At 33.9% G+C, this 72,089-nt stretch overlaps 1 protein-coding gene across 1 annotated transcript; it reads right to left on the bottom strand.

Moving 5' to 3' along the window:
* Positions 1-40,777: 40,777 nt before the first annotated feature.
* Positions 40,778-42,235, bottom strand: LOC149540818 (2-methylene-furan-3-one reductase-like). Its single transcript, XM_089801902.1, has 3 exons — positions 41,994-42,235; positions 41,385-41,868; positions 40,778-41,274 (listed from the first exon to the last, which is right to left on the bottom strand). Exons 1-3 carry the CDS (start codon positions 42,174-42,176, stop codon positions 41,009-41,011), a joined length of 933 nt encoding a protein of 310 aa, XP_089658028.1. The 5' UTR covers positions 42,177-42,235; the 3' UTR covers positions 40,778-41,008.
* Positions 42,236-72,089: the final 29,854 nt, after the last annotated feature.

Below are 72,089 nucleotides of genomic sequence, written 5' to 3'. Positions count from 1 at the left end.
ATTGGAGGCTCATACAACTTTAGATTCTCAACATTGACAACTGAGTAAATTTGCATCTATGGAGGAAGATTAAGGTGAAAAGCATTAGTACCAATCTTTTCCAAGATCTCAAAAGGACCATACCTGATAGCTTTGAGCTTCCTTCCTTCACCTTGCATTCTTTCCTTGCTGATATGTAACCAAACTCTGTCACCAACTTGGAATTGGTGATCAATGCGATACTTATCATGGCGAGCCTTGTATTTTGCTTGGCTTTGCTCTAATTGTGCTTCTACTACCTGATGGATTGCTTGGACCTTCTGGATGAACTTTAAAGCCTTTTCTACATCATGGCCTCCATCTATAACATCGTCCTTCCCAAAAGCAAAATCCATTGGTGTCTTAGGCAAGTAACCGACGCAAATCTCAAAAGGAGACCTCTTGGTAGAAGAGTGTGCCACATGGTTGTAAGCATGCTGCACATAATGAAGACTTTCATCCCACAACTTAGGATGTTTGCTGCAGTAACCTCTAAGTAGATGCACAACTGTCCTGTTCACTACCTTTGTCTGTCTGTCAGTCTACGGATGGAAGGTTGTACTCTTCTTGAGCTTGGTGTCCATGAGTCCCCACAAAGATGACCAAAATTCTAATAAGAATTGAGAATCTCGATCTGATACAATAGAAGTGGGTAACACAAAATAAACCCATACATTTTGAAAGTACAAATGAGCAGTTAGTTCAGCAGTAACTTGCTTTTTACAAGGCATTAAAATACACATTTTTCTAAACTGATCAACTACTACGTACAAATAATCATGACCCTTCCTAGACATAGGTAATCCTCCCACAAAGTCCATAGACACACTTTCCCATGGACGGGATGGTACAGGTAATGGTGTGTACAAACCCAATTTCCTATTACTTGGTTTACTGGTTGCACACATTACACATCCTTTTATATACTTGGTGACAGTTTCCTGCATATGAGGCCAGTAACTATATTTTTGCAATTGGGCTAATGTCTTACTTACCCCAAAATGTCCTACAATTAAAGAGGTGTGTGCTTCACGGATTACATGTGCCTGCTCATCTTTAGGAATGCATAGTTTTCCCAAGTGGTACAACAAATTATCCTGCACATAGTAATCTTTCTCTTCTACATGTTTACCCTGGATTAAAGCTGCATAGATATCCTTAAAGTTCTCATCATTAGCATATTGTTCCTAAAAACTTTCATGAACCATAGAACTATTTCGAAGGATTATCAAAGCATTCTTAACAGGAGGCCTAGAGAGCATATCTGCTACTTTGTTATGGGAACCCTTCTTATACTTAATTACCAAATGAAACTATTGCAGAAAACCCATCCACCTAAAGTTCCTACTTTGTTGCAACTTAGATTGTGAGTGCAAATATTGTAGTGGTTGGTGATCAGTGTGGATTACAGTTTCCTTTCCCATTAAGTAGTGCTTCCATTTTTTAACACTCTGAACTAAAGCATAAATTTCTTTATCATATGTAGGATAGTTACTTACTGCTCCTGAAAAAGTTTTAGAGTGGTAGTAGACTGGTTTACCTCCTTGCATGAGTACAGCTCCCATGGAAAACCCACTCGCATCTGTCTCAATCTCAAATGGTTGATGTAAATTAGGTAGAGCAAGAACTGGTGCGGTGGTCAACTTTTCCTTCAAAGTGTTGAAAGCCTTCTGTTGCGAACCTCCCCACTAAAAAGTTTCCTTGGTATGGGTTAACGCATGCAATGGTGATGCAATGAAAGAGAAATTTGCAATGAACTTCCTCTAGTATTGAACTGCACCTAAGAAACTCCTGATTTTTGTAACTGTACTTGGCTTAGGCCATTTTACAATACATTCGATCTTCACAGGGTCTACTTTCAGTTGACCATTCCCTACGACATAGCCTAAGTACACTAAGGATGTCTTTGCAAATTCACATTTTGACATCTTTACATATAGTTTTTCTTTTCTCAGTATTTCAAATACTTTCTTTACATGAATTACATGATCATCCCAAGACTTACTAAATACAAGAATATCATCTAAATAGACTATGACAAAATCATCTATAAAGGGATGAAAGACATCATTCATGACCCTCATAAATGTAGCTGGTGCATTACAAAGCCCAAATGGCATGACCAACCACTCAAAAAGTCCCTGTTTTGTCTTAAAAGCAGTTTTCCAAATATCACTTTCTGCAATTCTTATTTGATGATATCCACTACGTAAGTCTAAATTAGTGAAATAGATTGCATGTTTCAACTGATCAAGTAAATCATCAATTCTAGGAAGAGGGTACCTGTTCTTTACTGTTATCTTGTTCAAAGCCCTGTAGTCAATACACATTCTCCAAGTCCCATCTTTTTTTGGAACCAACACAATAGGAGAACCACAAGGAGAAGTACTAGGATGAATAACTCCTTTCTCAACGAGCTCCTAAATTTGCTTTTTGATTTCTTCATTCTGCAAGACTGATAAACGGTACATGCCAATATTAGGAAGTGGTGCATCTTGCTGCAACTAAATCTCATGTTGTATCTCTCTCTTAGGAGGCAATCCTTTCAGTTCCTAAAACAAGTCATCATAGGCGGAAACAACTTTGACCATTTTAGATTTATGTTTTGGATCACATCCCTTAAATGCCTTAGATGTTTCATCTTCTTTGGCTTTTACAATCATTAGTACAAAATTCTTACTAGAGTTGACTAACCTTTTCATTTGACCAGCATTGACTAATGCCAAATTAGTCTTAACCTTATGTGCCCGTACAATGTATTCAATATTGTCTTTAAATAAATTATACTTATTTTGCCCCCTATAGAAGATAGCTTGTTGATCATACAAATAGGGACTCCCAAGTACAAGACCACAAATATCTAAAGGGACTACATCAGCTTCTACCTCATCCACAAAGTTTGTAGTAAACGCAAATCTTAACTTGCATTGTTTAGTTACTTGTAACTGTGCATCATCGCAAACCCATCTAGGAGGGTATGGTTTCAGATGAGGCGTTGTAGTCAAATTAAGATTTTTAACAACTTCTTCAGATATCAAATTAACTTGAGAACCCGTGTCAAATAGTGTATCAACCTTAGTATGCTTAATAACAACTCGGATGTGAAATAATTCATTCCTTAGCTTATCATCCTTAGGAGAAGATTCTTTACTTGTACTTGCACTTATGCTAGAAGAATTTATAGCTGATGAGAGATATATACCTTTTCCTTTACCTTGGATCCCAGTAGCAACAATTTTTGTCTCATCTCCAGAGTCAGATCCAAGATCTTGTTGAGTTATAGCAGCATTCTTTTGTTTGCCTTTGTTTCCACCAAATCACTTCAGCCTCTTTTCAGGATGCAGCTTCCAGCACTTAGAATCATCATGCCCTTCTTTCTTGCAATGTGAGCATGTGGGTTTCTCACCCTCTTTCTTTACTGTTGCTGTCTTTTTACCCTTCCCTTTTCGTTTGGACTTTTCCTCAGACTTAGATGGCTTTTTATTAGACTTATCAATGAAAGTACCCTTACCCCTTGATTCTAAATGTTTTGCCTGGACACATACTTCATCTAAATTACAAGGATTGAGGACGAGAATAGAATGCCTTAGGTAAGAATGAAGACCACCTATATACTTGAGTAAGGTGTCCTGGGTATATAATGGGACATTTAATGAAATAGCCTTTTTACGAAATTCGTGGGTGTAATCCTGGCAGACTGACCTTTCCCTTGCCCAAAATGTTGCCAGTTCATCATTAACTGCTGCATATGGCCTATGGGGTAGAATTGCTTCTTTAAAGCAGTAACAAATTCTAACCAAGACAAATTAAACCTACCATGCTGTGAAGTATCATCCTGAGACCTACTTTCCCACCAAGTTAGAGCTACACCACCTAATCGAAGAGTGGTTAACTGAATTCTGTCAACATCATCTACAAGGTTTTGAACTCTACAGTAGACTTCTACTTGCTGAATCGAGTCATCTAGTTTCTCGGCATTTAACTCCCCACAATATTTTGGTAAGTCAAACTTTACATCCAACTTAATTCGAGGCTTATGTCCTCCTTTGAAAATATTAGAAGACTCAGAATGGGTAGAAGAAGGAGAAGAGGGGGGAGAAGTAGATGAGGGAGAAGAAGGAGAAGATGGAGGTGTCTTTGGCGGATCATGATAATCGCCTTTCTTTTTCCCTTTTTCCTTTCGAGTTGCACGTCTTCGCATCTTCTCTTCTCTTTCTTGTACCAAAACTTCTACCATTGTCTGCAAATTCTGAAGAGTCTCCTGAATACTCTTATCTTGAAAAGCTTGTGCACCTTCGTCTGCCATTTGTGATGATGGTTTAGTCCTTCATTTTCCAATCTCAGGATTGTATTCCTCGAGCTTTCCTTCACCTTTCTCAATCCTGGATCTTGTTACCATTCAAATTTGCAATACTAGTCCAACAAAAGCTCTGATACCAAATTTGATCTGATTAGGATCTAGGACTATTATAGAGGAATGCTAACTGATTACATAAAGTTAATTTAAACCTTTAATGAATCAAATTAACGTAAATGAAATAAGAGAACAACAAGATTAAGCTGATAAAAGAGACAATGAGAGAAAGAAGACGCAAACAATTTCATCTTGGAGTTCATCCGTATGGACTACGTCTCTAGGTCCTGCTCCAATAGGGGGACCGATCCGATTATCTCTAAGAATCAGATACAAATGTTTACAAAGTCATTCCTTTGAAGTACAACAACATCACGCTATTTCAAAGTACCGGAATGAGCACTTCAAAAATCTCCCTTATACTCAGCACTTGGACGTTCTCTCCTTTTTCTGAATGCCCCCTGAGAGTCTCCTAACCCACTTTTTATACAAAAAATAAGCCAAAATAAGGCTATAACAAAATGATATAATATTAGACCCCTCAATTAATTCCTCCCTTCGAATTAACCTTTAGCCATTTTTGAAAGATTTGGCTTATGTTAATTTTGGGGTCAAAATAGATAATAACCTTATTTTACTAAGGTTAGGCCGACGGTTTAAAGGATAAATTAAAACTGCGCTAAAAATATTTTAAAGCACCAAAATAGCGCATTGGTAGTTAAGTATTTTAGAAGAGGCGCTGGTTGGGGGTTCCAACCCCATCGGCGGCTTCCTTTCTCTCCAATTTTTGACGCGAAGCAGTTATATATAAATTGCACCTCATACATTTCAAAAGCAACGAATGCTCCAATGGTCATTGGTAGAGTCTTAATGCCAGGAGGTCACGGGTTCGACCCTGCCGGCTATCAATTTTATGTTTTGCATGGCATTTTTATTTTATTTTTAAAATTTTTTTAATGCCACGCCACCTCGAATTTCAATCGAGCGCCATTTTCACATACAATCTTCGTTTTTAATGAAACGAACATCGTTAGAGAGCTCTTGATGAAACCTTTGATTTGATGCCGACTATAACCAAATTTGGAGAGTTCTGTTTTTTTGCCTTTCTAACACCCTTTGTACCTAAATTTGACCAACCTTTGACTGGCTGTAACTTTTGTATACGGACTCCTTTCTCGCCCGTTCAAACTGTGTTGCACCCAGAATTTTGAGAACTTTAACTTGATGCTGATTATTAGAATTTTGGAGATACTTAAATTTTGACGAAAGTATCCCCCGGATCAGAGCTGGATGACTGCCTAAGTGTATTCTTAAATACAAATAAAATACTTTTGTAAAAAAAAATTTAGTTTAATTTAAAGATTAATAATTTTTATTGGCGTTGATTTTATTATTTATTTACATTAGTAAAGTTTGATATAATTTGAAAATTATCATTAAAAATATTTTAAAATATAAATAAGTTTATAATATGTATCTTATACTTGAAATTATGTTAAATCAATAAAACAAATTAAAGTTAAAGATACAAATATATCTAATAAATTTTGACAATACTAAAGTTATTACAAGATTATATTATATGTCTAGAATATGGATATACAAAGATAGAGATGTAGATAGGTATAAACATACAAGTCTAGAGAGGGAGGTTCCTATGTCTGTAAATAAGAAAGATGTAAAGGTAAGGATATGGAAGTAGATAAATGAAGTTTATGAGCGAGAGAGTGTGAGATAGAACAAATTTATATGTTTCCTGAGTGGATCTTAGATGGTCTATTATAGAACAGATAATTGAATTGGAGCAAAAGAATTGAAAGAGTATGTGATAGATGTTGTCACTCAGTAGGAAATGTTAAATCTTAATAGCTAGATTTTTTACTATACTTACATTTAACTTAAGTCAAAATGATTTAAGTAATATACTTTAATAGTAATGTGTTATAATTAATATATTGTAGAAATAAACATTTAGCAATCTCTACAATGTTATCTTTGTTTTGGGTTTTAAATTGGTAGAAAAAAAACACATAGATATATATATATATATATATATATATATATATATATATATATATATATATATATATATATATATATATATATAGAGAGAGAGAGAGAGAGAGAGAGAGAGAGAGAGAGAGCACATGGATATATATATATATATATATATATATAGAGAGAGAGAGAGAGAGAGAGATAGAGAGAGAGAGAGAGGTGGAAAGAGTGGTGGTGACATGAGTGTGTGTAAAACTAGAGTTTTTGTTGATATTTTGCAAATTTAAATTCTAGATCAATTATCTAATTAATTAAGTGCAAAATTATGATATATTAAAAAGTTCTCTCAAGAAATAAGGTTAATTATTAAATACTTATTTAAATTTGAATATAATTTTCTTTTTTGAAAAATAGTAAATTTGTAACAATTCATTATTTTCTATAACATGAATGTATTGTAAAAATAATAAATACTTTAAATTAATTTTTTTTTGCTTTACTAAATTTTGAAAGTGTTTTTGTTTTGAAATAATTTTTTTCCTTTAACATAAATGTTTTCAACAATAAGCATTGTTACAATCAGAATATTTGAGGAGAGTATTCAATACAGATTTCACCAAACCCTAGCTCATATTAATTAATATAAAGATAGTGATAGGGAGGTAGACAAGGAGTGTTTGTGAGTTGGAGAGACATATGTAAATAGAAATAGATAGATATAGATTCATAAATATTGATATATATTACTATTGGCATAACTCTTGCACCCCTTAAAGGTGAAAGTGCTAGTTAGAGATTTTCTATTAGTAGCCATAGTTCTTTTTGCAAAATCATATAACTTTAGATTTCAAATTTGAATAATAAAAGAAATGCAAGAGGGATAGATTTGCTTGCAAAATACAACTCAGATATTAGATGTCATGAAATAGAGAGCACTGAAATGATTAAAAACATGATAATAACATTCCTTCTATCCAAATTCGGACCCTCCACATCCCAGCCTTGGAAATCCTTTTTATAACATAAGGATTGTAACATGCTTTAGACATGGGACAATAATGATACATGCCATATTTCCATTTGACAAACTTAACTTGTTACATTTAAAAAAAAACAACCAGAAATGATATTGCAAATAGATTCCTTCATCTATTGGCTCTTCATGCTTTGTTTGAGCTATGTTTAGTCACTATCTCCATTAGGTCCCTATACATATGGACAAGAAATTGGTTACAAAAGTAAGAGGCATGTCCATTTGTTGATAAAATTTATCTTAATCGGCCAAGTAGTAACTAAGTATTACATGACAATCAATTAAAACAAGTTTACAAAGGAAATTGAATTCATTCAAGTGATTCTAATGCTGACTCTTCAATAAAATCATTGCATTTTTTGATATGCTCCTGATATTTGTTGTCGTCAAGCAAGTTTGCACCTGCAATGAATTCTCGAGCTCTGAAATCTATCTTAATCATCTTCTCCAACTCCTCACTCGTCTTTGTCAATTCTAGGTCATCATTTCATGATGCTCCTAGGGCCTCCTCCAACATTGCATGACAAGTCCCAATCCATATCTCCTGGTTGATAATCTATTCATCCTGATCATTCCATGTCAGTACTCCATACTTCATTACCAGATCTTCCAACATCACTAAAGTGTTGTTGAATTCCTTAGTAAACATGTTATGATCATGAATTAATGTATTGGCTTCCTGGATATCAATGTCTTCAACCAATTCATCCCTTTCCTTGGTCAATTTGTTGTAGATTTCATTTTCTTTTAAGGCCAAATTTTTTGTAACCATTGTATAATTCCCACACATGTCCAAGCTTGTTCAACAATATTTTGACGTAGTTTCTCAATATGGAGCCTAATACATCTCTCCTGATCATAGTTGTATCCTTTAATTTCTTATTTTCCTCTTGTAGTCTCTTGAATTCCCTTTTCATGGCATCATCCCGTGATTGTTATAGGCTGCATTTGTGTCTTTCCCCTTTTGAAAAGGCTTTCATACATTGCTCTCCACTTATCTCTTTCAATTGGAACTCACTTCATCTGAGCCTCATTGAATTGGGCCAAACCCACTTGCATGTGTGCTAATTTATTAGGGTCTTTTACCCCTACCTTCAAAGTCATCAATTGTCCAAATGCTTGATCAATATCAATAATCTATGGCCTCTTCTGTAGAGGGTAAAGGGCCCATGGTAGCATAGATCTCTCATCCTCAAAGAACCTAGAACCAATAATGACATTTTTCACTCCGTTTACATCAAGCTTCATGTCCTTCTTCTTGGATTTCATTAAGCTGACAAATATATAAGATGCACTAAGATCCCATCCAGGAAATACCCTGGCTCCTACTTCATTAAGTAGTTGTCTCCCTCTTGTCGATGTCATTTTCTCCACCTCTTTCTTGACATCTTCTTTAAGTTGTCCCATCATCTCCTTTTCATTTTTAGGAGTGATGTGTGGAACACTTTTCCTGAAGATTTTGCCTCTATAATTTTACAGACAAGTCATGAATTCCTTTGACTTTATAAATTCATTGTCATCGATAAATTTATTTGACTCAATGATTCTTTCATCCTTTTCCACGTTAACCCTATCAACTACCTCGACATCATGTTCTAGTGCTTGTATCTTGAGTCTATCCAAAGTTCTACTCAGTGGTATAGGGGAGTCTAGCACATTTTGTATGCCATCTCTAAATTTCTCCATCTCCTATTGCCTTCTTTCTTCCAACTCCCTATTTCATTCTTGCAACTGCTACTGAATTTCCAATCATTCCATGTTCTTATATTCTTCCTCATTTTCAAAAAATTTATGAATATAGTCACCCAATTTATGTGACTTTCTATATGCATGGATATAGCCTTTAGGATCATAATGGGTCCAGGGATCCATGGTGTACATATGATATGTATTTTGCAATTTGTGCCTAATTTTTTCACAAGACTTAGTGGAACAAATAGTAAAATCTCCAAAAGACAGAGTAGCAAGAAGAAAAGTTTGTTTCCTCTACTTCCCTCCAAAATGTTGTTTTCTTGACTCTGACATCTGTCTCACAATTTACAAATACATAATACTATCTAGTACTAAGGCTGATAACTGGTAGGGCAACCCTTCAAATTCATATACTCTAATACAAGTGAAATAGTCATAGGCACACCAATCACCCCAATTGTGTTTAATCTTTTCTCCCAACCCATGATTATCTTTAGGTCTTGGAAATCTCTTTATGTCAGGGCTAATGGAAGAAAAGCTTGATATCCAAACAATGAATATAAAGGTTGAACAAAATAATCCAGAAAGGTGAGGTAACATGAGGCATTTATGTATAGTCCCACATAGAAGTCCACATCTAAACTAACTTATCTTCTCCATAAGTTTCCTTTATATTTAATTTCAAATTCTTATGCCAAATATCTCTCATTTGACCATAATACAAAATCATGAGCATAAGCAAAGAATAATGCCTAAAAATAGGAGTATCAACGTATTTGAAATTAAAAAAACAAATATGAATGTTGTTAACAACATACTTAGCATAATCATATGGTCTAGGCTCCAACATTTGGACATCAGACGCCAACACCATAGGTTTCAGGTTAGGAACCTCCATTGCTCCAACTTGTCCACAAGACTAATATTTCATGTCAAAGTATGTTTTGAACAATTTTATGTTGAATGGCGACCCATCTACTTTAGTAAGTGGCTCTTTCTTGACCTTTTGTAACATTAGCTTCCATTTCAGGTATGATGTATCTAACCTCTCATATTCATTCTTTAATTTTGTGAATGACAGCCTTTTGGTGAGCCCATCTGTCAGCTTGAAAACTTCATTTAGAGAATCAATTGAAATCTCCATGAACTTTTTCCTTGTACCATCATATATACATCTCTCATTAGCATTGTATTTTCCAATGATAACCTTCAAAAATTTGACATTCACAAACACATTTGGCATAGTCAATTTCCCCAAATTCATCACCCATGGATGACATATGGGCCCCTTATGATCCCTTTTGACATAGTGATACAAGAAAATTTCATATCCTCAAGTTCTTGTCCATATATCATTGACTTCGTTGTACTTGTCTTCCAATTTATCCAAAGAGAAAAATTTACTCCTTCTAGATTTACACCCACTAAACTCCATTTGTTCAATCGAGTCTTCATTCAACTTCCTTGGAGGAATTTCATCTTCTATCTTTTGGTTCTTTTCTTTTTTCCCCTTCTTTACCTTCTCGACCTTTCTCTTTACTAATGAATTGGAGCCTTCCATTTTTCTGCAAATTGTTACTTTAGGAAGCTCTAGAAAATCTCATAATTCTTTACAAATTCTCTACTTGCAGAATGCATGATGATAAATCTCTTGGTAAAAATTCCCTAAGTTTAGGGAGGTAATGATTTCATGCATGTCCTTTATTCATTCACTACATTGATTTCCACAATTAAGATTTTTGATCATTGTAAGTGTGTCAGCAGTCATTTATGGTCACTACTCACCTGCTCCACAAAAAATATTCAAATAAATGATTGTTGTAACTCCTGGTGAAAAACATGTAGACACCATTGATCACTTTAGCTCATTATTCCTAATAGAAATCTATTACATTTTTCACTTTTATCGCTATAGAAACAACTATAACCCTAATACTCATCACCATATCCATTTTCTTGTAAAAGAGATCCACGATCAAAATTGCCTTATCGCTATAATCTATAGTGTTCCTTCTTATAGCCATACTGCTTTGTCATCATAACACATAGATATATATGTCTCTTCATCACTTCTCACTATCTCCTTTGACACACAAAATTGCAGAACATCGTGAGATTGCAACAAGGAGTCCCTTCGCTTCAAAAAACCCTGCGAGCCTACACAAGTATGAAAATGCACCATAGTTCTTGAAGTACAGAAAGATATTCATTCGATATTTGACCCATTCAATGTACCTCCTTTGACATGTGAAACTGCACAATATTTAAAGCTATAGTGGTATATGAGAAAAGTATAGCAATAGTTACGATGACAAAACCTTTCAAGGGTTGACATGAGATGCATATAATAGATTAACATATGAGTTTTGGAGAATGCTTATAAAATGATTGTTACCATGAAAATAGCTAAACAAATGTTGCAACAAACATCAGCAGACTTGGTTGTAGCCAATCTTGGTAGGAAGGCAACGATCATGAAGTTCTAAATGTCTAAGTGTGTTTTTATGTGGTTTTCCTTATTTTATACTTCTCCTTTGTAATTGCAGTCTCCTGCGATGGGGAGAGATTGTAAGTGGCACCTGCTTGTCAAACTTGAAGTACAAGATAGAGGTGATGGAATCAAGCCTTTTTCAATGGACAAAATTCATTGGACTACATTTCAGTCTGACAAAGATGCAGAAATAGAGTTCCTTGCAATTATTCCACTACATAGACTTGACACATTTATCGAAGGGAAATCAAAGTGAGAAGGTACGAAATGTGGTTTCGTCCATGAAAACTACAAGGAAGGCAAAGGGAAATTCAATTCTAGGTGATTAGAGATGCAATCAATAGTTTGTGTTTATTATGAAATTGTACCACAACCTTTACGAGTTAAGCTTTGATTGACTATTCTTTATGTTTAGCTATTGGTGTTCTTTTGGGCCAAATGATAACAGGACCAAATCATCGACAAAGAAATGCCATCATCATTTTATTAAGAAAAGGGAGTGTCGATGCCACTTCAATGTAAATGTTATGGTTGGTAGACCAGATGTCACTATTGTCAGCTACACTGATATGTTACACGTAGATAATGAAGGTTTAGATTGTCATGGGATAAATGATCCAAGCAATGAGCCATGAGATAATTTGGCCCCGATGTCAAATGCAAGGCTTACATAGAGGCTCTTTTAAAAATGGATGTGAGTGTGGTTGTTGTAATTTACATACATCTAAGTGATCCATATTTTGTGGCTATATTGCAAAGGGATACTTGCCTAACTCATAAAGATGTCATGAATGCTTGGAGGAGAGTTCAGTGTGGTCGAGCACAAAAACATGTCAATGATACAATTAGTATTACGAAATGGAGAGAAAATGACCAAACTAATTTCTTTTATTGGTAGAAGCCACAGATGGAAGACCTTTCATCATGGGTTTCCAAACCCTGTGGATGCTTGATATGATGGTCAAACACTCTCATAATTTTATAATATCCATGGATTCCACTTTTGAAACAAACAAATATGGGATGAGACATGTACAATTTTTTTTTACCATTAACACTATGTTCTTCTTCTTAATTGGCAATAAAGTGTTGCGAGTCATTTTTAACTTCTTAGTCGATTGCAATACCAACTATATTCTCTTGTCATCTTTGATGAACATTAGTGGGGGGTTCCAGTTGCATGCATTGTCTCATCTCACAATAAGATTGAGGACATTGAATGTTGGCTCTCTACCACCTATAGATGAGGAAAGGAGGCTAGAAATGACTGGATAGTCAATGCCTTCTTGACTGACGATGTGAACATAAAAATATAGACAATTGAGTAAGGGATGAAACAATATAAATCTGTGACTACATGTTTGAACTTTGTTAAGATTTATATTTTAGAAGTTTTCTGCTAGGAAAGGCAATGAATTTCATCTTCGTGTCCACTAGGACTGCTTTCAACTATCATGTCATTCTTTGCATTTGGAACATTTGTTGGGCATGGTTGAAGAATGTGCTCAAGTATGCATCAAAAGATAGAGCAAAGTCAATGTTTTAATAGGTCGAGATGATTATGAATGTAATGGGTGAGAATGAGGATACCACTTATAGGCTATTGGATGATTTTTTCGTCAAATTCTCTGATTAGCAAGATTTCTTAGTATACTTCCAGAGGACATGGTGCAAAGGGGATGGTCGTATACGTAAGATATTTTGCTCTCTTATTTTGAACTATTTTTCCATTAAAATTTATCTTATCTTTGCTACACTAACTTTTCATGTAATCTTGTCCCTCGCTACACACACAGAAAGGTGCCCCAAAGTGTTCAGAATCTTCCCACATGCAAACTAGGACACAAACACTGACATCGAATCTTATCATTGCACGTTGAAGATGTAGTACCTTCGTAACTATCAAAAGAAATGTACGCATCGAATAGATCATCTAAACTTCACCCTAGTTTATAGGATGGAACGATTCTACAAGCAAAAGTAGAAGTTACAGGAATTTGGTTTCATCAGGAACTATAAGACACAAAGTTTGCAGAAAAGTATAGATAAGTCACAAGAAATTCTCGATGATGGTTACATTACTGATGAAACTAAACCAAGATACTATTTTGTGAAGAGCCAGACAACAAGCAATTATTATATTGTCAGACCCTTCGGTGATCAGTTGTATATGTGTGATTGTCCTTGGGCCTTGTAGGGTAACGCATGCAAGCATGAGTTGAAGGTTTCAGCTATGATTACACCTATGATTACTAGCAAGTATATGTGTTATTGTAATTTACTCTTCCTTGTAATTTGTCTTGCACTTACAATTCATGTGCCTCTAATTTATAACTATGGCAATGGGGACAAGCAATTTATGCACATAGGATTATTGCAACAAATTACAGACATACAACTCACCACCACAATTGGTTGTGGAGAAAAGTCCCCCTGGAATGGCACATGACCTTGTTCAGAGAGTTGACTATTGCAAAGAATCCATGGCATTGTTGAATGCTACCACACATATAATGCTAGAGTCTGACAAACAAGAGAAAACATTCCATGAATGTGTGAACCAATTTTGGAATGATCTTGGCATGTTTGGTCTTCTCCCATTCAGTCTTACTCTGAACATTTATCCATCTGCTACTAGCATAGTACAGATGCATCTGTGCTTCAGTCCAACCTTGCCACGAGTCCCTCAGAAGTGACAATGGTAGCATGCCTCTTAGCATGAAAATATGAATCATGATTATTCTTCATAATCATTTGTGTTTCCCACTGAGGGACATAGGAGGGGGAGAACTAAGAAGGAATCATTGCATGTATCTGAAGTCAGCAGTCACCCTGCATCTACTTCACTGAATATTTGTGAGCATGCATTGGCATTTCATTATGGGAAATACACACTACATTTGTTCAAGCTTCATAACATCTCATTTTATTATTATTATCAATATAAACATTCTTATGAATTAATGTATATGATTGGAAACCAGGCCCGACATCTACATCTACAAATTGTTGACATCGATTATCGTTTCACAATGTAAGTGGGGAAGACATTACAGAGCGAGGCTAGTGCGGCAAAGACGTTACAAAGGGAGGCTAGTGTGGCAAAGACATTATAGAGGGAGGCTAGTGTAGTGAAGATGTTACAGAGGGAGGCTGGTGCAAAATGGACATGGCTATCCTCCCTACAAATTGTACAGTTGACCAATTTTCAAAAAATCCAAAATATCATGATTTTTTCTAAAAATGTAGAATGATCATTAATTAATGTAAGATAGTTTTTTTGGTCTAATGGGAAAAAATTTCAAGAATTGAAGATTGCAACATAGATATGAAACTTGAATAATTTAAGAAATATGAATATTAATTAAGAAACATGTTCAATAATTTTAAGATTTTACAAGTATTAATAACTAATAGTCATTTTTTAACCAATTATAAAAACTTATATTCATCTTAATTTTCACATTTCAAAGCAACAAGCAATTGATTTTACTATTAAAATAAAACCTATACAAGGATTAGGGTTTAATATGGTTTACTGTTAAATCAATCTACTTATTTATTTAATCTATATAATTTAATTTAAGTATATAAATTTTTATTTAATTCTATAATGTTGGATTTAATTATTTGAACTTTGATGTTACTTCTCTTCATAAATCAAAACTAGCACTTGCACCACTAAAAGGTGCAAGGAGAAGCCGATAGGTAAATAGAGTAAAGACTTCAACTAATTTTATAATAAGTATACAAAAATAAATTATAAGTATTTACACATCTATCATTATATATTATAATTTAGTACATTTTTTATAATGATTTTCATATATTTTGGCTCCTTTGAATTATTATCATCTACTTTGGATCAATTAAGATTAGATAAAGATATAGTCATCTTGAAATTATTTCTTGTATATCAAAAATAATATTATTTTCTAGTAGAAGTCAAATGAATGATTGAAAAAAGATGTGTACATGAACCTTGTAGAAGAAGAGAAGCATTGACTTCTAGTTCATATCAATTGTTACTACTAAATAAGACAATTATTAGGAAGAACAATGAAACAAAATAATGAAATGCTTATTACCATAGTGTTGAGCATTGAATAGGTGCCCATGGATGAAATTAAATCTTGGGATTCGTCTTTCACATGCAAAATTATGTTCACATTTACCTTGCAATAACCATAGCTTGTCAATGCTATCTTCTATCATGGAAAATAATATAACTAAGAGGTTTTTTCATACCTTGCAACAAGCTTGTATTATTAGGGAAAATGGATAAACTAACTAAATTGCCAATGATATCTATGATAGTGAGTCAAATGGATTACCTGACATTGTAGATCTAGAGGAAAACCAATAGGAAAACTAATGATCCAACCTATTTCTTTTCCTTTCTTGTTATTTTTATTTTAGTAATTTGTATTAAAGTTGTAATCATTTTCCAAAGACATAATTCAAAATGGAGAGTCAATTACGTTTTATATAGGTCCATTATGATTTGATTCATATTAGGGAAAAAAAATCTATATAGAACAATGAGTGCAATGGAATCCAACCATTCTACTAAGCACAAGTAATTGCTAGATACTTAGAGTTGATTAATTTAACTTTGAAGTCAAAAAACATATATGCACCATTTAATTATATTGCACAATTGATCAATTCTTTCATCAAAATAAAAAAATTATGAAGTTTTATAATGGTTACCTCTATTTGAAGGATGCTCTAAAAAGAAAATTTTAAAATGTAAAATGTAGCTAAAGTAATAAAAAGCAACTATATTTTTTTCTAATTTAAAATTCTACAATTTTCTTTAATAGGATGATGGCTTCAACAATATGATATAATTATGTTGTGTACTCTTTGTTGTGGGCAATATGAATCCTCCTTTAACTCACTTTAGTGTTAACTCATTTAATGACCCATCTTTATCATTACATGTGATTTCTTCTCTCCATCAAATAACTCACTGAATATTATTTTAACATGAATTATGTCTTTTCACTTTTGTGCAACAAAGCATAATTTGGAAACATATGTCTTTTTATAACCAAGGATTCCAAAGGAGGAGGGAAGATGTGAAATGGAAGCCACCACAAAAGAATTGGATTAAATTGAACTTTTATGGCACTTCAAAAGGAAATCCTAGAAAAGCAAGAGGAGGAGGAGTGTTTTGCAATGTAGAAGGGCATATCCTGGCTATATACGCTAAAACTTATGGATCAAAAACAACATACTATGCTGAAGCTAGAGCATTAGTGAAAGGTATCCAGACTGTAGCACAACATGGATGGACAAAATTGGAAATAGAAGGTGACTACAAGATTATTATCAAAGCTCTTAATAATGAGGGTTGCGGGCATTTGAAAAAGGATGTTATAATTCAAAGTGCTAGAAATCTATGTGAAAATTTTGAAGAATGGAAATGTAGTCACATCTAAAAAGAAGGTAACACATTAGTAGATGTTATGGAAAATTATGGTGTATATCTTCAATCTGATGTCAGCAAAATCTGGACCAAAAACTGGCCCCTAGATTTGACTGATGCGACTAATAAAGAAATGGCTAACTCATTGCCTCTGATGTTACAACAACGTAATACACAAGGAGGAAATTGAGATTTAGTCATAACTATTGTTTATATAATTTTACAAATATATTTAATGCATTTTTTGGGTGAGATTTAGTTTAGTTTTATAATATTTTATTTTTGAAATTTTATAGCATAATATTTAAATTTAAATAAATAAAACCGAAATATCTATTTAATAAATTTGATTTTAGTAGTAGATAAATGAAATTACTAAATAAAATTATCAATTATCAATATTATAATACAATAATTTCAACATAAGAATGAATATTTGTAAATGAATTTCATAATAACAATGCACAAAGATCAAATCATAAGCACCAACCAATCAAACAAAGATATTATAATTTAGAGTCTTTATAGTAAATCTCTCTAGCTAAGGGAAATCTTGTTTACATAAAACCAATTTGGCACTGACGGGTGAATGAAAAAGTAACTCACTTTCGCACCTGCTTATTTCCCTGACCATGGTTTAAGGCTTGCGATGTTGTGCTTGCTCTTTTTTGCTGCTTCACAACCTTATTTCCCTGTTGAGTGCTTAGGCTTGCAAATTTTTGATCTCTTCATTCTACGCAATTGATCACCACTTCAATTTACTAACCACGGTTGAAGACTTAACATCTCGTTTACATGTGATGTTGTGATGGCTCATAGTCAAACCTTGCAATGGTACGATGAACACATATCATTGCTTCACATCCTTAACCATGGATTGAAATTAATTGTATGCAATGAAGCGATAATCCTGAATTTAAATGTTTTTGTATACCTTTCATGACTTCACAACTACAAATTTTAATTTGCAATTTAACCCTGTGAAGCTGCGATCATAGGCTTTCGTTGCTTCGTGACTGCAATCTTAGGTTACTCGTAACTTCTTGTGAAGCTGTGATGGCTTCCAAACTTGACGACCATGGTTATCTCCCGCAACATCACAACTTAAAATCTTTTAAGCTAGAACCAGGCTATGATCATGCAATCTTCATTGAATCGCTCCTTCATAACCCAAACTTGAAGGTCAACCTCAACAGCTACAATGTCGCGATGACCTTTATCTTGACTACTTTGCACCTTCATAGCTTCCAAAACTATTGGTGATCATAATGGAGTGATAGAGTGACCAAGACAATTTCACAAGATCTCAACTTGAAACACTATAGAGGTGAGACTTAAAATATGCAAATAATCAAAGGACTTAGGAATATAGAAAATTAAATGAATGACCAAGGTTTTTGATGTATCCCTATTTCAACAAGACAAGCTAATCTCCATCCAAAATGCACTAAAGACAAAACAGAGTCAAATTAATTTTTTCTAGAATCATGAAAATGTAGTGATAGTTTTCCAAAAAAAAAAATTGTTTTCGACTACAAACTATGCATGAAAATATGGATGAAATTGTTATGTGTTTTCGATATTATAACTCATTAACAATATCAAAATATGCATGAAACTATAATGCAGTTTTGATAACACCCTAACCTAACTGCACGATAACAATATCCAATTATGGATTAAACTTTAATGCATTTTCAATAAAACTGAAGCTGCCTGAAAACATTCAACACATATCGTATAAATTTATCAAATTACATAATGAAAGTATGGATGAAATTGTTTTTCATTTTTGATATATCCTCCTTTTTTATCACCAAAAACATGATATTGCCATGAATTATAGCAATACAATATCTCTATTTTTCATATTTTAGGTCTCGTCTCTAACATGTTTTAAGTCACAATCTTGCGAAGTTGTCTTTGTCACTTCATCACTCCAATATGATCATTAACTATTTTTCTTATGGCAAGTAAATCATGATATGCATGATGAAGTGCAACTTTGCAAAGATAGTTATGAAGTCAAGAAAATGTCTATTCATTGGGTTGTGTGGTTAAAAAAGATATACAACTCTTAGACTGTGATAAGGAAAAAAGGTTAATAGAATGCTAAATTGCATAATCGCGTTGTTAGCTAAGCAGTGAAGAAGATAAATTGCAACTTGGAAAAACTGGTTAAAAGTGCTTAGGCTCCTAGTTACATGGTTAGGAATCAAAGGAAAGGTTTAAACTACAACCAGGCGAACAAGTCAAGATCAAAGCAGATAGAATGATTGCTCAGTAACAATGTTAAAAAATTCCAATAAGAATAGACTGTAAAGCAATGACCAGGTTGAAAGAACATAAAATATCCTTTGCTCACATGGTCATGAGGCAAAAATCTTATCAGATAGGTTAAAGAGATATCAAATGTTTAAGGCACTTAGTCCTGTAGTTAATGGCTAAAATCAGTGATTAGACCGCAAAGCGACAAAGGGGTGTAAGGCTATCATCACTCAGTCACTGGTGTTTAAGTGCTAAAGCAGAAGATGACTACAAAATGTCAAACAAAGGGAGTTGTTGGGTTGTGCAGATTGATTTTAATACAAAAAGTTTGTTAAAGAGCCTCATTATGACTTAAAAGTGATATCCTGACAAAAGTGCCTAAAAAGTTAGGAAAGGTTGGCAAGTGCTCGAAGATTTTGGCACTTTTACAGAAAATTAATATTTTTCATGTACGTTGACATAAATAGATATAAATGCATCTATGATGTTTTTCTCTATTAATAAGATTGACATAATGGTTGTCTGAGCTATTGTCTTTTGCATAATCTAGAGATAGAAGCTAGATTATTGAGAGATTTCAAGAATTTGCAAAGATTTTCAGAGCTTTCAGAAATTCAAACTGATAAAGTTTGTTTGTAAGGAATTTGATTGAAGACATTATGGCACACAAAGAAGGCAAGTTGATATCTTAGAATGATGTGGAAGAGTCTTAGCAAGCTACTGAACAAGCAAAACCAACGTTGGCAACCCTATATACAGAGGAGTGGGTATACTTCCTTCCAAGGTCTTCTCATGTTCAAACCCTGAATGCACATATTTTCAGAGATACATATTCTTTCTACAGAGATGCCACTGTACCTGATACAAATGGAAATGAGCTTTTCTAGTATTTCCATTGAAATAGGTTTGCGAAATCCCTAATTTGCAACCCCTAGATTAGGAATATGGAAAAGTTGATAATGCTCGAAGTTATAGTGGATGTTGACCTAATAAAAGAATTAATTAAATCTTACAACCCAACAACTAAAGCTTTCCATAGGAAGGATATGAGTATCCTATGCATATTGGATAGGGAGAGTTCATTAAGGTTTTTGACCTAGGAGGACCCATGACAAAGACAATTGAAAAGGAGAAGATGAATGAAACTTTCAAAGATTCTAAGAGTTTCTTTACTAGAAACATCATGAAGATGCACAATAAAAAATAAAAGCTATAGAAGGGTGAGATGACAAAGAAAGTACGAAACCTAATGCCACTCAATTTCTTCTGCAAGTATTTCAAGTACACCATTTTTGGAATAAACAAGGTGTTAGGAATTGATGGCACAAATCATGCCCCATGCTACATTTATATCATTGTTGTGGATATTTAGGATCAAAATCATAATAAGGGGTATGATTTTGTGGATTACATCATCAACAGAATGCATGATGAAATTGTGGCGGCTTAGAATGGAGAACTTTGGAATTTCAGATTCTTTCACTACTCATTGCTAATGCACCTCATTTTTTATAAGAACATAGGGCGTATCAGTCCCAGACCTCATTGAAGCCACTGAAGATAATGGAGAGAAATTGCCTATGAAGACGTGGACTCACTTTTGGAAAAGGTTTTATCCCTATGCTAGTGCTATTTCTTTTTACAATGACTTTGTTTTTCCTATTTCAAACATGATGTTAGTACATATTACTAAAAGAGTACCTAGAGGTGTAAGAATGCTGATAAGACCATCTTCTTTCCCAAATTGGGATATGGTACTTAGCCATGATTGGGCTACTTGTTTCTCTTTGAAAATTCTTCAATTATAAGGGTTTTTGAGTGTCCATAGCCCCCTCATGTATTGCCAAAGTATATTCTTGAAAGGCTAGGTCAATTGCAATTCTTTTGGCAAATGCTTATGTTAAATAAAGAATATTTAGGTCCTACTATTAAAAAGGGCTCTTTTGTAGCAAGGAACACAAAGATAGGTGACTTTTTGATGTGAAAAGATTCTATAGAGGAGATTGACCAATATATGAGAGAGTTCAAGCTTCCCTTAGCCCCTGCTAGGACCTATGATCCAAATAATTTGGTGAGGAATGCTTTAAAATAGATGAGAAAGTATACCCTCCCTAGCAGTAAACCAAATTGTGAAGAAGATTGCATAATGAACTGTTTGGAAAAAAAGGTTTGGAGAGATAGAACCCAAAAATGGAGTAGATAATGAAAATTGAAGAAGCCATGAATGCAACTAATCCATCATTTCAGGGTTTTTACCATGAGGAAGCCTACTTGGACATATATAATAGGTGTATAGATAATTTTGAATAGATAATGGCATAGGTGCCTATTGAAGTCAGAGATAGGGTAGAGCCTTAAGTCCCCCAACAGGAGGATGTCATAACCATTGAGGTTGAGAGTGACCAACCAAAGAGTTCCTCATAGGCAAAAGGGAGGAAGAAATGAAAAATGATTGAGATCTTTGACAAGGTTAGAGGAAAGGCACTAGAAATTTTTCCTAAGGGATCCAAATATTTTGATACAATAAGACACAATTTCTTGATAGAGCAAGCAGGGAAAAATGAAAAGATCACAAAAGAAATTGAATTGCAAATTCAAATGGTGGATGATTGGATTATTCAAGCTTAGGAATTCTTGAAGGATGATGAATTCATCAAGTTAGATGAATTCAAGTCATTCTTATTCAAAGTTAAGTAGATTGAGCTTTCCCTACAAATGCAACAAGGAGATTCCCTTGAGAAAACTGTAGAGTTTGTACAAAGGTTGCAGGAATATGATCCTAGTAGTGAGAGCCTCACTGTACAAGAAGCCAAAGAGCTTCTAGTAAGAAGTGGAATGCTTCTTTTTCCATGATGGGAGCTGAGCTCATCATTTATATCAGATCAGATTAGAAGGCAGGACAAGTTAGTCTCTTTTGAAGAGACTAACATTGCTGGTGAGCTGCAAGGTTCTAGTTTCAACATTGACATCAAGACATGGCTATATGGAGCATGGCTCCTAAGTTGAATTAAGCCAACTCTCATAGAAATAAAGGAATCTCCCAAAGGTAATGTGATTTTTTTGAATGTTACTACTGCATCCAATGATCAAATTCAAAATCTACAGAATACAACATCATTGATGGGAAAGAGTAGAATGGATAAGTTAGAAGAACAACTATATCAAACATATAGCATATCAATTGATGCTAGGAAGAAGTGTGAAGAAGAATTGAAAAGGACTTATGTCCTAGAATAGAGGGTGGTTGCCTTAGAAGAAGAGACAAGAAACCTGAGAAATGTGTCAAGACTCATCACAAAGGTAAAAGACCAAGAAGCTCAAACAGAAGTTGATGCTGCAAGTATAGGTGAGGGTCAGCAGATGGATATAGGTGAATGGGATGGTGCCAAGGAGGTAGAGATCAAGACAATTCACAACTTGATGATGCATAAGATAGGTGCATTACAAATTGATTCACAAAATGTGCATAGTACCTACATTGCAATGCAAGGAGCTAAATTCAAATGCTCAAAAGCATTAGCCCTTCTATCCCCTTTATTCAAAACATGGGGACCATATACACAATCCTTTGATAACTTGGTTCACCTATTGCCCCAAAAGAAGGAGTTGCCCAAGACTATGATTATCAATGCCAAAAAGATGATTAGTAAAGTAAAGGAATTGAATGGGTTTTTCTCAGGAAAAAAACAATTAATACAAGGTAAGATGAAAATAATTTCTGCTGGGATTCCAAATTTTATTCCTACTATCCTAGATGTTCATGGAGTAATAAAAGAATGGCAAGAACATGATCCACTTCTTTTGAAGAAATTTTGAGACATCCAAGGTTTGTGGCCTATTACAATAATGAGACAAATGTAACAACTATCTATGACATGATTGACTTCTTGTTTGGTATTGAGTCAGATATGAATAAGGTCACAAGAGAATTTAAGGCTATAACTGATGCTGAGTGGAACAAGCATATTGGTGAATTAGACACCATCCGGGATGCCACATGGCCAAATGTGGATACTGATATTGCCATTTGAGAAGTTAGTGTTGATATAAAGGCTATACCATCTGTTGATAGCAACTAGGAAAATCAAGGATGTAGTTAGACACAAAAGGAAAAAGAAAAGGCAAGGACGGCAATAGGAGCATGAAGACAAACAAGGTTTGTTAAAAGATAATTGCTAGGAATGCCACCTACCAATTTTTGCAACTGCATCCAGAATTTTGATCAAGTATAGGGAGTGTTTTGTATTCTAATAAGAAGATAAAATATCTTTGTATTTGTCTCCCAATTCAATTTTGACATGTGTCCTCCCATCTGAAGCTTGTCGTAATCCTTCCTATAAAAGGATTTCCAAGATTGGAGTTGAAGTTCAAATTCTGTGTAATTTTTAGAGTTAAGCTATTTTTTAGTCGGTCAAACTAGTTTGTGTGTCGATTTTTGTGATGTATTCATCTTGAAATATCTATGAATACACGTGAACATTTAATGACATGTTGTCATATCTTGAGCTATGTTTGAGTATTATACTAGTACTGTATGATTTACAAGGATAATTAATACAAAAGGAATCTTCTACAATATCTGTGTCTTTGAATTTTGTGTCCATTTCCATATGTTTGTAGCTTTGAGATTGAATGAACAAGGTTCTTTCATTTAAATGCAACTTGGATAGGTTGTATGTCTTTTCATTGATTGCTTGTAATTCAAGGAGTTAAGCAAATGCTTTTATGAATTGATAGGGTTTCTAGGTATATGGGAGGGATATTTATAAGAATCAAATTCAAGGGTCATTGCTAATAAAATTAATTGTAAGGCGATTAATTAGGTCATAATTTTGCTGGTTAGACCCCGTGAAACAATGGATAAGGCACTGATCATGGATTTAGATGCAAATTGCTAAGATTATTTGGTTACACACAGCATAAATTTAAATCAAATAAAATTTACTTTTCTGTACTAAAGAAAAAAATTGCTGGTTAGCACTTATTTGCAATAGTTCCCCTCTAAATTATAGTTAGTTGCTATAACTAAGAAGTATATCAAAATCTAAGAAGAATTGTGACCATTTCTGCTACAAGGGATAGAGGTGAAAGAGAAAAGAAGTATCAATGAACATATGTATGAAATAGAGAATCACAAAACCAATCACATATCCATCCCTAAGGTGCACCTGCCTTGGCTTTTGCAGAGCCTAAAGTGTGGAGAAACCTTGTGATTTTGTTAATGTTGGTCTAGATCTGAAGAGATTTCAGTTCAATATAGAAGGTAGATATCCCTTAGACTAAATCTTGTCTTATGAATCCTGGTATTACGTATTTTTTTGTCTAGTAGTTTTGAAACACCAACAATAATAGCTAACTATAATTCAGAGGGAAACTTATTACAAATAAGTGAAGACTAGCAGATTGATTCTTCATTACAGAAAAGTAATTTTGATTTCATTTTAAATGTTCTTTGTGTAACTGTTGACACAGAAGTCTTCACTCCTGCTTGAGGTATGACCCTCAAGTGACTTTGTGTAACATGGAAACAATCTTCAAATTGTGGGACTCTGTAATTAGAGATTGAGTCTCCAGAGAAGGTTGGCTTCCTTACTATTAGATTGCACCCAACTACTTCTTTGAGAGGAAAAGGGAGAAGGAGATGCATGAAATCTAACTACCTAATCTAATCTAAAGTGGATGATACACCAAAATAGTTTGTTGAGCCTTATCTCTACCTAACAATGCACTACTCACCAATATAATCTCAAAATACACTGATTCAACCTTTTCTTTAATTCAACAATCACCTCCAATTCTCATGCATTCATTGTTAGTTATCACAAATTCATGAGATATGTAGGAAGGTACTGTCGCACATTCCCATGCATTTGCATATTCAGTGCATGCCAAAATTTTCTATAGGATACAATGTAAAGGCTAGAGAATAAAGGTTCATAGGGCATAAGCCACTTTGTCAAACAATTCACAGATGTCTGCTTTCCTTTGTACCTAGATAGGAACCTTCAAAATCATCGACGGGCTTGCCAATACTTTTAATGCATCTTCTAGTCAGATTATGTCAAACATTTCATGCACTGTCTTCTTTGTGACCCCTAAGCCAAAAACTACTTTCTCTTGCATCTATTAGGCCAATGAACTACAAAACCAAATACAACTTGGAATTCAATCATGAAATGTCTTCTTCTAGGGTCCATTTGGTTCGTGGAATTTAAAAAACCTAGATTTCTACAAACCTTGGTTTAGCCAAATCAAGGTTTTGTATATCTTCATTCTGAGTTTTAGGATTTTACTGAAACCATTTGTTTCACTCAGAAGATGCGTGTGAAGTCACATTTTTATGTGTAAGCTTGGAGTTGAAGGAAAATTTCAAAAAGTAGCCAATCTATTGTTTTTACACTCCTTAAAAAATAAAACCAGGTTTTGATTTTAAAACCCTACTTTTAGTAGGAAGTTGGAAAACCTAGTTTTGAGGCAAAATTGGAAGTCCCATATGCTAATTCCATTTTGCAAATTTTGAAACAAACACACAAATTTTCAAATCCGAGTTTCGAAAAAGCCAATTCCTATCATCTTCGAGGAACCAGACAGACCCCAAAGGAATTCCATCTTTATCTACATCACTTGCTTGTATTTCACTGAACATCTCGAGTCATCCCTCAAGCCTTGCCAATTAACTCACAACAAACTCTGCACAGTATGATGTTTAAGTTTCAAATTATGGGCATGAATGTGGTTCATTCCATGTGTAGCTCGATGGATCTTCATTGTGGTTTTTCCATGTGTGTGTAAATGTTGAACACCTTGAAGGCATTTTGTCAAACATTTTCCACGTCTCTTTCCCAAGCCTACGCATCAGATTTGAGTTGTTCCCATCAAACTGCATGATGCTTGTTACTCCAAAAAGTGGGTATCATAAAGCTAGCCGTATGCAAATTGATATGACATGCCATTCTTAATTCATTCTAAAACTATCATTGCTCCTTTTATTTGATTTTTCTAATCAATAGGAAAGGTGAAACGTGATGAGATCACATCCTTTCATATGCAGAGATGGACATATGTTCTTTGTGTTGTCAAATAGTGTGTGAGAGATGTGTACTTGTCATCTTTGGGTTGCACCATGGAGGAAACTCTGCAGTTAAGCGCACTCAGGCTGGAGTAGTATTGGGACGGGTGACCTCTCGGGAAGTCCCAGTGCTTCACCCCTGTGAGCATCACCTAGATCCAATGAGTGCTAAGTGTTCAATTTATTCTCATGAGAGATGGATTCATGTTGAATCACTACTCATGAAACATGGGTCAATGAGTTTTGACTCAAAATCACACAATTAAATCCTGATAGCAATATCACAATTTGACTTGCTGTGGAAATTATCTCTTCTTACTTATCAATAAATTTATATTCACTCCATTAATTAAAAAATTTAAAATATTTTTTAACTATATATATATATGAGGTTGAGGCCATATATTAATCATAAAAATGTACATCCCAACTCGTAAGGCACTAGAGGACATAGTTGGGTGATAGTCCTTCAATTTAGCCTATAATTTACAAAGATAACCGTTTATCCAAGAATTATAATCTTCCACTTGACAAAGGAATTCAATTTTGTTGTCGTGATGCCTGAAAGCCACAAAATACTGAAGAAGAAAACTATATAATATATCATAGTTAGGGGTTAGAACCTTGACCAACATATGCTTATGTCATGATTTAGTAACAAAGGCTATTAGGATAAATCAACAAGATATTGAAGAGTAATTCCATAGAACCGAAAAACATGAATAAAAAGAGATAAAATAGTCAACACATCCATCATTATTTCATAACACTACGCAAAATATATAACAATATAAACCCAAATACAACTTATAAACCCATTATATAATACTATCTAAAATACATCTTGTAAACCCATTATAACATAACATTAAAAAAATAATAGAGAAATTGTTGAATAAATATTTTGAATGTATCTTATTTATTTAATAATATTAAAATAGACTTAAAATATAATGCTAATTTTAACAAGAGCTCTAGGAGAGCTTGAGTCCCTCCCTTATGCAATAGATAGGTATCAAAATATACAATATAATATGTAAAATATTGACGATTATATTTCATTTTATCATGTATGATGGGATTCAATATCCAAAATATGACTCAATATCTGAAAGATAATCTGAATCTATAATTGTCATGTTGAGGACAAAGGCTTAACTATGAAGGACAAAGAGATGGCTACAATGGGTCTAGATCTATGACTAACAATATCATCAAGAAGGACTGTAGTATTAATGATGAGATTTTGTAAAGGAATGAGAGCCTCTAGTAAAAATTTTTGGTGCTATTCCTTAAATTTAAAGGTAGTCATTTGTATTCTTTTGATATCCTCACACATTGATCATTATTTCTTGTGTTGGGAGAATTTAAGGAACAACTAATAATAATAAAATAAAGTAGTTTGAATATATAAATATCATCAAAATGTGCTTAATTTTTATTTGTTGATTTCTTACATACTTTTGAAGAATAAATAAATAAAATAATTACACAAATCAATTATAAGAACTAAATGAAAACATGTATAAAACAAATTATAGATTGATGAATGTAATGAAAATATTAATTTACACAATTTATCATAAATAAAATACAAAATCAAATATATTACATTAATAAAATCATAACTTTTTAGAACAAAATCATTTTGAAATCATTCATCATTTTAATACAAAAATAATTATTTTATTTTATTTTAGTTATATCATTATAATTTACCATCATAATTCAATATTAGATTTAGAATTATAACAAATTGTAAAATCATTACTAATATTAGATATATTTTAATTCAAATTATAATCTTTAATATATAGAAATAATATTGTTCAATAAAAATGAAAGATCATTGTTCTCTGTTTGAGCTATGAATCATGAGATACCATTTGTACTTTTAAGTGGGAAAGTCCACTTAAAAAGGTATATAATATAAAATAGTGAGACCAGGTTTAAAAATTAGCTTTTATAAATATAAGGAAAACATGTTTTGAGACCAAGTAAATCAGAATTATTTTAAAAATAAATATCCAATCTCTATTGGTTGCAATGTTAAGGGTGGATAAATACATCAAGCAATGTTTGTTTAAAATAGAAAAGTGATAAAAGAAGCTACACCGTGATATTGCTATTAGGATTTAAATGTGTGATTTTGAGTCAAACTCATTGACCCATGTTTTATGAGTAATGATTAAACATGAATCCATCTCTCATGAGAATAAATGGAACACTTAGCACTCATTGGATCTAGGTGATGCTCACAGAGGTGAAGCATCGGGACTTCCCGAGAGGTCCCCCATCCTAATACTACTCCAGCCTAGTCGCGCTTAACTACATAGTTTCCTCCATAGTTAAACCCAAGCTTGCAACCCCATTTGCAAAACCTTCACCAAGTGTTGTGCCTTATGAATCATTCATTACAAAGCCCCTTAAGCTCATCAATTGATAAGTAGGAAATAATTTCCACAGCAAATCAAATTGTGATATTGCTATCAGGATTTAACTGTGTCATTTTGAGTCAAGCTCATTGACCCATGTTTCATGAATGACTAATGAAACATGAGTCAATGAGTTTGACTCAAAATCACACAGTTAAATCCTGATAGCAATATCACAATTTGACTTGTTGTGGAAATTATCTCCTACTTATCAAGCTACATCATGCCATTTTATTTAGATAAAGACAAGCAACCAATATTGAATCAATGTTTTTATATGGAAGTCTCTACTGCACGACACAACAATAATAGGACGAGGTTACATTTTAGAATTTATAAAGTTTTCATGTACTTTTCTGACAAGACATTTAATTCATTGTTATCTCTTTACTCCTTTTTTTCTTTTTTTCTCTATTCAAAAATAAAAACAAGAGCTCTTAGAGAGCTTGAGTCCCTACCTTTTGGGGCTAGAAAGCATGAACATTCAACTCTTTTGAGATCATTGACTGAAATTAGCTCAACAACATAGTGACTCTTTTATAGATATATTGAATAATTAATACACATCAAATTTATTATTCTTAAGATTCATAAACTTCTATATGATACTATTTCTTATATTATATATTAATAGTGCATATCTTTCACTTTGTATTATAGATTAATATGTTTATCCTTTGCTAAGCTGCTTTGGTGAGGATGTATTATTTAATGTTCCCCTTGGCTAGTACTAAGATCAAAGATTTTTGTTAGGTTTACATTTTTATTTAGATGTATCAAATTATATAGTAGTTCATTTAAATGTGAAAAATGAGAATTTTTTGCTCGTAAAAAAAAAGAAAACATTTTTTTATTACAGCATATGTGAGTAATACTATCATAAATCTACATTTCATTAAAAAAATTAAATTAATAGAACAAAAAAAATTGATTAAAAGATTGTATATTGAAATAATCATTAGAATGACACTATTTTAAATAATCATTAAAATGTGAATATTTTAGCATTAAAGCTTTATTTTTAATAAATATAATATAAATTAGATTATATATAGAATATAATTTCCTATAATTATATCATATTAGAATGTACTAGAACTTAACTATACAAATGATTGTAAAAATTCAAAAAAATTATAAATATTATTAAAATCATATTCAAACCTTATCCTTTTCCACTTTACCTCATTTACTCTTATTTTTTATTATTTATTTATTTACAAACACTTTAACTTTAGTTGATAAATCCTTACCAAAATGTCCCTTCATAATACGATGAAAATCATTTTTTCAACCATATTTGAAAAAGCAAATAACGTGTCAATCAATGATTAGGAGCTCGTTGGGCAATTAGATAATACACGAGTTCACAATAACTCCGTCCGTAATATTAATTTTGAGAAAATGACTAAAACCCAGGTAAATAATCCTAGCCAATGAAAAAATCTGAATCAACATATGATAATTAGATTTTTTAAATCTAGTCTCTTGAACTTTATAATATCATCAGTGCTCTTGACAGAAAAATAAATGTGGGAGGTAAAAAATAACATTAGTTCCCCGCCTGAAAGTGAGGGACTAATAATCCCTACTAAAAATGTTTTCAATCAATAGAATAAAAGAAATTATGTCTAAAAAATAATTTAAAAGTACAACTTCACAAACCTTAGATTTTGAATTTTGTTTGTTATATTAGGCTTTGCAATTAAAAAATTAGTTCCCTCACTAATAAACTAATCTCCCTAAAAAGTCTCTTTTTAAATTGAAAAGAAAATTTTGATTGGTAAATTATAAATATTTAAAACTTATAACTTAACATCTCTTTCAACAAAAAATGATTTTAGGATAAGAATGCAAAAACTATCATATTATTCTTATGATTGATGCCGCCCAAGCCACCTATGATGTTCCACGTATTAAAGAAATTAAAGCCTCATTCCATAGTCTTAATGTGGAGAGATATTGCTCGTGAAGATGTGGACTCACTTTTGGCAAAAGTTTTATCCCTATGCTAGTGCTATTGCTTTTTACAATGACTTTGTTTTTCCTATTTCAAACATGATGTTAGTACATATTACTGAAAGAGTACCTAGAGGTGTAAGAATGCTGATAAGATCATTTTCTTGCCCAAATGGGGACATGGTACTTAGTCATGATTGGGCTAGTTGTTTCTCTTTGATAATTCTTCAATTATAAAGGTTTTTGGGTGTCCACAGCCCCCTCATGTATTGCCAAAGTATATTCCTAAAAGGCTAGGTCAATTGCAATTCTTTTGGTAAATGCTTATGTTAAATAAAGAGCATTTAGGTCCTACTATTTAAAAGGGCTCTTTTGTAGCAAGGAACGCAAAGATAGGTGACTTTTTTATGGGAAAAGATGTTATAGAGGAGATTGACCAATATATGATAGAGTTCAAGCTTCCCGAGTAGCCCCTACTAAGACTTATGATCCAAATGATTTGGTGAGGCATGCTTTAAAATAGATGAGAAAGTATACTCTCCCTAGCAGTAAACCAAATTGCGAAGGAGACTACATAATGAACTTTTTGGAAAAAAAGGTTTGTAGAGATAAAACCCAAAAAAGGAGTAAATAATGAAAATTGAAGAAGCCATGAATGCAACTGATCCATCATTTCAGGGTTTTTACCATGAGGAAGCCTACTTGGACATATATAATAGGTGTATAGATAATTTTAAACAGATAATGGCATAGGTGCCTATTGAAGTTAGAGATAGGGTAGAGCCTTAAGTCCCTCAATAGGAGGATGTCATAACCATTGAGGTTGAGGGTGACCAACCAGAGAGATCCTCATAGGAAAAAGGGAGGAAGAAATAAAAAATGATTGAGATCTGTGACAAGGTCAGAGGAAAGGCATTGCAAATTTTGCCTAAGGGATCCAAATATTTTGATACAATAAGACACAATTTCTTGATAGAGCAAGCAGGGAAAAATGAAAAGATCCCAAATAAAATTGAATTGCAAATTCAAATGGTGGATGATTGGATTATTCAAGCTCAATAATTCTTGAAGGATGATGAATTCATCAAGTTAGATGAATTCAAGTCATTCTTATACAAAGTTTAGACTGAGCTTTCCCTACAAATGCAACCAGGAGATTCCCTTGAGAAAACTGCAGAGTTTGTACAAAGGTTGCAGGAATATGATCCTAGCAGTAAGAGCCTCACTGTACAAGAAGCAAGAGAGCTTCTAGTAAGAAGTGGAATGCTTCTTTTTACACGATGGGAGCTAAGCTCATCATTTATGTCAGATCACATTAGAAGGTAGGACAAGTCAGTCTCTTTTGAAGAGACTATCATTGTTGGTGAGCTGCAAGGTTCTAGTTTCAACATTGACATCAAGACATGGCTATATGGAGCATGGCTCCTGAGGGAATTAAGCCAACTCTCATGGAAATAAAGGAATCTCCCAAAGCTAATATGATTTTTTGGAATGTTACTACTGTATCCAATGATCAAATTCAAAATCTATAGAATACAACATCATTGATGGGAAAGAGCACAATGGATATGTTAGAAGAACAACTGTATCAAACATATAGCATATCAATTGATGCTAGGAAAAAGTATGAAGAAGAATTGAAAAGGACTTATGTCCTAGAATAGAGGGTGGTTGCCTTAGAAGAAGAGACAAGAAACCTGAGAAATGTGTCAAGGCCCATCATAAAGGTAAAATACCAAGAAGCTCAAATAGAATCTAATGCTACAATTATAGGTGAGGATCAATAGATGGATATAGATGAATGGGATGGTGCCAAGGAGGTAGAGATCAAGACAATTCAGAACTTGATGATGCTTAAGATAGGTGCATTACAAATTGATTAACAAAATGTGCATAGTACCAACATGGAAATGCAAGGAGCTAAATTCCAATGCTCAAAAGCATTAGCCCTTCTATCTCCTTTATTCACAACATGGGGACAATATACACAATCCTTTGATAACTTGGTTCACCTATTGCCCCAAAAGAAGGAGTTTCCCAAGACTATGATTATCAATGGTAGAAAGATGATTAGTAAAGTAAAGGAATTGAATGGGTTTTTCTCAAGAAAAAAACAATTAATACAAGTTAAGATGAAAATAATTGCTGTTGGGATTCCAAATTTTATTCCTACTATCCTAGATGTTCATGGAGAAATAAAAGAATGGCAAGAATGGCCCACTTCTTTTGAAGAAATTTTGATACATCCAAGGTTTGTGGCCTATTGCAATAATGAGACAAATGTAACAATTATCTATGACATGATTGACTTCTTGTTCGGGATTGAGTCAAATATGAATAAGGTCATAGGAAAATTTAAGGCTATAACTGATGTTCAGTGGAGCAAGCATATTGGTGAATTAGACACCATCTGGGATGCCACATGGCCAAATGTGGATACTGATATTGCCATTTGGGAAGTTAGTGCTGATATAAAGGCTATACCATCTGTTGACAACAACTAGGAAAATTAGGGATGTAGTCAAAGACAAAAGGAACAAGAAAAAGGAAAGGACAACAATAGGAGCATAAAGACAAACAAAGTTTGTTAAAAGACAATTGTTGAGAATGCCACCTACCAATTTTTGCAACTGCATCGAGAATTTTGATCAAGTATAGGAAATGTTTTGTATTGTAATAAGAAGATAAAATATCTTTGTATTTGTCTCCCAATTCAATTTTGACATGTGTCCTCCCATCTGAAGCTTGTTGCAATCCTTCCTATAAAAGGATTTCCAAGATGTGGAGTTGAGGTTCAAATTCTGTGTAATTTTCAGTGTTAAACTATTTTGTAGTCGGTCAAACTAGTTTGTGTGTCAATTTTTGTGATGTATTCATCTTGCAATATCTGAGAATACAAGTGAACATTGAATGAAATGTTGTCATATCTTGAGTTATGTTTGAGTATTCTACTAGTATTATATGATTTACAAGGATAATTAATACAAAAGGAATGTTCTACAATATTTGTGTCTTTGAATTTTGTCTTCATTTCCATATGTTTGTAGCTTTGAGATTGAATGAACAAGGTTCTTTCATTTAAATGCAACTTGGATAGGTTGTATGTCTTTTCATTGATTGCTTTTAATTCAAGGAGTTAAGCAAATGCTTTTATGAATTGATAGGGTTTCTAGGTATATGGGAGGGATATTTATAAGAATGAAATTCAAGGTTCACTACTGATAAAATTAATTGTAAGGCAATTAATTAGGTCACAATTTTGCTGGTTAGACCCCGTGTAAAAATGGATAAGGCACTGATCATGGATTCAAATGTAAATTGTTAAGATTATTTGGTTGCACACAGCATAAATTTAAATCAAATCAAATTTACTTTTCTATACTAAAGAAACAAATTGCTGGTTAGCACTTATTTGCAATAGTTTCCCTCTGAATTATAGTTAGTTGTTGTAATCAAGGAGTATATGAAAATCTAAGAAGAATTGTGACGATTTCTACTACAAGGGATAGAGGCAAAAGAGAAAAGAAGTATCAATGAACATATGTATGAAATAGAGAATCATAAAACCAATCACATAGCCATCCCTAAGGTGCACCTGCCTTGGCTTTTGTAGAGCCTAAAGTGTGGAGAATCCCTATGATTTTGTTAATGTTGGTCTAGATCTAAAGAGATTTCCATTCAATATAGAAGGTAGATATCCCTTAGACTAAATCTTGTCTTCTGAATCCTGGTATTAGTTATTGTGTTGTTTGGTAGTTTTGAAACACCAACAATAGTAGCTAACTATAATTCAGAGGGAAACTTATTACAAATAAGTGAAGACTAGCAAATTGATCCTTCATTATAGAAAATTAATTTTGATTTGATTTTAAAAGTTCTTTGTGTAACTGTTGACACAGAATTCTACACTCCTACTTAAGGTATGACCCTCAAGTGACTTTGTGTAACATGGAAACAATCTCAAAATTGTGGGACTCTGCAATTAGAGATTGAGTCTCTGGAGAAGGTTGGCTTCCTTACTATCAGATTGAACCTAACTACTTCTTTGAGAGGAAAAGGGAGAAGGAGATGCATGAAATCAAACTACCTAATCTAATCTAAAGCAGATGATACACAAAAATAGTCTATTGAGCCTTATCTCTTCCTAATAATGCACTATTCACCAATATAATCTCAAAATACACTGATTCAACCTTTTCTTTAATTCAAAAATCACCTTCAACACTCCACGCATTCATTGTCAATTATCACAAATCCATGAGATATGTAGGAAGGCACTATCGCACATTCCCATGCATTTGCATATTTTGTGCATGCCATAATTTTCTATAGGATACCATGTGAAGGCTAGAGAACAGTGGTTCATAAGGCAAAGGCCACTTTGTCAAACAATTCACAAATGTCTACTTTCCTTTGTACCTAGAAAGGAACCTTCACAATCATCGGTGGGCTTGTCAATACTTTTAATGCATCTTCTAGTGGGATTATGTCAAACATTTCATGCATTGTCTTCTCTACAACCACTGAGCCAAAAATTGCTTTGTCTTGCATCTATCAAGCTAGTGAACTAGATACCCAAATGCAACTTGGAATTCAATCATGAAATGTCTTCTTCAAGGGACCATTTGGTTCGTGGAATTTTAAAAACCCAGATTTCTACAAACCTTGGTTTAGCCAAATCAAGGTTTTGTATATCTTCGTTCCAGTTTTTGGGATTTTACTAAAACCATTTGTTTCAATCGGAAGATGCATGTGAAGACACATATTTATGCGTAAGCTTGGAGTTGAAGGAAAATTTCAAAAAGTAGTCCAATCTATTGTTTTTACACTCCTTAAAAAACAAAACCAGGTTTTGATTTTCAATTCCTACTTTTAGTAGGAAGTTGAAAAACCTAGTTTTGAGGCAAAATTGGAAGTCCCATATGCTAATTCCATTTTGTAAATTTTCAAATCTGGGTTTTGAAAAAGCCAATTCCTATCATCTTCCAAGAAGCAAACAGACCCCAAAGGAATTCCATCTTCATCTGCATCACTTGCTTGTATTTCACTGAACATCTCGAGTCATCCCTCTAGCCTTGCCAATTAATTCACAAACAACTTTGCATGGTATGATGTTTAGGTTTTAAATTATGGGCGTGAATGTGGTTCATTCCATGCGTAGCTCAATGGATCTTCACTGTGGTTTTTCCATGCATGCGTAAATGTCAAACACCTTGAAGGCATTCTGTCAAATATTTCCCATGTGTCTTTCCCAAGCCTGTGCATTAGATTTGAGTTGTTCCCATCAAACCACATGATGCTTGTTACTCCCAAAAGTGGGCATCATAAGCTAGCTATATGCAAATTGATATGACATGCCATTCTTGATTCATTCTAAAACTATCATTGCTCCTTTTATTTGATCTGCCTCATCAATAGGAATGGTGAAACGTGATCATATCACATCCTTCCATATGCAGAGATGGACATATGTTCTCTGTGTTGTCAGATAGTGTGTGAGAGATGTGTACTTGTCAGCTTTGGGTTGCACCATGGAGGAAACTCCGTAGTTAAGCACACTCAAGTTGGAGTACTCCTGGGATGGGTGACCTCTCGAGAAGTCTCGATGCTTCACCCCTATGAGCATCACCTAGATCCAATAAGCGCTAAGTGTTCCATTTATTCTCATGAGAGATGGATTCATGTTGAATCACTACTCATGAAACATGGGTTAATGAGTTTTGACTCAAAATCACATAGTTAAATCCTGATAGCAATATCACAATTTGACTTGCTGTGGAAATTATCTCTTCTTACTTATCAAGAAATTAATATTCACTCCATTAATAAAAAAATTTAAAATATTTTTTTAACTATGTGTGTGTGTGTGTGTGTGAGGTTGAGGTCATATATTAATCATAAAAATGTACATCCCAACTCATAAGGCACTAGAGGACATAGTTGGGTGATAGTCCTTAAATTTGGCCTATAATTTACAAATATAACCATGTATCCAAGAATCATAATCTCCCACTCAACAAAGGAATTCAATTTTGTTGTCATGATGCTTGAAAGCCACAAAATACTAAAGAAGAAAACTATATAATGTATCATAGTTAGGGGTTAGAACCTTGACCAACATATGCTTATGTCATGATTTAGTAATGAAGGTTGTTAGGATAAATCAACAAGATATTGAAGAGTAATTCCATAGAACCGAAAAACATGAATAAAAAGAGAAAAAATAGTCAACACATCCATCATTATTTCATAATACTACCCAAAATATATAATGTTATAAACCCAAATACAACTTATAAACCCATTATATAATACTATATAAAATACATCTTGTAAACCCATTATAACATAACATTAAAAAAATAATAGAGAAATTGTTGAATAAATATTTTGAATGCATCTTATTTATTTAATAATATTAAAATAAACTTAAAATATAATGCTAATTTTAACAAGAGCTCTAGGAGAGCTTGAGTCCCTGCCTTATGTAATAGATAGGTATCAAAATATACAATATGATATGTAAAATATTGACAATTATATTTCATTTTATCATGTATGATGGGATTTAGTATCCAAAATATGACTCAATATGTAAAGATAATCTGAATCTATAATTGTCATGTTAAGGACAAAGGCTTCACTATGAAGGAGAAAGAGATGGCTACAATGGGTCTAGATCTATGACTAACAATATCATCAAGAAGGATTGTAGTATTAATGATGAGATTTTATAAAGGAATGAAAGCCTTTAGTAAAAAGTTTTGGTGTTATTCCTTAAATTTAAAGGTAGTCATTTGTATTCTTTTGATATCCTCACACATTTGATCATTATTTCTTGTGTTGGGAGAATTTAAGGAACAACTAATAATAAAAAAATAAAGTAGTTTGAATACATAAATATTATCAAAAGATGCTTAATTTTTATTTGTTGATTTCTTACATACTTTTGAAGAATAAATAAATAAAATAATTACACAAATCAATTATAAGAACTAAATGAAAACATGTATAAAACAAAATATAGATTCATGAATATAATGAAAATATTAATTTACACAATTTATCATAAATAAAATACAAAATCAAGTATATTAATTACATTAATAAAATCATAACTTTTTAGAACAAAATCATTTTGAAATCATTCACCATTTTAATATAAAAATAATTATTTTATTTTACTTTAGTTATATCATTATAATTTACTATCATAATTCAATATTAGATTTAGAATTATAACAACTTGTAAAATCATTACTAATATTAGATATATTTTAATTCAAATTATAATATCTAATATATAGAAATAATATTATTCAATAAAAATGAATGATCATTGTTCCGTGTTTGAATTATGAATCATGAGATACCATTTATACTTTTAAGAGGGAAAGTCCACTTAAAAAGGTATATAATATAAAATAGTGAGACCAGGTTTAAAAATTAGCTTTTATAAATATAAGGAAAACATGTTTTGAGACCAAGTATATCGAAATTATTTAAAAAATAAATATCCAATCTCTATTGGTTGCAATGTTGAGGGTGGATAAATATATCAAGCAATGGTTGTTTAAAATAGAAAAGTGATAAAAGAAGCTACACCGTGATATTGCTATTAGGATTTAAATGTGTGATTTTGAGTCAAACTCATTTACCCATGTTTCATGAGTAATGATTCAACATGAATCCATCTCTCATGAGAATAAATGGAACACTTAGCACTCATTGGATCTAGGTGATGCTCACAGGGGTGAAGCACCAAGACTTCCCAAGAGGTCCCCCATCCCAGTACTATGCCAGCCTAAGCGCGCTTAACTACATAGTTTCCTCCATGGTTAAACCCAAGCTTGCAACCCCATTTGCAAAACCTTCACCAAGTGTTGTGCCTTATGAACCATTCATTACAAAGCCCCTTAAGCTCATCAATTGATAAGTAGGAAATAATTTCCACAGCAAGTCAAATTGTGATATTGCTATTAGGATTTAACTGTGTCATTTTGAGTCAAACTCATTGACGCATGTTTCATGAGTAGTAGACTCATGAAACATGGGTCAATGAATTTGGCTCAAAATCACACATTTAAATCATGATAGCAATATCACAATTTGATTTACTGTGGAAATTATCTCCTATTTATCAAGCTGCACCATGTCATTTTATTTAGATAAAGACAAGCAACCAATATTGAATCAATGTTTTTATATGGAAATCTCTACTGCACAACACAACAATAATAGGACGAGGTTACTTTTTAGAATGTATAAAGTTTTCATGTACTTTTCTAACAAGACATTTAATTCATTATTATCTCTGTACTCCTTTTTTTCTTATTTTTCTCTATTCAAAAATAAAAACAAGAGCTCTTAGAGAGCTTGAGTCCCTACCTTTTGGGGCTAGAAGGCATGAACATTCAACTCTTTTGAGATCATTGACTAAAATTAGCTCAACAACATGGTGACTCTTTTATAGATATATTGAATAATTAATACGCATCAAATTTATTAATCTTAAGATTCATAAACTTCTATATGATACTATTTCTTATATTATATATTAATAGTGCATATCTTTCACTTTGTATTATAGATTAATATGTTTATCCTTTGCTAAGCTGCTTTGGTGAGGATGTATTATTTAATGTTCCCCTTGGCTAGTACTAAGATCAAAGATTTTTGTTAGGTTTACATTTTTATTTAGATGTATCGAATTATATAGTAACATGTAAATGTGAAAAATGAGAATTTTTTGCTCGTAAAAAAAAAAAAAACCATTTCTTTATTACAGTATATGTGAGTAATACTATCATAAATCTACATGTCATTAAAAAAATTAAATGAATAGAACAAAAAATAATTGATTAAAAGATTGTATATTGAAATAATCATTAGAATGACACTATTTTAAATAATCATTAAAATGTGAATATTTTAGCACTAAAACTTTATTTTTAATAAATATAATATAAACTAGATTATATATAGAATATAATTTCCTATAATTATATCATATTAGAAAGTACTAGAAGTTAACTATAGAAATGATTGTAAAAAAAGAAAAATATTATAAATATTATTAAAATCATATTCAAACCTTATCCTTTTCCGCTTTACCTCATTTACTCTTAACATTATCAAATTTCCACAATCCATTAATAATGAGAGCAATGTTTCTGGATTAGATTGTGTGAGGTTTTTTTAGCATCAACGTTTCGGATCATGCTACATGATCCATCATCAGGATGAGAGAACATCAGAATATGAAATGTGATAATGGATCATGATTCTGATGTTCTGATGTTCTCTCATCCTGATGATGGATCATGTAGTATGATTTGAAACGTTGATGCTAAAAAAACCTCACACAATCTAATCCAGAAACATTGCTCTCCTCATTTACTCTTATTTTTTATTATTTATTTATTTACAAACACTTTAACTTTAGTTGATAAATCCTTACTAGAAAGTCCCTTCATAATACGATGAAAATCATTTTTTCAATCATATTTGAAAAAGCAAATGACGTGTCAATCAATGATTAGGAGCTCGTTGGGTAATTAGATAATACATGAGTTCACAATAACTCTGTCCGTAGTATTAATTTTGAGAAAATGACTAAAACCCAAGTAAATAATCCTAGGCAATGAAAAAATCAGAATTAGCATATTATATTAGGCTTTGCGATTAAAACATTAGTTCCCTCACTAATAAAGTAATCTCCTTTAAAAGTCCCTTTTTAAATTGAAAAGAAAATTTTGATTGGTTGATTATAAATATTTAAAATTTATAACTTAACATCTCTTTCAACGAAAAATGATTTTAGGATAAGAATGCAAAAACTATCGTATTATTCTTACGATTAATGCCGCCCAAGCCACCTATGATGTTCCACGTATTAAAGAAATGAAAGCCTCATTCCATAGTCTTAATGTAATAATGTTAAATGGACAGATTCCCAAAGCAATGGAAGTCCCTCTTTTCAAATGAAAAAAAATTGTTTGTACCTAATAAAAAAATATATATATATATATATTATTTTAAAAGTGCTATATTTATTGTAGATAGGCTAAATATATAGCCGTTACACACCCAACTATGTTATTATTTATCTGATATCGATTACAGTGGAACGGAGATACCAAATCAGCGGCGAAACTATATATCACACCATCCCATGCTACGTACGTTTTAAATTAGTCTTACAGACGACTATCTTTCAAGAACACTCGTAGCCTTGAAACACATAAATTCTGCTCATTAAATAGGGGAGATGACAATCTTTCCTCGCGCTCTTCCGCTTTCCTGGTGTTTGAATGCGTCCACAACATCTGAAAAAGCGTAAGGGCTTTTCGGATCGATCACAGGCTTCAGCTTCCCATTCTCAATGTATTTCCCCAACCTTTCCAAATTGCTGCCTTGGGGTTTAACAAGCACATTCACTGCTCTCTGATGCGGAGGAAAAGATGCAATGTCCACTATTTTACCCTCCTCCTTCGCAACCACGTGCGACTTGAACGATTCGCCTGAAAATTACAAGAAATAAGATAAAATATTCAAAACCCTTTCTTCAAACTCCTTTCCGATTCGCAGGAACAAAAAAGATACAAATTGAAACCCTAAACCCTAAACCTACCAATGGTGTCGAAAACGAAATCAAATTTCTCATCCACCTGCTCGTAGCTCTGCTTGGTGTAATCTACCACCTGATCTGCACCCAGGCTCTTCACAAACTCCGCTTTCGCCGTGCTGCAAGTCGAGACAATTCTAGAAGCTTCGAATACATGCTTTGCCAGCTGGATCGCCAGGCTGCCAACGCCGCCTGCGCCTCCCACAATAAACACGCTCCGCCCCTTTTGAAATCCAACGGTATCAAACGCCTGCAGCGCGGTTAAGAGCGCAAGCGGCAAACTGGCGGCTTCTTCGAAAGACAGATTTTTGGGCTTCAACGCCAACAGATGTTCTTCTGCCACCGTGTACTCGGCCAGAGTGCCAACCTGCTTCGGATTTCCCGCTGTGAAATCTTGAATGTCACCGCAAACCTCATCGCCCTTCTGAAACTTGGAGACGCCGTCCCCCACGTCAACAACTTCTCCTGCCACGTCACACCCTGGTACCACCTGCCAAACATACCCCAAACAAAAAGACATAAAATATATTTTATGTGCTTCTAAACTCAAGAACTGCAACAACAAAAGCAAACCCTAATAGAAAATTTAAAAAACAAGTTTTGATTGAAGCATACAGGAAAGGGTGCATCGGCGCTACGCAGGACGCCATATTGACGTATCTTGAAATCTACGGGATTGAGAGCAGCTGCACGAACTTTAATCAAGACCTGGCCTGGACCAAAGCTTGGAGATTGGATTTCCCCAAACTGCAGAACGTCTACAGATCCGTACTTGTTGTAAAACCACGCCTTCACCATTTTCAGTCACAGAAAGTAGTTGATCTGTTTGCGTAGCCAGCACAATTTTAAGACTGGATGGGAAGAAGAACGAGGCTGTCCTTTATATAATTACCCTCTCTTCTCTTCTCTCTCTCCGGCCCTGAACGTAAGCTCTGACGACATCGCAACGGCAAAAAGAGGGAGGAACTAATCTATCAAAATAAAGGATTAGTGTGACTTTTGTAATGATTGATTGGTTGGTAGATAGGTAGTAGGCAGGTATGTATTTTCAATTCTTTTTAGGTAGATAATGAGGAGCATCATAGCAATTGTTTCAAGAGGTGCAGCCCCCACTTCACTTACTATAATATCATATAAGATATCGTTCTTAATTTTAAACTTGTTTGTGATTCAAGGCTTCTGAATCTTTTCAATTTGTTTCTACTATAAGACTGAAGTGTTATGACGGTTCTAGGAGCACTTAATAAGCATCTAGAACAAGGGGATCCATTTTCAGGTTTTAAAATTTCAAATTAACAATAAATGTGTAGGGAATAGAAATGGATGTAATATAATAAACTAGAAATTGGTGGTACCATTTCTAGGTCCTCATGTTCTATTTTTACATCAAAAAAATCCATGTTTATAGAAACTTTATACAATCTTTTTGGAATTACATTTTTTTATTAAAGTAGAGAGTCTAAATAGAAAAATAAGAAGGGTTAGCAAATATCGTTCTTACTATAGTTTCAAATGTGCATTTTCAAGAATTGCTAGAATACTATGTAATCATGCGATAGATAAGTTATATAATTAAAGTTACATCAAAATTATTATATTCTTATCCCTTAATGCTAAAATTTTAATTATTATACCCTTATCCCTTAATGTTAAAATTTTATTATAATTCACAATTGATCTTAATAATACTACATTTAAACATAAACTCTTATATTCAATGATTATATCATGAATAAAATACCAATATTTTTTCATTTAATAACAATTTTCTTATCCATACTCATGCCTAAATTATAACTTTTTAACTCTACATAATTATTGATATGTTTAAGAAATTTAGTTTTTGATAAAATATTTGTAAAAAGGGAAAATAAAAGCTACTAGAAATTTGTACAGAGTTTTCATTCACATGATGATTGCTCTAAATCAATCTTTTTCTCCAAGCAATTTCCAAAGGCCATTTGATACTGACATGACATTTATTAGCAATGACAACATTAAATGCATTAAATGTACTTTATCTAGACTTGTCCTTCATTTGCCTTTTCCCCTTTTTAAATTTTATTTATTAAACTTCTTAATCCAAGAACAATGCTTATTGTCCAATCAATTTTTTTTTTTTTTTAAAGATTTTTATTAAAAAATAGACCCTAAACTTTATGGTGTTAGATTTTTTGAATTCCCAAAATTAATAAAAGTTGGAAAGTGGGAACATTAGTTTTGTGCCTTATAGATAAGGCAAAGACTAACAAATTTAGACAAATATCATTGTCACTTTCTTCTTTTATCTAATATTTATCCTTATCTTTATTTATTTTTTATTTTTTATAGTTAGATTTGAAATTTAAACACAATCAATTATAGAATAATAAGACCCCTTTAAAGTAAGGCTTACAAAATATTGTTAGATATAATTTTGCAAAATATACGAAATATTAGGTCATGCCAACATATACAAATATGTTTTTAGTTTTACATTTAGTAGTAGGATGGAGTTGTTGTCTACTAGTAAGGGTTGTTTGAATTTCAATTCCCTTAAGATATAGGAAGTTGCACAAATGGTGGTGGAAGGGCATGGTTCGATGGGGGATGTTATTCATTTCTCATCTAGCGGTGACTCAAATGGGGATGATGATTCTCTTACTTTTTTAGATGACTCTTTGTCTCCTAGTGCGACTTTCACAAGGGAATTTTCATCTTCGACTCCCTCTTAATTTGCACTAGATAAGGTGCATGAGGGTGTCATATCTCTTTCACTAGATCTTCTAGTAGAGCCTAAGGGTCGGGTATTTTTAATTGATAATAATCCAAAGTGGACTAAAATTATCAATTCTTGCTTAAAAGGTGAGAGCTCTTCCTCTATTGGTCATTTCCTTGACTCTATTTCAAGAGCTTTCTTTATTTCATTTTTAGATTGTATTGTCTAGAAGGGGATTTCTTTTATATCTGGAGTAATCATTGGTTGGAAAGTTTGTTGGTCTTTGTCTAAATATTGAGGCTATTCATACTTAATTGGAAAGGAAATGGAATAAGAAGGGTCATATTAATGTGCACACTATTTGGATTAACCTTAGACATAAATAAAAGTTACATGCAAATATAACCAATACCAGAAAATAGTAGATTGCATAAAAGAGAACACAAGAAACCAAGATTTAATGTGGTTCACCCAATCCCTAGGCTACATCCACCAATAACAAGTCCAATATTATTATTATCTAGTGATTACAATCCATAATCCCTTATATCTCAATACCACCACAAGAAGCTACAATATCACCATTACATTATGAAATCCCTAACCCTAAGCCTTTTTATACAAGCTTTTTGCCACTTACAAAATTAGTGCTAGAATAATAGAAAAATAGTAGCCAATGCCTTTTACAAGGAGTGCACCAGAGGTGCTGCCCCAAGACCCCGCAAGGGCGCTGCCCCCAAACCCCTGTAGAAATAATCTGGACAGAAACTGCGTTGAATAAACCTCTAAGTCTGATTAGGCTCCATATCACAACACACCATGGAATAAGGTTTTCTTAATCATTTCCTTTACTTGCAAATAAGAGTTGTTGTTATGTCTAGGGGTCCATGGATGCTGGGATAACCTTTGTTGGCCTTGAACACCCACTAAAAACTAGGGTTTAATCCTAAGGATTGGTCTTTTAATGTTGGCCCTAAATTAAATTGGATTACATGAAGTTGGAGAATGCATACACCATATTAGGTGTGGATATGCCACAAGGTACTTTAAATATGCTAGTGTGGGAACAAAATGCAAGAACACCTGTGCAACTACTCATTGTTTAGGGTTTGAAAGCTAAGACAAAGTGTTATTATAGTAGTAGTTAATGTAGATATAATAAGAGACAAAGTGATTTTTTTGTTTGACTGAAATATATTTATCTTATTATAATTTATTCTAACTCTCTTAATGATTAAGTGTGGAAATAGTCAATCTTCTTATTATAATGTATATATTTTTGTTTAAATAAAATATTATATTTTATGGAACAAAATATGAAAATAATGTTTAAAATATATATATCAAATTTGTAATTTAAATTTTAAAAAATAAAAAAAATTGAGTTATGACAAAACTAGACTTTGATAAAACATTGTTGTCGTTTTTTTAGAGCTTAAGATGGTTTAGTTTTGGCCCAAAAAATTGATAACACTTTTTTTTTTATTAGTAAAAGGAAAATTCTCATATTTTATTAATATCAAAAAAAGTACAAACTGCCTTCAAGTGCAAGCACCAAGGAAAAAGAACGGGGTTAAGAAAACCCTCAGTATTGCTCGGGACTAAAGTCCTGCTTACTTACAGATGCCCTTTAGGGCTTAAAAGAGGGAATTCCCTTAGATTACAGAGAGGGGGATAAACCGCCATAATTACAAACTGATTGTAGAAAAGAGCTTTACTCAAATTCACTACATAACATAAGAAGGATAAAATAACAAGCTTTAGTGAAGATGGAGAATGTAGAGGCAGAAGACAAGAACCAAAGACTCTCCAGAGATGAACCTACAAAACAAAGGAGAGATAGTCTACAAGGGGAGTCAAAGCAACCATCTGACACCAAGCAACATTGTAAGAAACCCAAAAGAAATGCCACATCTTGCAAAAAACTTGGTAATAGGGAGAGATCAAACCACAAAAGAACCCATAGAGAGCTCTTAAAGAAGCAAGAACCCATTTTAGCTCAAGAAAGCCCATGATTGAAGCCATGATTTTGTCATGATGACCCAAGAAAACCCAACTAAAGCTAAAGATGAAGTTGTCAGATGAAACAATCCCATCATTCCATATTTGAAGAATGCAGGAGCGCTCTAGTATAAAGAATAACTGATTACAAACTGGTAAAGTAAATAATTATAGAGGGAAACAAAAACACCATTTTGAATTTCCAGCCAAATGACGAGCTGCATTAAACTAGTTAGTAAACATATAAAACCTTAAAGCAGAGAGAATACTTAACATAGTAAGATAATGAAACTTTACTATTGTAAATTTTAAACAAAATTTTACATCTATCGAAGGTTTCATATGTCAACTGTGGATTTTAAGCAAAGAAAAAAGTAAGCCAACACCCAACTTATCTGATGAGAGTTTTTATATACATAAATGAGTCTTTTTGAGGATATCCTTAATTAAAAACATTATTCAACCTTAAACGCCTCCCAAAGGTCTTCCATGGTTGCTTGTAGGGAGCTGTCCTGTAAAATATCCTCCTCCTCAAAGTACATTTCTAGCCAATCGTCCTTCATAGGATCAAAGATTGAGAAAAAATGAAAGAGAAAGCATAAATTACTCCTATAAACACCCCTATCTGCCTAAAAGCCTACTGGGTCTTCTGTAAAGATGATTGGGTAAGTCCAGATAGACTCACCCCTTACATAGAGCATATTGTAATTTTCTACCAAGGGAATGGTTAAATCATCCCTAATATTAAGGAGGACAGTGTCCAAGTCTCCAAGAAGATTCCCAACAAAAAGTTACTAGCAAAGACTACCAATAACCTCATGGTTTGAATATAAATGATGGGAGATGGCAATAAACATGGCAATGATATCTAAGTTAGTTCGATACCTATTAGGGCAATTGATGAATTGGGGTCCAAGGCAACAAAGGATAGCCCTCCATACCACTCTATTTTGAAACTTGAAAAAATACAAAATTCTCTCAATCCTTATTGGCCTATCAAAGGCCATGAGACAAGATGAGCATGAAAGCTTGATAGGGGTATCCATGCTGCTAATAATAAGAATGAAAAAACCATCCTTAATAATAGGTAGTAAAAATGCCATCCAACTTGGTGGAGTATGATCATTAAAAGCATGGGTATTGGGCAAAGAGCATTCATGTGAAAGACACACAAAAATATAGCAGTAAGTGGAGTTAACCACCAATTGGTACACAAGATAAATACTTCCTTAGGAAGGTAAAAGGCTTAAAGTAAATAAATATGAAAATAAACTAATTAAGAGATTAATGATTAAATTAACAATATATTTAAGGTGGACACTAGTGTGGATAAAAGATGGTTTCATTTCTACCATCAACCCCTTCATTGGCCAATTTATCTACTACCCCATTCCCTTCATAGTAGATGTGGTTTATGGTGGAGAGCTTAATTCTTGAGCCCAAGTCAAGGGCACTAGACAGAAGAGAGTTTAACCTCTAGTTAGGGTTTACTTGTTTCTAAAATAATTAGCCATAATAGTAGAATCCCCCTCTATTGCAACCTCATGAAGATTCATTCTTTGACAAAGCCATAGCCCTCCAATTAAAGCTCAAAATTTTGCTTCATTATTGGTAGCTTTGCCAATGGGTTTCATACATTTGGCTTGTATATCACCTTTATGATTGGAAACAAAGGAGCCAATACCAACCCTCCCAAGGTTGCCACAAGATGTAATGCCCCGCCAAGGGATCCAAGAATTAACCTAAAAAGATAAGAGTTTTGTTCTCGCCCATGCCTTGAGTGCTTGTACAGGCTAGGATGGGAGTAGTGAGAACGCATGGTTGCGACCTTGCATTCCGTAGTATGCCTCGTCAATATGAGAGGATACTAGTGGCCACATGAGATCAGTATGGACCCGTGGAGTTTAGCTAACTGCCAGGGTAACTTGTACGTGATAATTGCGATGACACTTTCCCGCTTGCATAGTAGGTTCCTACATGTCATTGTGTGCCTCTGGGATTAGATGTCGATTTTGTGTTTGGAACCTTTGAGTTAGTATACTTTTAGGATTCCTGGACTTATAGAGATTTGTGTTATGTGTTTTGTTAGCCTATTTGGGACTTGAGATTATCTCCTCAGCACGATGGGAGTGGACCACTTAGGTACCACGTGGTCAGGTGGTAGTGTATTTTCCACTCTTATCATTTTGAGATTCATTAAGACATCGTGGCTGATGCGTCCTTCATGATGGTGGATATTTATCCTTTTCATTGATGATTAGCATATGTTAGATGATGTTATTTGCATGCTAGATTCCTTTCTACATATGATGTTGTATATATTAGGAGTGGCATTCCTATTATGTTAGTACCGATGATCTCTTCGATAATTTGGAATGTTACGCACGGAGGGATGACTAGGATCCACGATGGTCTAATGATGCTATTAACGGTTGGGAGGAACCGTGCACTTAACTTATTATGTTTGATCTTTATGATGGATGTATATGTTTTCTATGATGATGTATCATGTATATCATGTGATTATCTTTACTTTGATGTATCATGGATTAGAATAGGATGATGTACCTTATTTTATGTATGTATATTCTTTTGAGCTTGTCATACCCTGTGATATGTACAGTGGATGATTGAGTATTTGAAATGTAATGTATAAACATTGGACTTATCATTATTATTTCATGTGGATGTTGTACTAGATGGATTCATGTATGTTAGATGTTTCTAGATGTAATCCAACGTTAAGGGATCTTAAAGAATGTAATCTGATTATATATGTTATGTTTACTTTCAGATGGACATTACTATTGCTTCTGTTATTGTGCATAAGTTATACGTGGTATTTACTTTCATGGAAAAAAAAAAATGCCACTAAACTTAGTGAAAATTCTAGGTTAATTCTTTGGATCCCTTGGCGGGGCATTACATTTGGTATCAGAGCCCGAGTTTCTACATTGGGAGCTCTAGGTATTTTGTAACAACTAGAACTTTGAACTATTAAGTGTATCTTTTCGAACTTGAAACTAGGTGAACTGAAACAGAATTTGAAAACTGTTACTTGTATATTTTTCATACTTCAACACTTAGTTTCAAAATTGGAAATTTTAACTTAAACCTAAACATAGAACTGAACTTAGTACCTTGTACTGTTGTAGGATGGTATCTCGGACTAGGTCTTCTGCTAGAGGTCATGGTAGAGGCCATGGTCGTGGTAGAGCTATCAGTGTCCATGAGTCTGCCCATGAGGGATCGGCTCACGTAGAGAGCAGGGAAGAACACTCTAGTAGGCAGCAGGAAGAGAGCCATAGAGAGGACCAAGCTAAGTTTGAAGAGGTTGGTTTGAGATAGATGATGCAGACTATTCTAGAACGTCTACCTCCTGTTCAAGAACAACCCAAAGTGCACCAGATAGAACAAGAGCATAGACCTAGATCTAGAAGTCCTTGGAAGGATCGTTAGAGGTCCATTGTGTCCACTCAGATGAAGGATCTTTCAAGATCCAAGGTTAAGCCTTTCAATGGGCAAGGTTCTGGTTATGTGGCCGAGAAGTGGCTTATTTCCCACGACAGGATTTTTTCCTTGCAGGAGTTCGACAGCAATGTTAAGGCAAGATTTGCGATCACTAATTTAGAGAATTTTGGGGCCACTTGGTGGACGATAGAGGAGAAGAAGTTGGGAATCGATATGAGCAGTGACACATGGGAGTTATTCCTAGAGAGTTTCCGTGAACGATTCCTACCAGAGGAATGGAAATAGCAAAGGGCTGATGAATTTCATAATCTTAGACAATATACTTTGTCAGTGACTGAGTATGAGCGTAAGTTTTATGAGCTCATGTCTTTTTCAGGGTTCAGTGAAAATTCAGCTCAGTTGACACAACATTTTATTAGGGGTTTGAAAAACCGTATAATTGGGGGAGTTAAGGTATTTTAGCCAAAAACCCTCAAGGATGCGGTACATCGAGCTATCCTTGTTGAGAAAAGTGTCAACCTTGGTCAAGGTGGTTTTGTAGGAGCGCCAACAGCATCAGGATCTAAAAGCAACTACAATTTAGGTGGTAACAAGAAGTTTTCCTTCTCTAAGGGGAAACAATATCAGCGGCAGTCTCAGCAGACACAGCAACAGAAGGGCTCAAATTTTCAAGCTCAAGGCGGTGGAAAGGGTTCTAACACCAAGAACAACTGCAATGCTCAATGTAATAAATAGAATCAGTCCAATCAGCCAGCTTAGAGTAGCCAGTCTTTTATGAGCAGGAACAGTCGTCAGCAATCAAATGTACCACCTTTGGGAAGAGGTTCTAGCAGAAATACAAAATGTTTTTCATGTGGTCAGATTGGACATTATGCAGCTCAGTGTCCTCAGTGAGCACCTCAATTTTTAGGACCTAGACCTATAGTTTCAGAGCCTACAGTGGGTGATGCAGGTAGAGCTCATAGAGTTTTTGCAGCAGTTGATCAGCGTCAGGTAGATCATCAAGGAACATTGATTGAGACCACAGGTGCTATTAGAGGTATATCTCTTTCAGTATTGTTTGATTCAGGAGCTACAAATTCATTTATTTCACCATCATAGTTTCTAATTGTAAGCTGGATGCGGTGAAGCAAGATCATGGTTGGCAAGTGGAACTAGCCTCAGGCATTAAGGTCTCCACAGATTCTGTAGTTCATAAGTGTGGGCTTAGCTTAGGAAGCTTTGATACTGCAGTGGATCTTCGAGTCATACCCCTTGGTTCCTATGATGTGGTGTTAGGCATGGACTGGCTTGGATCTCATAGAGCCAGTATAGATTGTAGAAAGAAGATTATTATGTGTCAAGATGACCAAGGGAATGATGTGCAGATAGTTGGGATACCGAGGCCTATATCTCTGCGGATGATTTCTGCTATGCAATTGAAGCGAAGTTTTCGTAAGGGATGTCGAATATTTTCTGTTATGATAAATGATCTTGATGAGGAAGACTTTAGATCACCCAATTTTGTAGGAGTACGCAAATGTTTTTCCAAGTGAGGTTCCAGGCATGCCTCCAAAGAGGGACATTGACTTTAGTATTGATCTAATTCTTGGAGCGGAGCCTATCTCTAAAGCTCCTTATCACATGACTACACAAGAATTGGGTGAGCTACGTCTTCAGCTAGAGGAACTTCTAGCCAAAGGGAGCATTCGACCTAGTGTATCACCATGGGGAGCTCCAGTGCTCTTTGTGAAGAAGAAAGACGGTTCTTTGCGCCTTTGTATTGACTATAGACAGTTGAATAAGGTGACTATTAAGAACAGGTATCCCCTGCCTAGGATTGATGACTTATTTGATCAAATCAAGGGAGCCACTGTATTCTCCAAGATTGATCTTAAGTCAGGATACCACCAGCTTCGCATTAAGGAAGTAGATATTCACAAGACCGCTTTTCGAACGCGCTATGGGCATTATGAGTTCACAATGGTACCTTTTGGGTTGACTAATGCTCCATCAGTTTTCATGAGTTTGATGAATGGTGTGTTCCGATCTTATCTAGACAGGTTTGTACTCGTGTTTCTTGATGACATATTGATATATTCTAGGACTCAGAAGGAGCATGAGGAACACCTGCGGTTGGTATTGCAATGTTTGAGAGACAATCAGCTTTATGCCAATGCAGCTAAGTGCGAATTCTTGAAGTTGGAGATTAAGTATTTAGGGCATGTTATTTCAGGTGATGGTATTTCAGTGGATCCTGCAAAGATTCAAGCGATAATAGATTGGCTGACACTGAATAATGTGTTAGAGATTCGTAGTTTCATGGGTTTAGCCGGTTATTATCATAGATTTGTCCAGAACTTCTCTAGGATAGCACATCCTATCACTTCTCTTCAGAGGAAAGGAAAGAAGTTCGTGTGGACAGAGAAATGTGAGGAAGCTTTTCAAAAGCTCAAGGAGCTTTTGACCAGTGCACTGGTTCTAGCTGTACCTGATCCAGAAGGTGATTTCATGGTGTGTACAGATGCTTCTCTTGAAGGGATTGGGGTAGTGTTGATGCAGAATGGACAGGTGATTGCATATGAATCATGTAAGCTCAAGGATCATGAGTTAAATTATCCTACACATGATCTTGAGTTAGTAGCAGTAGTTCATGCTTTGACTAGATGGAGACATTTCTTGTTGGGGCACAGATTTGAGCTACACAGCGATCATCGTAGTCTACAGTACATTTTTACTCAGCCTAATTTGAATACTCGCTAGAGGCGGTGGATGGAGTTTCTATGCGAGTATGATTTTGAGGTTAAGTACATTCAGGGTAAGGAGAATGTGGTGGCAGATGCTTTGAGTCGCAGGAGACATGTGGTATCATCGATGACCCTTAGTGTGGATTTGAGGAGTCGAATTCTTCAGGCACTTCCTACGGATTCCTGGTATCAGGAAGTGTGCAGAGAGATAGATTCAGGAAGATCTTTGGAAGGAAAGTTTGCAAGTTATGTTTGAGAATTAGATGGTCTTTTAAGACATCTAGGGAGGATATATGTGCCATTTTTCGATGAGCTTCGCACCTTGATATTGGCAGAAGCCCATCGTACACCTTACTCAGCACATCCAGGTGTCAAGAAGATGCATGCTGATTTGAGACGTTTGTTCTTTTGGTCTGGGATGAAGCGAGATATTGCTGATTTTGTGGCTAGGTGCCTTGAGTGTCAGAGAGTTAAGGTAGAACATTAGCACCCAGCTGGACTTTTGCAGCCAAATCTCATTCCCTCTTGTAAGTGGGATATCATCTCCATGGACTTCATTGTAGGATTACCTATGACTGTTCGACGTCATGATGCTATCATGGTCACCATTGATCGATTGACTAAGGTGGCGCATTTTTCACTGATTAGGTCTTCCTACACAACAGCTTCTGTAGCTAATGCCTTTATGCATGACATTGTGAGATTACATGGTATTCCTAGAAAGATCATTTCTGACAGGGATCCTGTATTCACATCTGCATTCTGGACATCGCTACAGCATGAGCTTGGAGCGCAGTTAAACTTCAGTTCGGCATATCATCCAGAGACTGATGGTCAGACAGAGAGGGTGAATCAGGTTTTGGAGGATATGTTACGAATGTATGTGATGGATAGGCAGACACATTGGGAGGATTATCTCTACCTGGTGGAGTTTGCTTACAACAATGGGTATCATAGTTCTATTGGCATGGCACCATTTCAGGCATTATATGGACGTCCTTGTCGTACACCATTGAGTTGGGACAGTCTTGAGGATCACATCCTGTTGGGTCCTGAGATGCTTCGTGATATGGAGCAACAGGTAGTGCGTATCCGTGAGCACTTGACTATGGCACAGGATAGGCAGAAGAAGTATGCCGATGCTCATAGGACTGATAAGCAGTTTGTTGTGGGTGATAAGGTTTTCTTGAGAGTGTGTCTGCAAAAGATTTCGATCCGATATGAAAAGGGTTCTAAGCTAGCATCTCGCTTTGTGGGACCATTCGAGATTTTAGAGAGGATTGGCCTGGTTGCTTACCGCCTTGCTCTACCGCCCAGCCTATCTCGCATTCATGATGTTTTCCATGTCTCAGTGCTTCGACAGTATATACCTGATATTGTACATGTTCTTGATTGGAATGCGTTGCAGGTAGAGGACGGGCAGCTGGCTTTGGAGCCGGTTCGTATTCGTGAGCAGTGGGAGTTGACGCTCAGGGGTCAAACTATCGAGTAGGTAAGGGTCCAATGGGACCCTACTGATGATTCTTCAGCTACATGGGAGGATGCAACTAGATTGAGGGAGTTATATCCCTACTTGTTTGTAGGCTTCCAGGAGTAAGCCTAGCCCAAGGGGGGGTGGATGTAATGCCTACCCTCATTCACATCTTTTCTGGACATATTGTTGCTATTATTATCAGACTATGATGGACTAGTTTTATGTTGATGGATTAGTGGTATTTTTTTGACACTATCAGACATTATGTTATGGATTCAAAGGTTATGTGATGAGATCATTTAGACTTTACGTTTCATGCATACATGATGATCATTATATTATTTTCAGATATTATTGATGATTAGTTGATGGTTATGATCTTATGTGTTTTATTATGGATACTTACCCCATACTTGCATGTGTATGGTGTGTGTGTTTTCTTATTGTATGGCGTTTCTAATGTGGTTAAGGAAGGGAGTCGCAGTCACCTGCTTAGTCGGGATCTACATGATGCACCACTTCCTGCCATTGTCTGTTTAGCTTAGCATTATATATATATATATATATATTGTATGTACATGCATGGTTTTTTTGCAGGTTGCAGGTACCGGGTATTGACTTCCCTGAATTGCCAGGATGAGTGTACCATATTATACTATCTCAATGATAAAAGAAGGGAGATAAATTCTCAAGTCCAAATCCCAAACCTTTAAGCCAATTGTTCTAGTGAGGTAGGACAAGTATCTGGATATTTTACCCACCAAATGTGTCGGATGACATGATTCGTGATGTTTAACCCTTTAGATTGATTTTGTGTGATTTGCTCTATGATGGGTTTTCATATTTTATCTTGGAGGTCTATGGTGAATTTTCTATTAATTAAGTCTTAATAAATAGATTTAATTAAAAAATTAATTATTTGAGAAAAATTAATATAAAATATCATAATCTTTGATATTTTGATTATAATTAATTAAATGAGAATTAATTGAGGAAAAAGAATTAAATAAAAGAGAATTAGAAATTAAAATTAATAATAATAATAAAATAAAATAATAATAAGTAATAAATAAATAATAGTAATAAAAGTTATAAAAATTAAAATGGAAGTTATAAATATTTAATAGAAAATTATACAAAAAGTGAATTGGAGTTATAAGCTTGCATGGGAGTTAACACACTTTTCTATTTCTCAAGTGTCAACAACACGGGGGTTAGTGCATCAATTAAGCACATGGTGTCTACAACCCTATGGATCATCTTGAAGGTTGGAAAAGGCCCATGCTTAGTTGGTGACACCTTCCAGCTATTTCTAGAAGCATTCTAGATGTTTCCTAAAAGCTCTTTATATTCAGGCATTCTTAGAGGCTTAGACAGAGCGGTTGGAGTGCAAATTGGAGCATTGGAGGACTCGAGAACTCTAAAGAAGGGAGGAGCTTGCTCTGCAGGTTTTCTGAGGAAGAGCGATTTAGCATCAGAATCCGGGTAGATTCTTGTGATTTTACTTATGCTATTTCCGCATCATGCATTCTCTGTCTTCTTCGTGTCTTCCATATGTCTTCTGAAGAATTTCATAATTTATTGTGCATTCTTAATATGGGTAGATTAATTTATTTGAAAATTTTATATGCATAGATCTAAAAAGAACATGGGGCTAGGGTTGAGATTCATAGTCAAACCCATTAGATTAATTATTGGAAATTTTGGGAGATCAAAGGTTTATGGAGGAATTCTAAAAATTGAGTTTGTATTGATATATTGTTAATTTGCTTATACTTTTATATATATATATATATATATATATATATATATATATATATATATATATATATATTTGTTAAAAATCGGATAACATACCCGTGGGCGGAAACGTTTTAAACCAAATCGCAAATGGAAATCGCATTAGCGATTTAAAATATATATAAACATTTTATACATTGAGTTGGGGGGGGGGACAAGACTCGCACCCCCACTGTGGTCGCAGTGTACTGCCGTCGCAGGCCCTGCGATCACAGGGTCCTGCGTATCGACAGATGTGTTATAAGAATATGTGTTTTATTAAGAACGTTTGCCATATTCGATTTTTTTAATTATTATTAAAAAATTTGGCATTAATCGAATTTGTTAGTTCAATTTTGTTTAATGGTAAAATTATATATATATATATATATATGTGTGTATATATGATTATTTGTTTTATAATTGTAAATTGATAATTGATTTATATCAAAGACTCATGATTTAAATTAATTATTTTATTAAGTATATTAAATATTGATTGTTAGATTGGTGGGGGACGTTTGGATTAAAATTATAATTAAAGAATGGATTTGTATTCATTCAAAACGTATAAATGTTCTTTCAAATTCTTTCTCTAAACTTGGAAACGTAAACCGAGACTTTTGCATTTAAATTCAAATTGTAAATTTAGCAAAACCAAAACATGTGTTTGCATTGTGTATTCTTTATGCTATTGTTTTGGGTTGACTAGTGTTGACCAGTTATAGGACGTCTACCAGAGGCTTGGGAGTTATGTGATTGTGATGTCATGATGATGTTTAATCTCGATCTTTATAAACCCAACCATGGTTATGTGATGGAATGCTCTATGTATTGTTTGTGATTACTGATTGTTATAGTTGAGATTCTTATGTATGAGACACTTGACTTAATCATTTTTGAGTCATCGATCAGTTATCCTTAGTTATTTTCTAGTCGCCATGTTGGGACTGTAATGTGGATATATTCTTGATGATGTCATGATGTGACATGTTTGACTCAACCATTTTTGGAGTCTTCGATCAGTTTGATTGAGATATATTTTGGTTATTGAGAATCATTGGATACTTTGATTATCAGTGATACCTCAGTTGCCAATAGAGAGCTGTTGTGATCATGATTTTCTATGGATGTTTGCTCATGGAGATTTGATGCTTTTATGCATATTTGATGATTTTATTATGGATTATCTTTTGTGATTTTGAGATTTATGATTCCATGAGCATTAGGGTAGGATATCTGCATGTAGTGATGGGAAGTGGCTTGCAATGGGGGCCGGGGCCCTAAGAGGCTACCAGGGTAACTCTTTGTAAGTTGGATTAATAAGTGATAACATACACACCTAATACTAACTGAATGAACCTAAAAAGATAAGAGTTTTGTTCTCGCCCATGCCTTGAGTGCTTGTACAGGCTAGGATGGGAGTAGTGAGAACGCATGGTTGCGAACTTACATTCCGTAGTATGCCTCGTCAGTATGAGAGGATACTAGTGGCTACATGAGATCAGTATGGACCCATGGAGTTTAGCTAACTGTCAGGGTAACTTGTACGTGATAATTGCGATGACACTTTTATGCTTGCATAGTAGGTTCCTACATGTCATTGTATGCCTCTGGGATTAGATGTCGATTTTGTGTTTGGAACCTTTGAGTTAGTATACTTTTAGGATTCCTGGACTTATAGAGATTTGTGTTATGTGTTTTGTTAGCCTATTTGGGACTTGAGATTATCTCCTCAGCACGGTGGGAGTGGACCACTTAGGTACCACGCGGTCGAGTGGTAGTGTATTTTTCACTCTTATCATTTTGAGATTCACTAAGACATCGTGGCTGATGCATCCTTCATGATGGTGGATATGTATCCTTTTCATTGATGATTAGCATATGTTAGATGATGTTATTTGCATGCTAGATTACTTTCTACATATGATGTTGTATATATTAGGAGTGACATTCCTATTACATTAGTACCGATGATCTCTTCAGTAATTTGGAATGTTACGCACGGAGGGATGGATAGGATCCACGATGGTCTAATGATGCTATTAACGGTTGGGAGGAACCGTGCACTTAGTTTATTATGTTTGATCTTTATGATGGATGTATATGTTTTCTATGATGATGTATCATGTATATCATGTGATTATCTTTACTTTGATGTATCATGGATTAGAATAGGATGATGTACCTTATTTTATGTATGTATATTCTTTTGAGCTTGTCATACCCTGTGACATGTACAGTGGATGATTGAGTATTTGAAATGTAATGTATAAACATTGGACTTATCATTATTATTTCATGTGGATGTTGTACTAGATGGATTCATGTATGTTAGATGTTTCTAGATGTAATCCAACGTTAAGGGATCTTAAAGAATGTAATCTGATTATATATGTTATGTTTACTTTCAAATGGACATTACTATTGCTTCCGTTATTGTGCATAAGTTATACGTGGTATTTACTTTCATGAAGAAAAAAAAATGCTACTAAACTTAGTGAAAATTCTAGGTTAATTATTTGGATCCCTTGGCGGGGCATTACACAAGAGGCCCCATCAAAATTTAGTGTAACCCGGTTTTCCACAAGGGGGTTCCATTTACATTGAGCTCTACTTAATTTACTGACCTTACCCCCATGACCTAGAAAGGCCGGAAGTTTTAAACCTAGCCATGAGAATATCATTTATGAGTCCAAGATTGATATCGGTTTGGAAGTTCCATTGGTCCTAGATTTTACAATTAATTGTTTTAGTAATAAGAGATACACTTTTAAGAGTAAGTTGATCCCAACCCATACTAGAATTTTTGAATATCCTTCTATTACGTTCCTTCCATAGTTCACAAATAGTGATGGATGGAGCAATAATCCAAAGACCATAAATTTTTTTGCCAGAGTATAACTTTGGCCAAGACAACATCAAATTCAAGATTGAATTAGGTAGGGCTATCTTATAGTGATATTTCCTAAAAATCCAATACCATATATTGGAAGCATATGGGCATAAGAGGAAGAGATGGTCCATATTTTCCCTTGCAGAATAACAAAGAGAGCAAGATGTAGGCCCTATGAATCCAAATTTCTTGATTTTATCTTCTATCAAAATATGATTTTGAAGAGAAACCTATGAGAAGGCTCCTAATTTAGGAAGACATAAAGCATCCCAACTTAGAGAGTAAGGAAGCTCTACCTTCGGGCGTGACTTAAGAGAAGAGAGGTAGGATTAGCCATCCTTGGTATTATATTCCCTTGATTTAGATCCATCCCAAATGAGAATATCGTCTTGGCCTGAAAAAGAAGAATTTCTCAGCCCTAAAATGTACCTAAGTGCAACCTCCTCATCCATAGGCAACTGATTTCGATTTCCATCCTGTGGGGGATCCCTTATCTAAGTTCACATAGTTAATAAGGAAGCCTTCCCCAAGAGTTTGTCCAAGAATCTTACTTGATCTCCTTTTCCAATTTTCCAAGTCACTTTGTTAGTGATGATTTCCCTGCATCAGAGAAGGAAGTTCCAAACAGTGGACCCTCTTAGGGGATTTTTGGTTCTAAGAACACTAAGGGGATCATTAGGGTTCAGATATTTGTTCAGAAGAATCCTCACCCATCTTAAATTGGGGTACCGTAACATTTTCCATATTAATTTGGCCCCCAAGGCCATAATTTGATCCTTTAAATGTTTTAATCTCTAGCCCCCTTCATGTCTAGGTCTACAAACCTTATCCCAAGCTAGAAGATAATATTTCTTCTTATCTTCAAAGCCCTACCAAAGGTCATCCCTCATAATCTTATTGAGGCAATCTCTCTGAAAGGTTGGTAGCTCAAGGATCGATAATCGGTAAACGAGAATGCTAGAGAGAGAAGATTTAAGCATAATGATTCTCCTTGCAAGCAACAAGAATTTACCTTTCCACATCTGTATCTTGGATCTCATCTTACAGTTTGGGGCTTCCCAATTATGATTTATTTTCTTTCATGGTTCTAGAAGAACTCCTAAGTATTTATAGGGGAAGCCCCCCCATCCAATGCTTAGAATCTTCATGATCCCTTTCTCTTGGGCAAGCCAAGTATTAAAGAAGAAAATCTTTGATTTTTTCATATTGATATCTTGACCAGAAGCCTTCAAGTAAAATTGGAGGATTACTGTAAGAGTACTGGATTCTTTGAAGGATGCAGGTCCCCATACAACATGGTGTCATCAAAAAATTGTTGATGAGTCATTGCATCAAAATTTTGTGAAATACAAATTCCCTTAAGGGAATGATTAAGCTTGAAACTATTCACCATTCTACTTAGAGCTTCAGACATAATAATGAAAAGAAAAGATAAAATTGGATCCCCTTGTTTAAGGCTCGTAGATGATGAGAAGAAGCCCTCTAGTGTTCCATTGACCAAGATCAAAAATTTGGGAGTTGAAATGCATTCAAAAATTAGATTTATCCATTGCTTGGAAAAGCCAAAGGCAGAGAGGCAGTTGTGTAGTGCCTGCCCCTAAGTCGTATTTTCAGTCATCCTTGCCAAACTCTTTTAGGCCAATCTTATGTTTGATGATTAGTATTATTATTTCAGAGATTATCAGATGTTGTTTTACGCTCAGTTTATTATATGATGAGATTACTTGGTACTCTATATTTCATGCATGTATGATGATTATTCAGTGTTTTCAGTTATCGATGATGAATAGCTAGATGGTTTATTATCACATGTGCTTTCTTATGGATACTTAACCCATACTGCATGTGTATGGTGTGCGTGTTTGTTTTCTTTATGTATGGTGTTTCTGATATGGTTAAGGAAGGGAGTCGTAGTCACCTGCTAGTCGAGATCTACACGATGCACCATTTCCTGCCATTGTTTGTTTAGCTTAGAATATTGTGTTTGTACATGCATGGATTTTATGCAAGTTGCAGGTACCGGGTATCAACTTCCCTGAATTGCCAGGATGAGCGAACCCTATCGCATTATCTCAATGGTAAGAGAGGGGAGATAAACTCTTAAGTCCAAATCCTAAACCCTTTAGCCAATTGTCCTAATTGATAATTAGGACAAGTATCTGAGTTAAGTACCCTCCGAATGCATCAAATGATGTAATTTTGTGATTATAACCCTTTTGTTTGATTTAGTATGTATTTTTCTATGATGGGTTTTCGTATGTTGTTATATGAGTCCTTGATGTGTTTTCTATTAATTAAGTCTAATTAAAAAGATTAATTAATGATTTAATTTAATAGAGAATTAATATGATATCTTTAATATTTAATTAATTGAGAAATTAATTAAATAAAAGAATTAAATTTGGAGATAAAAGTTCAAAGATAAATTTAGAACATGATAATATTTATTTAATTTAATAATAATATATTTAGAGTTCATTTTTAAATAAATGCTAAATATTATTGTTATTTAAATTAATTAAATATGTTATCAATTAAGTTTCTAAAATAAATTAAAAGTTGAAAGATATTAAATTATTAAAGGTTTCTAGATCGCATGATCTAAGCATGAGTTTAAATATGAGAAATAAATTAAAAGATAAAATAATAGAAAATAATAATGTTATTTTAATTTCATAAAGTACGCATGGGATTAAAAGTAATAAAGATTAAAAATAGAAGTCAAGTGGAAGAAGAAAAAAAAAAGCTAAATTAAATTATTCAATAATTCATTTAGTGTGCATTGAAAGATAAAGCATGGAATTAATACAAGTTAATTTTGAGTTAACTCAGTTGAGCAAAGAGTCCTCTTGGGTGAACGCACAATTAGTGCCCCAATTTGAGGAGAAAACTCCTTATCACAATTTTGGGGGTTCATTTTTGGGGGACATGAATTTGGACAACGAATTTTGGGTAGACAATTTTTGGGAGCAAATTTTAGAAAGAGAATTTTAGGAAAGATTTTCAGAGGAAAGATATTGAAGAGAAGTGAATCCTCTCATAGTTTTTCGGGGACTTCGTATTAGCATCAGGATCAGGTAGGGTCTTGTGCTTTGATCACTGGTTAAATTATGCAATTTGAGATTTTTGTCTTCCTTGTGATTGTTAAAATCAAGCCTTTGGGTTTCATTACATGAATCTCTTGTTCTTTGGTTCTGTATCTACAATAGGGTATTGTTAAAATATGGTTAGAAGAAAAATAAATCAGTTAGGAACCCTCATCTTCTAGCTTAAAGAAAATACGATTGAATTTGGGAGGGCTGAATTTTAAAAATAATAATAATAATAAAATAAATTCTAAATTAAAAATTTAGATAGCTGGTAATATCTTCTCTATCAAAGTAAGGATGAAAAATACGTATATATATAAATTATTATATTAATTGAGAATTTTGTTATATTTAAATTTTATAATTGATAAAAGAATTTAATAGAACTAATTTAATTAAAATCGATTTAAAAATAAATAAAATGAATTACATATATTATTCATTTTGAAAGGGGATTGTATTTAATTATACATGTTTGGAAGGGGCATTAGTTTTAAATTTGTAAAAAAATATATATATATTTTTAAAAATAGTAATATATATCACTTTTTCGGAAAACGTACTTAAAAAAAAAAAAAGTTTTAATTATATTACAAACCTGCGGTCTGTACAGTTCGCAGTGTACCTGCAAATGTACAGGGGCCGCACGGCTTTTAAGTCTGTGGCGTCCTTTTTTAAAAAGGGCCGCAAGGCTTTATTTGGCCGGCGAGCCCTAAACGTATGGTAGGTATTTATTTTTTTTTAAATTTTTGTTTTATTATTACATTTAATAAAGTTATATTATGTTATATTAAAATAAATTTATTAATATTGTTTTTAATAATACTTATTTAAATAAGTGTTAAATTAATTAATATTAACAAAATTTAATATAGTTTATTTTAATTTAGTTATTAATAATTTTTATTAAATAGTATGTTAATTATTAAGTAATTAATAATTCATAAAATATTAATATAGTTGTAGGTTATAATTAAATTTATTAAAAGATTTAAATTATAATGATTTATTAAATGTTAATCATCTAGTTATTTTATAAATAACTAATCATTATTAGCCTTATTAAATTTGATTTAGTTGACTTTAAATATAAATGGGGTAAATTTATATGTTATTTAAAAAGAAGAATGGGTTAATTGAAAGGGTGAATTACGAGACTCATTTACTTGTAACATACATTTAACTGAAAACTGGAACCTTACCTTTAATTCAACTGTATGCTTTCATATCAAATTTAGACTTTGAACTGTACTATTTAGTTTGTACTATCTATGCTTTGGGAGTTTTGGGTGGTTTTAGAGTGTTGACCAGTTTAGGTTGTTACCAGAGGCTCGGGGGTTATGTGATTGTGATGTTATGATGTTTTGGTCTCGATCTTTCTTAACCCGACCATGGTAATGTGATAGAGTGCTCTATGATATGGATGTTTTTACTGGTTGTTATTGCTTTCCAATTTCCGTGTGAGAAGCTGATGGTGTATGTATTTGAGTTACCTGACTTATCCATTTTTGAGTCATCGATCAGTTGTACTTGGGTTGCTTTCCAGTCGCCTTGATGGGACTGAAGTGTTTTGCTATGCTCTTGATGATGTCATGTTGTGACATGTTTGACTTAACCATTTTTGAGTCTTCGATCAGTATTGTGATTTATTATTGGGATACTTTCTGGTTGCTCATTGGAGAACCTTTGGATATTGTGATTTATCATGGATGCCTTCAGTTGCTGATAGAGAACTGTTGTGGACATCATGATTATTATTTGATGCTTATCAATTGCTCATGGAGAACTGATGTGATTATTGTGGATTATATTTATGATGCTTTCAGTCGCTTATATAGGACTGAGGTGATTTTATTATAATTCTTTGATTTGTGGTTTCATGAGCCTAGGGTAGGTTATCTATGTGTAGTGTTGGGAAGTTGCTTGCAATGGGGATCGGGGCCCTATGAGGCTGCCTGGAGTAACCCATTGTAAGTTGTTTTAATAAGTGAAAAGATCTCACCTAAATACTAACTTAAATGAACCTAATAAGATAATTTTATGTTCTCTCCCATGCCTTGAGTGCTAGTCTAGACAAGGATGGGGTAGAGAGAATGCTTGGTTATGGCCTTGCATTTCGTAGTATGCCTCGTCAATACGAGAGGATACTAGTGGCCGCAGGATCACAGGGGACTTGGGATTCCTAAGGGATTGCTCAGGTAACTTCCAACATGACTTTTGTGATGACACTTTCCCGCTTGCATAGTAGGTTCCCTACGTGTCCTTGTGGTGCCTCTGGGTCTAGATGTCTATCTATGTTGGAACCTTTGAGTTAGTTTGCTTTTAGGATATCCTTGACTTAGAGAGTTCTTGTGTCATGTGATTTGATATCCTATTTGGGACTTGAGACTATCTCCTCAGCGCGGTGGGAGTGGACCATTTAGGTTCCACGTGGTCGGGTGGTAGTGCTTTTTACTCTTACCATTGAGATCCGTCCGTGGTCACCGTGGTTGGAGCTTTCTTGGTTGGCATTTACTTTCATTCTTTTCATGGATTATTATGATGGATGGTTAGATTTTATTATGGATGTATGGATGTATCATGTATATTATTAGTTTCATTTATTTTACTGTACTTTGTATCATGGATTCGAGGAGGATGTATCTTTATTTTTATATATGTATATTCTTTTAAGCCTTTCATACCCTATGACATGTACAGTGGATGATTGAGCATTCCGAATTAATTTGCCAAGAGGCATTCAGAAAAAATGTATATTATGGACATTGGACTTTCTTATTATTCTTTTATGTGGATGTGGTAGTGTTAGACTTAGAATTAATTAAATTTAAATGTGACTCAACGTCTTGGGATCCTTAAGGAATGTAATCTGTTATGTATGTTTGTTAATGACTACATGTTATTGCTTCTGCTACTATGTGTTTGATGTGTATGTTATACTTTCTTACTTTAAAAAAAAAAAAAAAAAAAAAGTTTAGCAAACTTAGTAAAACTTTAGGTTAATTCTTTTGGATCCCTTGGCGGGGCGTTACATATGGTATCAGAGCCCAAGTTTCTACATTGGGAGCTTTGAGTATATTGGAACGCCACTAGTGTTAGCTAGTTGAACAAGAACGAAAACTTTAAACTATTATGTGTATCTCTTTCAAACTGAAACTTGAAACTAGTTGAACTGAAACATGATGTAAACTATTAGTTGCATATTTTTCATACTTCAACACTTAGACTTCAAAACTGAAATTATAGGCAAACTGAAAATTGAAACTATCTTGTTTGCAAAACATGTGTCTTTTATCTATGTGTTTCAGTAGTATGTTTCATGGTTATTATAGCATCTGGTGTCTTGGATATTATTGTTGGATGGTATTTGGGACGAGGTCTTCCATTAGAGGTCATGGTAGGGGTCGTGGACGAGGTAGAGCTATCAGTGTCCATGAGTTTTCCCACGAAGACCTTAATCAGGAAGAGAATAGGGAAGAGCATGTCAGTGAGCATCAGGAAGGGAACCATAGAGAGGAGCATGCTGACTCGGAGGAGGTTGACATGAGGCAAATGATGTGAACCATCATTGATCACCTACCTCCTGTACATGATCAGGATAGAGCACATCGAGCAGGACATGAGCATAGACCTAGGTCTAGGAGCCCTCTAAGGGATCGACATAGATCCATTGTATCTTCACAGATGAAGGACCTTCAGAAGTCCAAGGTCAAGCCCTTTAACAGGCAGGGTTCTTGATATGTAGCTGAGCAGTGGCTTATTGCCCTTGACAGGATTTTTGCTATGCAGGACTTTGACAGTAATGTCAAAGTGAGGTTTGCTATCACCAACCTAGAGTTCTTTGGGGCCACTTGGTGGAAAATCGAGGGAAAGAAGCTGGGCTTAACCATGAACAGTGTCGCATGGGAGTTATTCTTAGAGAGCTTTCATGAGCGATTCCTACCAGAGGAATGGAAGCAGCATAGAGCAGATGAGTTCCATAACCTGAGGCAGTACACTATGACCGTTATAGAGTATGAGCACAAGTTCTTTGAGCTCATGCCCTTTTCAGGATTCAATGACAACCCAGCACAGTTGGCACAACATTTCATCAGAGGTTTGAACAACCGTTTAATTGGGGGTGTTAAGGTGTTTGAACCTAAAACCCTCAAGGATGCGGTACATCGAGCCGTCCTTGTAGAGAAGAGTGTGAACTTAGGACATGGGGGTTTTGTAGGAGCACCTTCAGCATCAGGATCAAAGGGTGGTCAAGGAACAGGTGGCAATAGGAAACCTCCTTCTGGGGGTAATCAGCAAAAAGAAGGAACTTATCCTCCAGCACAGAGTGGTGGCGGTGGTTCCAATACTAGGAACTATCACAACACTCAATGCAACAAGCAAAACCAGTATGACCAACCATCTCAGAGTGTTCAGTCTTATCCTAGTGGGGGTAGTTTCCAGCAGTCTAGTGCACCTAGAGTTCAGAGGAGCTTCAATGGAGAGTGTTTCTCATGTGGACAACGTGGACACAAGTCATCTCATTGCCCTCAAGGGAAACCACAGTTCTCAAGCCAGAGACCCGCAGCTTCAGAACCTACAGTTGGTGACATGGGTAGAGCTCAGAGAGTGTGCTCAGTGGAGTCATATCCTCCTACAGGGGGAAAGGGCCCAATGGGACCCGCACAATGAGTCCTTAGCTTTTCTTTTCTTGTAGGCTTCCAGGAGTAAGCCTAAGTCTAGGGGGGGGTGGATGTAGTGCCTGCCCCTAAGTCGTATTTTCAATCATCCTTGCCAAACTCTTTTAGGCCAATCTTATGTTTGATGATTAGTATTATTATTTCAGAGATTATCAGATGTTGTTTTACGCTCAGTTTATTATATGATGAGATTACTTGGTACTCTATATTTCATGCATGTATCATGATTATTCAGTGTTTTCAGTTATCTATGATGAATAGCTAGATGGTTTATTATCACATGTGCTTTCTTATGGATACTTACCCCATACTGCATGTGTATGGTGTGCGTGTTTGTTTTCTTTATGTATGGGGTTTCTGATATGGTTAAGGAAGGGAGTCGTAGTCACCTGCTAGTCAGGATCTACACGATGCACCACTTCTTGCCATTGTCTGTTTAGCTTAGAATATTGTGTTTGTACATGCGTGGGTTTTATGCAGGTTGCAGGTACCAGGTATCGACTTCCCTGAATTGCCAAGATGAGCATACCCTATCGCATTATCTCAATGGTAAGAGAGGGGAGATAAACTCTTAAGTCCAAATCCTAAACCCTTTAGCCAATTATCCTAATTGATAATTAGGACAAGTATCTGAGTTAAGTACCCTCTGAATGCATCAAATGATGTAATTTCGTGATTATAACCCTTTTGTTTGATTTAGTATGTATTTTTCTATGATGGGTTTTCGTATGTTGTTATATGAGTCCTTGATGTGTTTTCTATTAATTAAGTCTAATTAAAAAGATTAATTAATGATTTAATTTAATGGAGAATTAATATGATATATTTAATATTTAATTAATTGAGAAATTAATTAAATAAAAGAATTAAATTTGGAGATAAAAGTTCAAAGATAAATTTAGAACATGATAATATTTATTTAATTTAATAATAATATATTTAGAGTTCATTTTTAAATAAATGCTAAATATTATTGTTATTTAAATTAATGAAATATGTTATCAATTAAGTTTCTAAAATAAATTAAAAGTTGACAGATATTAAATTATTAAAGGTTTCTAGATCGCATGATCTAAGCATGAGTTTAAATATGACAATTAAATTAAAAGATAAAATAATAGAAAATAATAATGTTATTTTAATTTCATAAAGTGCGCATGGGATTAAAAGTAATAAAGATTAAAAATAGAAGTCAAGTGAAAAAAAAAAAAAAAAAAAAACTAAATTAAATTATTCAATAATTCATTTAATGTGCATTGAAAGATAAAGCATGGAATTAATACAAGTTAATTTTGAGTTAACTCAGTTGAGAAAAGAGTCCTCTTGGGTGAACGCACAATTAGTGCCCCAATTTGAGGAGAAAACTCCTTATCACAATTTTGGGGGTTCATTTTTGGGGGACACGAATTTGGACAACAAATTTGGGAAAGAATTTTGGGGAGACAATTTTTGGGAACAAATTTTAGAAAGAGAATTTTAGGAAAGATTTTCAAAGGAAAGATATTGAAGAGAAGCGAATCCTCTCACAGTTTTTCGGGGACTTCGTATTAGCATCAAGATCAGGTAGGGTCTTATGCTTTGATCATTGGTTAAATTATGCAATTTGAGATTCCTGTCTTCTTCGTGATTGTTAAAATCAAGTCTCTAGGTTTCATTGCATGAATCTCTTGTTCTTTGGTTCTGTATCTACGATAGGGTATTGTTAAAATATGGTTAGAAGAAAAATAAATCAGTTAGGAACCCTCATCTTCTAGCTTAAAGAAAATACGATTGAATTTGGGAGGGACTGAATTTTAAAAATAATAATAATAATAAAATAAATTCTAAATTAAAAATTTAGATAGCTGGTAATATCTTCTCTATCAGAGTAAGGATGAAAAATACGTATATATATATATAAATTATTATATTAATTGAGAATTTTGTTGTATTTAAATTTTATAATTGATAAAAGGATTTAATAGAACTAATTTAATTAAAATCGATTTAAAAATAAATAAAATGAATTACATATATTATTCATTTTGAAAGGGGATTGTATTTAATTATACATGTTTGGAAAGGGCATTAGTTTTAAATTTGTAAATATATATATATATATATATATATATATATATATATATATATATATATATATATATATATATATATATATATATATATATATATATATATATATATATATATATATATATATATATATATATATATATATATATATATATATATATATATATATATATTTTGAAAAATAGTAATATATATCACTTTTTGGGAAAACGTATTTAAAAAAAAAAAGTTTTAATTATATTACAAACTTGCGGTCTGTACAGTTCGCAGTGTACCTGCGAATGTACAGGGGCCGCAAGGCTTTATTTGGCCGGCGGGCCCTAAACGTATGGTAGGTATTTATTTTTTTAAAATTTTTTGTTTTACTATTACATTTAATAAAGTTATATTATGTTTTATATTAAAATAAATTTATTAATATTGTTTTTAATAATACTTATTTAAATAAGTGTTAAATTAATTAATATTAACAAAATTTAATATAGTTTATTTTAATTTAGTTATTAATAATTTTTATTAAATAGTATGTTAATTATTAAGTAATTAATAATTCATAAAATATTAATATAGTTGTAGGTTATAATTAAATTTATTAAAAGATTTAAATTATAATGATTTATTAAATGTTAATCATCTAGTTATTTTATAAATAACTAATCATTAGCCTTATTAAATTTGATTTAGTTGACTTTAAATATAAATGGGGTAAATTTATATGTTATTTAAAAAGAAGAATGGGTTAATTGAAAGGGTGAATTACAAGACTCATTTACTTGTAACATACATTTAACTGGAAACTGGAACCTTACCTTTAATTCAACTGTATGCTTTCATATCAAATTTAGACTTTGAACTGTACTATTTAGTTTGTACTATCTATGCTTTGGGAGTTTTGGGTGGTTCTAGAGTGTTGACCAGTTTAGGTTGTTACCAGAGGCTCGAGGGTTATGTGATTGTGATGTTATGATGTTTTGGTCTCGATCTTTCTTAACCCGACCATGGTAATGTGATGGAGTGCTCTATGATATGGATGTTTTTACTGGTTGTTATTGCTTTCCAGTTTCCGTGTGAGAAGCTGATGGTGTATGTATTTGAGTTACCTGACTTATCCATTTTTGAGTCATCGATCAGTTGTACTTGGGTTGCTTTCCAGTCGCCTTAATGGGACTGAAGTGTTTTGCTATGCTCTTGATGATGTCATGTTGTGACATGTTTGACTTAACCATTTTTGAGTCTTTGATTAGTATTGTGATTTATTATTGGGATACTTTCTGGTTGCTCATTGGAGAACCTTTGGATATTGTGATTTATCATGGATGCCTTCAGTTGCTGATAGAGAACTGTTGTGGACATCATGATTATTATTTGATGCTTATCAGTTGCTCATGGAGAACTGATGTGATTATTGTGGATTATATTTATGATGCTTTCAGTTGCTTGTATAGGACTGAGGTGATTTTATTATGATTCTTTGATTTGTGATTTCATGAGCCTAGGGTAGGTTATCTATGTGTAGTGTCGAGAAGTGGCTTGCAATGGGGATCGGGGCCCTAAGAGGTTGCCTGGAGTAACCCATTGTAAGTTGTTTTAATAAGTGAAAACATCTCACCTAAATATTGACTTAAATGAACCTAATAAGATAATTGTATGTTCTCTCCCTTGCCTTGAGTACTAGTACAGACTAGGATGGGGTAGAGATAACGCTTGGTTACGACCTTGCATTTCGTAGTATGCCTCGTCAGTACGAGAGGATACTAGTGGTCGCAGGATCACAGGGGACCCGGGATTCCTAAGGGATTGCTCAGGTAACTTCCAACGTGACTTTTGCGATGACACTTTCCCGCTTGCATAGTAGGTTCCCTACGTGTCCTTGTGGTGCCTCTGGGTCTAGATGTCTATCTATGTTGGAACCTTTGAATTAGTTTGCTTTTAGGATATCCTGGACTTAGAGAGTTCTTGTGTCATGTGATTTGATATCCTGTTTGGGACTTGAGACTATCTCCTCAACGCGGTGGGAGTGGACCATTTAGGTTCCACGCGGTCGGGTGGTAGTGCTTTTTACTCTTGCCATTGAGATCTGTCCGTGGTCACTGTGGCTGGAGCTTTCTTGGTTGGCATTTACTTTCATTCTTTTCATGGATTATTATGATGGATGGTTAGATTTTATTATGGATGTATAGATGTATCATGTATATTATTAGTTTTATTTATTTTACTGTACTTTGTATCATGGATTCGAGGAGGATGTATCTTTATTTTTATATATGTATATTCTTTCAAGCCTTTCATACCCTGTGACATGTACAGTGGATGATTGAGCATTCCGAATTAATTTGCCAAGAGGCATTCGGAACAAATGTATAATATGGACATTGGACTTTCTTATTATTCTTTTATGTGGATGTGGTAGTGTTAGACTTAGAATTAATTAAATTTAAATGTGACTCAACGTCTTGGGATCCTTAAGGAATGTAATCTGTTATGTATGTTTGTTAATGACTACATGTTATTGCTTCCGCTACTATGTGTTTGATGTGTATGTTATACTTTCTTACTTTAAAAAAAAAAAATTAAATAAAAAAATTAGCAAACTTAATAAAACTTTAGGTTAATTCTTTTGGATCCCTTGGCGGGGTGTTACAAGTTGCAAAGGAATCAACAGTCTACTTTATCATAAGCTTTTCTAATGTCCATTTTAATCATCGTGCTAGGTATATTATTCTTAGAAATTGTATGAATGACTTCCTCATCTATTATTATACCATCATAGATAGATCTACCATGATCAAACCCCAATTGAGCTTCATTAATTAAGGTGGGGAGGAGACCAGCTAGGCAATTAGTTAGAGTTTTAAATAATAACATATAAATGGTATTGCAAAGTGAAATAGACCTAAAATCCTTAAAGCTCTCCAAGGTAGCTTTATAGGAATCAGGGCCGAGAATGTATGATTGACTTCTTTCAAGAGGCCACCAGAGGCTCTAAAACCATCTAAGGCATCGATGATTTCACTCCCCATAAAATGCCTACACTTTTGAAATTTATTTGGAGCCACTTGGAAGAGCATTTTTTTTACCTCCTCCTTAGAGAAACTGCGAAGAAGAATGTTGTTTTGCTCCCCATAAATAATTTTAGTTATGTGACTTAAAAGAAAATTTTGATGTTGGAGAGAGGACCCTTCTAGATTATTTAACATGTCCTCAAAGTAATTTACAACTTCTTGTGCAATTTCTGTAGGCTGTTCATAGGATTTATTCAAGTCATTGGCAATTTTAGAGATTTTATTTAAAGCTTTTTTCTGCTTCGTGATGTTATGAAAGGACTTCGTGTTCCTATCACCTGCCTCGAGCTATGTTTCCCTAGATTTTTGTTTCTAGTATATTCCCTCTTTGGCTAGAATATCTTCTAATTGAAGATTAAGATCTCTTTCTTTGTTATAAAGATCAGTGTCCATTACTTTGCACATCACCTACAAATTGATTAGGGCTAAGCTTGCCTCTATTGACCTTTTTGAGTCAAAGATGTTGCAAAACTTTTGCTTTTCCGTATGATAAGGTTGTCTTTAATGAACTTGAATTTTTGGACCATCTTATAGAGTCTTGACCCCTCTATTTTGGCATTAATTCACTAGTGTTATAAGGTTGGTAGCAGTGATGCATCCTTAAAACACATTAGTTCAAACTTGAAAGGATTACGAGTCGGAGAGGATTCTAACTCAATCGATAAGAGAACTAGATAATGATCAGACCCTAAGAAAGGGAGAGTTTCAGAAATCATGGATGAGAGTGCTTCAGGTACATTTCCCAACAACAAGAATCTATCTAATTTTG

The sequence above is a fragment of the Cupressus sempervirens genome, chromosome 9, assembly GCF_028749045.1.
Source record: "Cupressus sempervirens isolate cs-2001-9-10 chromosome 9, ASM2874904v1, whole genome shotgun sequence".
Classification (NCBI taxonomy): Eukaryota; Viridiplantae; Streptophyta; class Pinopsida; order Cupressales; family Cupressaceae; genus Cupressus; species Cupressus sempervirens.
Note: the sequence above shows the minus strand (reverse complement) of the source record. Positions and strands in the feature narration are given on the sequence as shown.

Coding starts and splice junctions, on each gene's coding strand:
- LOC149540818 (XM_089801902.1), bottom strand. CDS start 42,176: ATGGTGAAGGCGTGGTTTTACAACAAGTACGGATCTGTAGACGTTCTG. Junction 41,869..41,993: donor GCGCCGATGCACCCTTTCCT/GTATGCTTCAAT, acceptor TATGTTTGGCAG/GTGGTACCAGGGTGTGACGT. Junction 41,275..41,384: donor TTTCGTTTTCGACACCATTG/GTAGGTTTAGGG, acceptor TGTAATTTTCAG/GCGAATCGTTCAAGTCGCAC.